General features: G+C 35.9%; 9 protein-coding genes across 9 annotated transcripts; 3 read left to right on the top strand and 6 right to left on the bottom strand.

The window, feature by feature from the left end:
• Nucleotides 1-5,863: 5,863 nt before the first annotated feature.
• Nucleotides 5,864-6,404, bottom strand: GCK72_011220 (uncharacterized protein; the record flags this gene model as incomplete). The annotated part of the gene is made up of 2 exons (XM_053728297.1): nucleotides 5,864-6,103; nucleotides 6,153-6,404. 2 exons carry the CDS (start codon nucleotides 6,402-6,404, stop codon nucleotides 5,864-5,866), a joined length of 492 nt encoding a protein of 163 aa, XP_053587874.1.
• Nucleotides 6,405-6,406: 2 nt separating this feature from the next.
• GCK72_011219 (uncharacterized protein) lies at nucleotides 6,407-7,565 on the bottom strand (the record flags this gene model as incomplete). The annotated part of the gene is made up of 2 exons (XM_053728296.1): nucleotides 6,407-7,001; nucleotides 7,423-7,565. The coding sequence occupies 2 exons, from the start codon at nucleotides 7,563-7,565 to the stop codon at nucleotides 6,407-6,409; spliced, it is 738 nt and encodes a 245-aa protein (XP_053587873.1).
• Nucleotides 7,566-8,149: 584 nt separating this feature from the next.
• Nucleotides 8,150-8,655, top strand: GCK72_011218 (uncharacterized protein; the record flags this gene model as incomplete). The annotated part of the gene is made up of 2 exons (XM_003094049.2): nucleotides 8,150-8,372; nucleotides 8,423-8,655. 2 exons carry the CDS (start codon nucleotides 8,150-8,152, stop codon nucleotides 8,653-8,655), a joined length of 456 nt encoding a protein of 151 aa, XP_003094097.2.
• A 6,390-nt stretch (nucleotides 8,656-15,045) lies between these two features.
• GCK72_011217 (uncharacterized protein) lies at nucleotides 15,046-18,727 on the top strand (the record flags this gene model as incomplete). Its single annotated transcript, XM_053728295.1, has 4 exons — nucleotides 15,046-15,591; nucleotides 15,640-15,824; nucleotides 18,180-18,444; nucleotides 18,488-18,727. The coding sequence occupies 4 exons, from the start codon at nucleotides 15,046-15,048 to the stop codon at nucleotides 18,725-18,727; spliced, it is 1,236 nt and encodes a 411-aa protein (XP_053587872.1).
• Nucleotides 18,728-19,506: 779 nt separating this feature from the next.
• Nucleotides 19,507-20,835, bottom strand: GCK72_011216 (uncharacterized protein; the record flags this gene model as incomplete). Its single annotated transcript, XM_053728294.1, has 3 exons — nucleotides 19,507-19,746; nucleotides 19,794-20,643; nucleotides 20,693-20,835. The coding sequence occupies 3 exons, from the start codon at nucleotides 20,833-20,835 to the stop codon at nucleotides 19,507-19,509; spliced, it is 1,233 nt and encodes a 410-aa protein (XP_053587871.1).
• A 3,382-nt stretch (nucleotides 20,836-24,217) lies between these two features.
• On the bottom strand, nucleotides 24,218-25,246 carry GCK72_011215 (uncharacterized protein; the record flags this gene model as incomplete). The annotated part of the gene is made up of 2 exons (XM_053728293.1): nucleotides 24,218-24,935; nucleotides 25,110-25,246. 2 exons carry the CDS (start codon nucleotides 25,244-25,246, stop codon nucleotides 24,218-24,220), a joined length of 855 nt encoding a protein of 284 aa, XP_053587870.1.
• A 568-nt stretch (nucleotides 25,247-25,814) lies between these two features.
• GCK72_011214 (uncharacterized protein) lies at nucleotides 25,815-26,322 on the top strand (the record flags this gene model as incomplete). The annotated part of the gene is made up of 2 exons (XM_003094051.2): nucleotides 25,815-26,037; nucleotides 26,090-26,322. 2 exons carry the CDS (start codon nucleotides 25,815-25,817, stop codon nucleotides 26,320-26,322), a joined length of 456 nt encoding a protein of 151 aa, XP_003094099.2.
• Nucleotides 26,323-35,662: 9,340 nt separating this feature from the next.
• GCK72_011213 (uncharacterized protein) lies at nucleotides 35,663-36,457 on the bottom strand (the record flags this gene model as incomplete). Its single annotated transcript, XM_003094045.2, has 4 exons — nucleotides 35,663-35,781; nucleotides 35,830-35,958; nucleotides 36,209-36,271; nucleotides 36,322-36,457. The coding sequence occupies 4 exons, from the start codon at nucleotides 36,455-36,457 to the stop codon at nucleotides 35,663-35,665; spliced, it is 447 nt and encodes a 148-aa protein (XP_003094093.2).
• Nucleotides 36,458-38,476: 2,019 nt separating this feature from the next.
• On the bottom strand, nucleotides 38,477-39,414 carry GCK72_011212 (uncharacterized protein; the record flags this gene model as incomplete). The annotated part of the gene is made up of 3 exons (XM_053728292.1): nucleotides 38,477-38,679; nucleotides 39,108-39,213; nucleotides 39,256-39,414. The coding sequence occupies 3 exons, from the start codon at nucleotides 39,412-39,414 to the stop codon at nucleotides 38,477-38,479; spliced, it is 468 nt and encodes a 155-aa protein (XP_053587869.1).
• Nucleotides 39,415-53,641: the final 14,227 nt, after the last annotated feature.

Below are 53,641 nucleotides of genomic sequence, written 5' to 3'. Positions count from 1 at the left end.
CAAATGTTTGGTGATGGCCTCCGCATTCCTTGCAGCTTGGTCGTTGCCGCTTTGTTGGGACACTCAACATCTCGTCCTTCCAGGTGTCCTTCAGGCTCTCCTCAATGTTCCTGATCTCCTTTGACAGTGTTCCTTGGTTTTGGATCACTTTCCGGATTCCCTTCTCCAATGATGTAAGAGAAATCTCCATTTCTCTTAACTGTTCCATCGTCGGGTCTGCTGCCTCAAGAGCGATTTCCTCGTCCGCATATGGGAATGGGTGAAGATTCGGTCTCCATTTCTGTAATGTTTTCGTTATATTGAGTTTCAGTGACTCGACGATGAAAGGAGAAAAGAGGTTGAAAAGAGGTGAATAGTGAACTGAAAATGGAAGTGACGGTCGACGAATTCCAAGAGATTATTGTCGTCTTCAGCCAGAATATTATACAATTAGACCAATTGCTTCTCTCATTCTCCGGTGTTTTAGGTTATAGCATTTAACAGAATAGGTGGAAGCATTTTATATAAACAATTTTCTCTACAGTTGACTAAAGAGCTATAACAATTCTAACTCGTGGCGGAGAGACATCAAATTGCACCAAAACATGAACGTCAGACGCTAGTGCCACAGAGATCATCTGCAGCACAAGTGTCGCTAGCTTCCAAATGCAGGATTGGGGACGCCTTTGAGATGGGGCTATGCTTAAACATCGTGAGAACCCTCTTGCTTGACTGCAGTGTAATAAACATCATCTGATGACGTACCCCGGGACGTGTTCGTCATAGACACCTCGTGCTAGAAATTTCCACTGCAAAAGACTCCTTGAACTGGGTTAGAGGTGTTCGCACTCAGATTTACCACCGCTACACTATATGTAAGCGCTTGAGAGAACTAAAGATGAGATAGACAATATACTGCTCAGAGAAGTACATATATATTGCTACTGCGGAATTCGATGCTGTATTTCCAGAATTTGAGAATATCATCACCCCACATTCTTGTATTATCACAACATTATAGTATTGCTTTCTCGGCACCTAGCTGACTGCTAAGAACTCTCTAACTATTCTAATTATAGTGTTCTCTCACTCCATGATTTTCAGGTTTTTTGTATTTTCTATCAATTTCTAAAAAAAACTAACCATATTTCCATCCTTTCCGAATTCAATACATCACTAGCCATGTGAACCTGAAACAGTTTATTATAGTCCGAAAACTCTTTCACAAAACAAAACTTTCTCACTACTATCAGCAAAGAATAAATCCAGAGTAAAATAAATAAATACTTAGTTCTCAATAAAATCAAAGGTTCCCATAAGGGAAATTCAAAAATAAGTAGAGCGTTGCAACCGGCTGCTCACATAGGGGGAGTAATATGAATAAAAGGAGAAAGTTAATGTGATGTCTTATCAATAAGTGTCTTATCAGTGAAGAAAGAGAAATGTTTAGATGCTCAAGAGAATCAGACATTGGGGTGGACATCTGGACAAACAGTCACTACAACGATTTCAGTCCGTAAAGGTGTCAGAAGGTTACAAATGGGATATAATGATATGGGTCAGAGAGACATCCGGACTAACAAACATCTGGATAGATATGTATATATATATATATATATATATATATATATATATATATATATATATATATATATATATATATATATATATATATATATATATATATATATATATATATATATATATATATATATAACGCGTTCTCTGTAAGACTCGAGCAACAGAGGTACTAGGCAAAGTTTGTTATATAAACATGTAGTATGGACCATCGGTAACACATATGCACAATATTGGGTCGCAGCTCCGGGTTACTGTAGTACGGTAGGTGCTCATAGGTCAAAAAATGAACTTTTTGAAAATTGATCGGGGGAAGCTGAACTTTTCAGCATATATTGAATAGGAATAGAGTATTCATTTCACAAAGTTTCAAAATTTTTTTAATTTTTTCAACCAAGTCATGGTCAAAAAACACACTTTTTTGACCGATTTTTTGAAAAAATCCTAAATTAGGATTCTTAATCGGAATTTCCGTATCACAAAACTATTTTTTTAACGTTTGTTATTATTTTTTCTACCGATCAAAAAAGAATTCATTGAAAAAAACCTCGGCTGAAGGGTTGAAATCCAATCGAGAAAAAACAAAAAAAAATTTTTTTGTGAAACTTTTGAAATTTTGTTTTAGAAATGCATAGTCCTTGTGATTTGCAACATTTTTTGTATCAACACTTATGTCTTAACTCTTTATCATTACATAGAAATCTTGAATTTAGTGGAAATCTTCAATTGAGCGGCATGTGATTTCCAGCTGTCGCGTAAGAGTGGCATACACAAAATAAATGTTTTTGTTCAAGTAATTTTATGATTGGGCTTTGTTTGACACTAAACTACTCACTGTAGAAGACAATTCGGTACGTTTTTCATTCACATAGTTGTGCATCAATTCAATTAATATCTCACATGAGAATCTCTTGCGTTGGGAACCGCAGATCTTGATATTTTTTTGTAAAAGACATTACTTGGTCTTACTAAAAAACTCCTAAAGTAGTAGCGGCGTTCTGCCAAGTTTTGCTAAAAAAATCGATTTTTTGTTTTTTTGGAAAATTTTTTAGTCGACTCACTTTGGCTCTTCATAACTTCTCACATTTTCAATATTTTTAGAAGATTTTTTTTGCAAATGATTGGTAAAGGCATGTTCTTTATTTTTGCTTGTTAAATTATAAAGCTACTACCTTGTCGGAATGAGATAATTTAGGAACTACTTTTATTTTGGAAAAACGCTCTCAAGAGACCGAGTCCATTCGATCATTTGACGGATGATGCAAGCTCACACACTCAAATGTAGATCAAACCAAAAAATGAAATTTACTTTGAATTTTAGACTCCTTTACAAGTTATTTATGTATTACTACCCTACATATACTCTACTCAACAGAAAAATCGTTCGACCCTCTGTTTTTTTCCAAAATTCAGATTTGGGTCATTTTTCAGAAAAAGATGTCAACATTAAAAAGTTTTTCAAATTGAATTGGAAATTAGGCCACTGTGTTCTTTTTCCCATCACGTGACCTAAAAATGAAAAATTCAGAAAAAATTGGTTGTAGGGTAGTAATACATAAATAACCTGTAAAGGATTCAAAGTAAATCTCATTTTTTGGTTTGATCTACATTTGAGTGTGTGAACTTGCATCATCCGTCAAATGATCGAATGCACGCCCACTCCGTCCACTAAAGCGCCAAACTTTCCTGCCTCCCACCTGTTTTTCGTGCGCCAGCAGTCTCTTGGCGCACTCTTCGTGTTTTTTTTGCCAATTTTTTTAATGAATTGAAGATTCGGTATTCCTCGAAAAAAAAGAGTGTTTTCGACATTTTTTCGAAAATTTTTCCTCTGTGTTTTTCGAGTTAGACATCTGGCTAAATAAAAAAAGCAAAATTATCGAAAAATATTATGTCTGTGACGAGTTGTTACATTTTGAAATTTTCTGAATTGCTGTATTTTTCCAAAATCGGAATTTCTGGAAGAATTGTCTGTCAGTCAAGCTTCTAACACTTATATAAGTCGTTTTAAATACACAAGGCACAAAGTAAATGCATTTTTCAGCCATCACAAGTGCGTTTATGTAATTTTTAACTATGTCGAAATTTTGACTAAAAATTGTTTAAATTTATAAATTGGGCTTTCTAATGATAAGACTGTTGTTCTGAAATCGAAAATCTCCAAAAAAGTCTGTAAAAACGTGAAAAAGTCAGCATTTAACTGAAACTGTAATTCTGACCCGACTCGGATCGGAATGGGTGTCTGAAAAGTTGTCAATGTAGGTTTTCAATAATTTCTTTTCTGTTGATGAGCATTTCTATTCATATTTTTTTAAGTGAAATCTTGAATTTTCGAAGGAGTGCCTCTCTAGCAGTGTGTGCTTACCGATAATTACTTTCCGGTAAATGCGCTTTCCGGTAATTTACCGGTAATTTACCGGTAAAAATTTACCGAAAATTTACCGGTAAATTTCCGGTATTTACCGAATTTACCGGTAATTTACCGGTAAATCTAGTTGAAATTTACCGGTAAATTACCGGTAAATTCGGTAAAACCGGTAAATTTACCGGTAAATTCCGGCGATAAATTAAACAGGGCGCGTGAAAGGTCAGATGACGTGTAAAAATATTTGGAATTTTTCACACGTAAAAATAAATCCAAAAATATTAATTTCATTTCATTTACCGGTAATTTACCGGTAAATGGGCGTTTCGGTAAATTTTTTTGGTAAAAATTTACCGGTAAATTACCGGTAAATATTTACCGATAATTTACCGGAAAATTTACCGATAAATTTACCGGAAAATTTACCGGTAATTTACCGGAAATTTACCGGAAAATTTTACCGGTAAATTTACCGGTAATTTTCCGGTAAATTTACCGGTAAATTTACCGGTAAATTTTACCGAAACGTTCCGGAAATTCACACTGCTCTCTAGTATTTGCGCGTTTCTTGCAGCAAAGCACGAGAAATGCGCCTGAAACGTTTGGTGCGCATTAGTGGATGGAGGGGGTGTGGAATGGACTCGGTCTCTTGAGAGCGTTTTTCCAAAATAAAAGTAGTTCCTAAATTATCTCATTCCGACAAGGTAGTAGCTTTATAATTTAACAAGCAAAAATAAAGAACATGCCTTTACCAATCATTTGCAAAAAAAATCTTCTAAAAATATTGAAAATGTGAGAAGTTATGAAGAGCCAAAGTGAGTCGACTAAAAAATTTTCCAAAAAAACAAAAAATCGATTTTTTTAGCAAAACTTGGCAGAACGCCGCTACTACTTTAGGAGTTTTTTAGTAAGACCAAGTAATGTCTTTTACAAAAAAAAAATCAAGATCTGCGGTTCCCAACGCAAGAGATTCTCATGTGAGATATTAATTGAATTGATGCACAACTATGTGAATGAAAAACGTACCGAATTGTCTTCTACAGTGAGTAGTTTAGTGTCAAACAAAGCCCAATCATAAAATTACTTGAACAAAAACATTTATTTTGTGTATGCCACTCTTACGCGACAGCTGGAAATCACATGCCGCTCAATTGAAGATTTCCACTAAATTCAAGATTTCTATGTAATGATAAAGAGTTAAGACATAAGTGTTGATACAAAAAATGTTGCAAATCACAAGGACTATGCATTTCTAAAACAAAATTTCAAAAATTTCACAAAAAAATTTTTTTTTGTTTTTTCTCGATTGGATTTCAACCCTTCAGCCGAGGTTTTTTTCAATGAATTCTTTTTTGATCGGTAGAAAAAATAATAACAAACGTTAAAAAAATAGTTTTGGAATACGGAAATTCCGATTAAGAATCCTAATTTAGGTTTCAAAAAATCGGTCAAAAAAGTGTGTTTTTTGACCATGACTTGGTTGAAAAAGTTAAAAAAATTTTGAAACTTTGTGAAATGAATACTCTATTCCTATTCAACATATGCTGAAAATTTCAGCTTCCCCCGATCAATTTTCAAAAAGTTCATTTTTTGACCTATGAGCACCTACCGTACTACAGTAACCCGGAGCTGCGACCCAATATTGTGCATATGTGTTGCACATGTCCTCATAAACGTTCTTTGAATGTTTCAAAGCTGTAGCTAACATAGCCGCCCTACGCCCCTACCTACAGTGACCATGATCGAGTCTTACAGAGAATGCGTTATATAAAAAGATAGATTTCAAGATCCTTCAGACGCACTGCTTTTCGAGTGAGCGAAAACTAAAACGAAATTATTATGAGCAATTCTAGTTCGGGCTAGCAGCGATTTTATTATAAAAATTTATAACTAAAGTGCGATAAATGCACCAAAAAAACAAATAAATTAAAACTTTTTATTCAATCAATAAACAACCGCATTATTATAAATGCATGAAGTTTTGTTCCATGTAAATGAAAAACAAGTGTCATGCCATTTCCAGCTGATTTGGAGGATTTGATCTAATCCCGGAAGTTTGAAGTACCAGGATTCTTCATTAAAGTCAGGATTCGCATGTCCAAGGGTGTTGTGTAATGTATCCGCGTCTTTTATAGAATCATAATAAACCCTACGAGATTTGGCAGTTGGAGAAGTCATCATGTTCTGAAAGAAATAGATAAAGATAAACTGTGCAACAAGTGCATTCACTAACCTCCTTTATCAACAGAACATCTTCAATAGTGATTGTTGAAATGGTCACTGTCAGATCTGGTATATGAAGAAATGTTTCAAGAGGCACTGTTACTTTGAAATCACGAATACTCAATACTTGAATATGATTGAACACATCCAACTCCACGATTTCGTCCAAAGTCAGGTGTTTTCCATCTTCATTATCACTATACTCAGTTGTCTTCCTTATCCAGATCCCTCTCAACTGTTTCATATCAATGAGGCGGGCCATATTCAAAAATAACTTGGTCGCAAAACTCTCATATCCAATTTTTGTATAGAAATGAGAGATTCTCTTGATTTCACAATGCAATCAAATCGATCATGAAATTTATCGGCAGTTGGTTGCAACTTATACTTCTTGTTTATTTTTTTAAGATGCTTTTCAGCTTCGAAGGTATATGTCAAAGGACGTGTACAAGTGCAGCATCCATAAATTGAATACGTAGCTCTGTGGCTGTTCATAACATCTCGGTCATAGTGATTTGGTATATACCAATCAGATGATGATGTCTCGATATTCATCTTTTCCAATTGTTTTGATTGGTTTCTAAAAATAAAACCAAAGTCGATGAAAAATACATCTACTAAATCTTGGTTTTTTATGAGTTTAGCTTTTTCAATTCTTCCTTCCTTGACTTTTAACAAACAGTGGTTCCCATATCTAATGTAATAAAAGTTTGCAGATTTCCAAGGTGCTGAAGCGAAATTGAAAAACGCATATATCGATGACGGTGTCACTTTGATATTGACTTTTTTCAACTCATTATCCAGTTTTGTATCATCAATGAAGTTTCGAAACGCGTGACACACTTTTCGAAGTTTCAGCCTGAAATGGAGATGCTTTATAGTTACAGTAACGTCCATAATTCTATCACCTCCATTTTTGTTGTTGACCATACTTGCAACGGGTCGGGCTGGGCCGGGCCGACGGGCCGAGCCGGGCCGGGCCGATATTTTGCAAGTGTGTAGTTGACAACTTTTTTGTACATGAATTTCCTAAAGATTTACGTATTGACAAAGTAAATTCTCTTAAATCGACAAATTTCAGTGCAATCTTTGAGTAGTTTGTCTTAAAATTACAATAACTCTCAAGGGAGTGTCTGTACAAAAAAATTGTCAACTACACAAATGGAGCACTACTTTTGATCTGTATTGTCCATAAAACATTTTCTTGGTGAGACAACGAAAACATCACAGTTATTAGAATTATGGTCATTACTGTATGCATCAACCTAAAACAAACTCACATCGTTATAAAATCCACATTTTCCATAATCTTTCTCATCACAAGGTCCGGCATATCCATTATTGGTCCTTCTGGTTCTTCACCAAACGGCAATTTCTCAGTTTTGCCGATCAAGAGAGTATTGACCCATTTCAAACAAAACATTTGGAAATAAATTATTGGCGGATGTTTGAAAATATGTAGAAATAATCAAAATTGGTTGTGTGATCTTATCGGTTTTGTTTTGGTTTACGGTGTCACGTTGAAGGTTACTTCAAAAAATGAATATTTTTCTCCGAAAAGGTCATACCAATTTTGATAATTTTCACGCTTAAGTTTAGAAGTTAAAAGTAGATTTCTCGAGACAAAAGTAATAAAACTTACAAAAGTGTGAAAAGTTGCTGTTATACTTAAAAACAGACCATAAACCAACGACGTTTTAAAGCGTTTTCCCCTCAAAATGTCAAGGTTGCCAAGTGTCTCGGGTTCCAAACGGCTGGTTTTGAAACGTCCCAAAGCCAAATTATTTTGAAAAAAAGTTCCTGCCTCCCTCTGGTTACTGAACTGTTCCTTGATCTAGAAAATACATTTTTTATATTTCTCATATTTTATCACCGCTCTCTGATCATCAATTCCCTCAATGGTCGTCGATCACATCGTCATAAAACTCCGCTCTGGGAAACCGTCCTAACTCAATTACAGACCCCCTATATATACCGTTCCTTTCCTAGCTGTCCCACTATCAAACGATGCGTCTTCCACTCCTTTTCCTCCTTCTAACTGGTTTAGCCATTGCCTGGCTTGGCCACCTGAACCATCCGGTTCGTGACGTTCCCCATAATTATGATTGCACTGGAAACAATTTGATGAACTGTGTGCTCGTGGAATCCCAATTGGATATGATCCGTCATGCGATTTATGTGAAGAACTGGAAATTGTTGGCACAACTTTCGGAGGTTCCAATGACTGGGGGTAAGCTAATTGCTTCAAAAAGTTCTTAGAATTATTTTTGTTCATTTCAGAGAACCAATTCCCTGGCAACACTCTAAAGTCTCACTTCGAGATCACCCAAGTTTTCACTAGTCCGTGGAAATCTGTTATTACTCCAATGACTGTGAAGGTTACTGTAGAACAAGCTGGATTACCACCGAGAAATGCTGTGATGAGAATGGAAAAGAGCGAAGAGAGCCTTACTGGATGGAAAATCTACGAGTTTGAATGGATTGGAAATTCTGATATACCCATAATGTTTTAATGATAATAAATGATTGAGCATTCAACTGGTGTTATGTGAATGAGTTTCAGAAGTTTACTGTAACCAAACTGCAAGAAAAGCAAACTCATATTCGACTCTTCCCCAACATTTATCATTTATAAATATATTTTCTTCCCCATTGAACAATGAATCGATCATATAAAGTTTATTTGGAATCAAAAATTTTAATAAAGTATTTCATTTAAAAAAAATAAATTTCCCCTATTATAAGTTATGAAAAATACCAGTTTTGACAAAACAATTGAGAAAAAAAAATCACGCATACAAAATATTCTACCAAACCGAATAGAACATAGAGAAAGGTTCACTTTGGTAAGACGTTGAACAAGACTACGCACTTAACCTGTAATCATCGAAATTCATCTTTTAAGATGAACACTGATAGATCTACATAAGACGTCTTGGAAACGTAACTTTATTAAAGAAAAAAAACAGAAAGGACAACTAAACGAGACAATAACAGAAGGTTAATACCATTCGCATATAATGCTCTCCTGCGGGTAGGTAGACCCGGAATTTCCTAGGATCATGCGGGTTCGGGGAAACTCCAAGAAGAATCCGTACCGGTCTTCAAAATATTGTTGAACGGTCACCCGCCGGCCTTGATACAGGAGAGTGCGGTCGATTGACCTAAACAAGAACAATAAAGGTAAATTGAATGACTTAGCAAGAACATACCAATCATCGGTGAATTGGAGAATTCCTGATTCTGCACCGTTTCGGTGGAGAAATTCTAGATAAACCGGACGTTTATTCCGCAATTGGAAGTTCAATTGCGCGGTGCTCATCCATCGCCAGCGGGGGATGTGGTCATCGAGGAAATGTAGAAGGGGTTGCATAATCTAAAAGAAAATTATTAAAGCTAAAATCCAACAAGGGAAGAAGACAAAGCATGCCTAAAAAGTCGGAGGGGTGAGACCACCTATCAGTTTCAATTTTATTCAATTTTAAAGTCGTAAAATCTAATTAAACATTGAAACCTTAAACATCATGAAAATGATGGATGAGGTGAAAAATTCCAAGAAACTTCAAGATAACGGAAAATTCCGGAAGACTGAGAAGCGAAGGGTCAAATTGCATAAAATTGCTATAGGATATCGAAATGGTTTTTCGGATCATCGTTGAGTCAAGGAAACTAACAAAAACCTAACGATGATATTTCAGAAATGGGAACCTCAATGAGATCGCTCTCAAAACTAATACCTTCGACAGCCTACCGTTTTGAAGCGAAGTTATTAAAGATCTTGAAGAAAGTCTTCGTAAAATCCTACAGAACCAAGCAGCGATATCCAAGGAAGTGACTTGTGCGCCTCGTGCTAGAAATTATCGTAATCTGATAAGGAGTACTATAAAAAACTCCATGCACTGGGTTAGAGGTGTTAACTTTCAGATTTACTGCTACACTATAAGAGCCCTACAGAAGATAAGCGCTCTGAGAACTAAAAATGAGATAGGCTCAACTGCGCTCCACCGAAATCCCCTTGAAAAATGTCTCTTTTTCTCTGAGTCTCTCAATTTCGCATACATTTTTCTTCGGTTTCGGTAGAGCGCAGTAGTAAGAAGCGAGTACAATTCCATATTCAGAATTGAGAATCCAAACCCCCACAGTCTTTTATCATGACAACATTATAGTATTTGCCTTAAGACTATTTCTTCGCGGCAGCTAGCTGACTGATAAGAACTCTCTACCAATTTTAATTATAGTGGTCTCTCACTCCATCATTTTCAGGTTCTACTTTCTATCAATTTTGAAAAAAAAACTAACCTTATTTCCATCCTTTCAGTATTACTTTCAGCAGAGAATAATTCCAGAATAAACTACTTTCAGCAGAGAATAATTCCAGAATAAACTACTTTCAGCAGAGAATAATTCCAGAATAAACTACTTTCAGCAGAGAATAATTCCAGAATAAAACAAATAAATACATAGTTCTCAATAAAAATCAAGAGTTTCCATAAGGGAAACCCAAAAATAGATAGAGCGTTGCAACCGGCTGCTCACAAAGGGGGAGTAATATGAATAGTGGAAAGGAGAAAGTTGATGTGATGTCTTATCAGTAAGTGTCTTATCAACGAAGTACTGAAACAACGAGAGAGAATCAGGCATCTGGATGGACATCTGAACAAACAGACACCACATACCGGGGTTGAGAGCGGGGGCGTGGCGAGGACTAGAAACCCAAAATATAGAATCTATAGGCCATCTTAAGCTCGGTTACAAACGATTTTTCTAATTTTTGAGATTTCTAGGCCACCCAAGTCGAGACTTTCCCTATTCATGATATTTACCACGTTCTGTCTCAAAATGTCAAGGTTACCAAACGTCCCGGAGCCGGAAATCTAGACAAACAGACATCGGAAATTTAGGAGCTCGGAAGTATTCCGAATCAATCATTTCGAAAATTTCAGAAACTTTAAAATTTTCGAAAATTTCCGAAAAACTTTAAATCAAAATCAATAAATATGCAGTAAAAACAAAACATTTTGTAATTTTTGACACAGGTGTGACGTTTTGGCATCTTTTCGAGAACTCAAATTTGTTTTATCATCACGAAAGTATTAGAAATTTCGGAAATTTGGGACGCAAAGTTTTTTGAAAACATTTCTCAGATATTGGAGATTTCCGAAAATTAGGAAAAATGAAAATTTTCCGATGGAAAAAATTCCGAAAAAAGTTGGAAATATCAAACAATTTCCTATTTCAGTTCCGCACATCCATGACTGAGAGACACTGGGAGCAAGGGAATGTCTGTCTAGAAGTCTGTTTGTCCGGATTTCAAAATATCCATATGTCTGACAAGGGAAGTCTTTGGAAACGCCTATTTCAAACGACCTATAAACTTGGTTATAGGTATATTCGACTACGGGGAGTCCATTTCTGCAATCAAAACTTGCTAAATATCTCTGTGAGCCGAGTTATGAGCTCTCAAACTTTTCATATGGTTTTTCCATGTAATTCCAATTTGGCCGTATATACGGCACCGCGCGGTTCAATTTATGTTCCCCAGCGGTTTACCTGTGCTCGTACGTTGCAAAAATAAGCATATCTTGCTTATACTACTTATCGATTTGGAATTCCATGTGAAAAAGCTTAACCACATTAAAAGTTTGAAAGCTCATAACTCGGCTCTCATAGACATTTAGCAAGTTTTGCCTGCAGAAATGGACTCCCCGTAGTCGAAAATACCTATGTAAATTGGGGCCAGATGAAATATCTAGTCCTTTTGATGCAGTGGTTCAATAGACTATGCTCTTTCAATAATAAGTTTATTAGAACGAGTGGCTCTATTACAGTTTAGATGTCCTTTGAAAACTTGAACGTCCCAAAAAACACTTAGACGTCCCTTAAAACACTTAGACGTCCCTTGAAACACTTAGACGTCCTTTGAAACATTTAAACGTCCTTTCGGATCCCAAATATGTTCAAAAAATGTTTAAACGTCCCAAAAAACATTTAGACGTCCCAAAAAATGTTTAGACGTCCCATTAAATATTAAGACGTCCCTTGAAGTCTGAAAAATTGGTTTTAAATAATTAGACGTCCCAAAAAACATTTAAACGTCCCAAAAAATGTTTAGACGTCCCTTCAACACTAAAAGCCACTGAAAGTGTTCAAGGGACGTCTAAACATTTTATGGGACGTTTAAACGTTTTTTGGGACGTCTAAATGTTTTTTGGGACGTCTAAATGTTTTTTGGGACGTTTAAGTCTTCAGAACTATATTTTGGGATTTCAAGGGACGTCTAAACATTTTATGGGACGTTTAAACGTTTTTTGGGACGTCTAAACTTTTGAAAGGACGTTTTAAAAAAATTAGAGTTTGAAAGGACGTTTAAGTGTTTCAAGGGACGTCTAAGTGTTTTAAGGGACGTTTAAGTGTTTTAAGGGACGTTTGAGTTTTTAAAGGACATCTAAACTGTAATAGAGCCGAACGAGTTAACAGTAAAATACAATTGAAGGGGAACGATTCGTGGGTCACATAAATCGTTGGGTGATAGGTGAAGAGTGAGGAAAAAGAGGGAGAGGAACAAACTAAGGAAATAGGGGCGTGTTTAGAGGGTTGAGGGATAGAAAACAGTAATGTTACAATGCAGAAACAGAAACAAAGGGCAACGGGAGAAAAAGGTTAACAAATATAGATGACAAATAGAAAGAGGAGGCCATAAGATATTTGAAATATAATGAAAGAAATATGAAAATGATAGAGTAAATTAATATAAATAATAATAATAATTAATCAACAGGTTGAGTACTCGAAATCGAGTACACTATGGCTCAATTTATAGGTCGTTTGAAACGGGCGTCTTCAAAAGACTTCTCTTGAGTGTTTGAATCAACGATACGGAACCGTTTTATTTTTTTTTAATGAATGTGTGTCCCTCTCGTCCGGATGTCCATTCACCACTCTCCCTTTCCCCAAAATTTCCCCTCTGACCCCATTTTTTCCCGTCGTAATAAAACAAAACTCTCCCTCTTCACTAAACTACGACATTTGTTTATTCATTTCGTTCCTATCCATGTCTCTCTTTCTCTTTTTTTCAGGGTGACACGGAACAATAACTGCTCGTTGAACCCCCCAAGCAGTTGTTGTTCCGTGTCCCATTTCCCTTTTTCTCTATTTCTCTTATCTCTCTCCCTCACCTCTGAAATATTTTCTTCCTTCCCTCAGCTTTACTATTATATTCAATATGCCCCACTGAAGAGTTCTTGTGTCGAATTCGCCCCCTTTTTTTGAATTTTGATTTTTTGTGAATTCATTTTATTTCTATTTAGTTATTTATTCTTGTATTCTCTAGTAGATTCTATGTATTTATTTCTATTATGGAAAGCAACTACATGTGTGGATTACTTCGGGTAAAATTGTGAGTTTAATTTGAGCGCTCTTACTAACTTTTTCTCGAAAAGTATGAGTATATATTGAACTGAAAACTAAAAATTCACATGAAATTCCAGAATGTCATCTTCAACACCATCTTGAAGGCAAAAATTTCAAGACAAGGACGTTGGCAGTAAGTGATCGATGCAGATGAAGAGTAATTTGTTTAATGGAGTAGGTTTATTTTGAAATATTGTAAAGTTTACTTAACTTATTAATTGACACTTTTAGAAATGGCGCCTATTTTTGAATGTTCACAAATTTACATTTAAAAATCCAAAATCTTGATGCATAACTAGCTTTCGATCGAATTCTTGTGAGGTATAGTCAAAAATTCGACCTTTCCAAAAAAACTTCAATTTTTTCCGTTTTGAAGCAGGAAAGTAATATGTAGTGATTTTAGACACCGTGGCACACTCTTACATATTTTTCCATTAAAATAGGAGTTGTATTTCTTTTTGATTTCCAGACAGGACACGCTTCATTCGGTGGATCCAAAGCTCATCCAAAAGACCTGAAAAACTTCCATACGACTTCTTGAACAAGGCTGATGACTGCCCCAGTTGCAAGTATGTTGAATTATATAAGATGTTTAGGAGGGAGCAAGAAGAATACCGATAACTAGGCTAGGTACTTTTACTAAAAAGAAAGAGAGAAGAAAGAAAAAGAAGAGGCACCAGTCAGCATTGCCTTCGGCAAGTCAGCTGGCTGGTCGCAGAGAGAACACCTCCTCTGCTCAACCTTTTCGACATTTTTTCTTTTAGTTTTCTTTTACATTTAATCCCCAACCGAACGATAACATAATTATGTAATATTTATCTCATAGTTAGACCAATTATATATGTCCCCCTTACTAACCTTTTATAAATAAACTCAATTATTCTAAATGTGTACTTTTGTGAATGTATGAAAAAGAAACTGTCCTCTAGACCGCACCAGAAGTCTAGGCCGCAGTAAAAGACAGACTGGAAGACATGACCCAACCAAGGGACATGTAACAAAGAGATCAAAACAAAATTTCTATAATTTCCATTTTTTAGACTGGCATCAAAAGGTGACTCCTGAACCATCATGGGCTGGTCGGTCCTAAAATTAGCTGTTCGCGTAAAGTCGTTCTTATTTTTAATTTAATTTTGTTAAGATTATGAAGATTACTGTAACTATAGAACATCTCCATTTTAGGCTGAAACTTCGAAAAGTGTGTCACTCGTTCCGAAACTTTATTGATGAAACGAAACTGGATAATGAGTTGACAAAAGTCAATATCAATGTGACACCGTCAACAATATATGCGACTATCTGTTTTGCTTCACTAGTCAGCATCTAGGAAATCTGTATACTTCTATTACATTAGATATAAGAACAACTGTTTGTTCAAAATCGAAGAAGAAAGAATGGAAGAAGCGAAACTCATCAAAAACCAAAATTTTGTAGATGTATTTTTCCACGATTTTGGTGTTATCTTAAAAAACCAAGCAAAAGCGTTGAAAAGCATGAAAACTGAGAAATTGTCATTTGATTTCTATCCAAAACGTTGCTTCGACCTAGATGTTTTCAACAGCCACCGAGCTACGAATTCAATTTATGGATGCTGCCCTTCGTCACGTCCGTTGAAAGATTTCGATGAAGCTGAAAAACATCTGCATGAATTAAACAAGAAGTATGCGTTGCAACCAACTGACGATAAATTTCATGATCGTTTTGATTGCATTTTGAAATCAAGAGAATCCCTCCTTCCTATACAAAGTCTAAGAACGGAAGTTTTGCATCCAAGTTGTTTCTTGAATACTGTCCGCCTCGTTGATATGAAACAGTTGAAAGAGATTGTGATAAGGAAGTCTTGTGAGCAGAGTGCTAAAAAAGATAAAAAAGATATGATTTTCAATGAAATCGTGGAGTTGGATGTGTTCAAATATATTCAAGTATTGAATATTAGCGATTTCAAAGTAACAGTGCCTCTTGAAACATTTCTACATATACCAGATTTGACAGTTTCCGTTTCAACACTAACTATTGAAGATGTTCTGTTGATAAAGAAGGTGAGTGGATGCACTTGTTGCACAGTTTTTCTTTTTCTTTTCTTCCAGAACATGTTCAATTCTCCAACTGCCAAATCTCGTTGCGTTCACTTTGATCACGTAGAAAACGAGGATGCATTACACAACACCCTTGGTCATGCGAATCCTGAAAATTATAAAATATCCTGGTACTACAAACTTCCGGAATCAGATCAAACTCTCCAAATCAGCAAGGCAAATTATTACAATCTCAGGTATTTTTGGGCAGGGGTTGGGCAACGAAAATTTCGATTGGGCCATGTGGCCCGTGAATAGAGCACAATGCCCACAAAAAGGGCCACATGGCCCAGTGGGCACAGGTTGGGCCACAGGTTGAGAGATAGGAAACACTTGGTGGATTTGGGCACAGGTTGGGCGCTTGGTGAGGATGGATGGGCACAGCATGGGCACGGAGTGGGCACAAGTTGAGAAATCGCGCTCTACTGCACACTCTGATTTTTCGCCACAATTTTTCTAATTTATTTCGTTTCTTTTACAATTTTATCGTCTTTCAATTTTATGCTACTTATTCAAACATAAGATTTAAAAAAAATCTACGCTCGACTCATCAGCAGGGTGCTCCACCGGCGGTAAAATCGAAGAAAAACCGGTTTTTTTCAACCGGTGAAAATCGTTTCTTCAATCTGTTAATTTCAACCGGTTTTTCAAAAACAAAAACCGATTTAAAACCGAACAAAAATCGGAAGAAATCGATTTTCTTCGATTGTGCTTTGAAAAAAAACCGTTCGGTTTCGGTTTTCATCGGTTTAGAAACCGGTTAAAAAACCGATTATTCTTCGATTTTTACCGATTTTTTACCGATTTTCATCGGTTTTTTCTTGAAGTTCAAGTTCTACAGTAGTTTGTCACGTTTCAATAACGTCACACGTTTTTTTCTATTTTTATAGAAAATTTGAACAAAAATGAGAAATTATTAATTTTAACATAAAATCTAAATTGAGAACAGTGCAAAATATGATAGAAACGTGACAAACTACTGTAGAACTTGAACTTTAAGAAAAAACCGATGAAAATCGGAAAAAATCGGTAAAAATCGAAGAATAATCGGTTTTTTAACCGGTTTCTAAACCGATGAAAACCGAAATCGAACGGTTTTTTTTTCAAAACAAAATCGAAGAAAATCGATTTCTTCCGATTTTTCCCCGGAGAGAAATCGATTTATTTTTCTAAAAACCGACGAATATTTTAACCGATTTTCTTACCAAAAACCGATTTAAATCGGTTTTGAAGTATCGGTGGAGCACACTGCTCATCAGGTAAGACAGTATTTTTTAATTTGTTTTTTTTCAATTTTCATGAAATTTCAGCTGTACAAAAAATTATTTCAACAACACAATAATCATCATCAACTACGCTATCCAGCTCCTCACCTTCTTCTATCTTTCACCGTTTTCTATCTTTAAATTTTTTGCATTTACTTTTAATTTTTTGTTGTAATTTGAATACTTGTAGTTTTCACGAAAAATTATTTCCTTCTTCTGTATTCCTATTCTCCATCTCATAGTTTGACAATTTTAGTTTATTTTACCCTATTACTTCCCATAATTACTGAAATTATTATTTTTTTGTGTTTAAATTTGACAAATAAATAGTAGAAAGTACAAAGATGTGTAATCTGGTTAATTATATTGCTGAATGGGAAGGAGCAAAGGGAGCGGAATGCCGCGCGTTGTAGCGAATCTGGGCATTTTGCCCACGAAATGGGCCATGTGGCCCTCAAAATGGGCATAGTGGCCCTCATGGAATGGGCCACCATGCCCATTTTCAGCGCCAAATGGCCCAATTTGAGGGCAACTTGGCCCAAAAATACCTGAGATGGTTTTTCATTCACATGGACCAAAACTTCATGGATTTCTAAAAATGCGGTTGTTTATTGATTGAATAAAAGTTCGATTTTATTTCTCTGTTGTCGTCAATTTGTTTATAACAACGTTTAACCATCATTTCATCGGGTCTGATTTAGGCAGTTCTAACTAGACACTAGAGGTAAGGGTATGCGAAAACGAACTGCAAAAGAAAATGAAAATTTAGAGGGAAAAATGATTTAAAACGTCGTTAATTTATGAGCTGTTTTTCAGTAAGATACCAACTTTTGACAGCTTTTGTGAGATTTTCGTCCTGAGAAATCTACTTCCGACTTCCGGGCATGAGCGTTTCAGAACTGCCCCAAATTTAAGCAGTTCTGAGCAAGTAATTATCCATTCGTCATGAAATATATTCAAAATCAAAAACTTGAATACAGTACTTTGAAAAAAATCAACATTTCCACTATTAAGGAACAAGGTTTTGTTCACTTCTGGCATTCTGAAAAGTAAAAAAAAACGGTTAGTTTATAAGAAATTGAATCCTAATCATTTGCATTTGTCTCTTTGGGTTCCAGACCACTGCGTTAAGATCCGTTTGTACCATTCTTATTTTTTTTGCAGTTTGATCTTTGGAACCTCTTGTCCTGAATCGGAATTTTTTTTTTTTTTGAAAAGATTACTCGTGGAATCAAGAAAATCTCCCATTTCTATTCAAATTCTAGATGTTAGAATTTTTGAATCAAGTTATTTGTTGAACGTGGCTGAACACATTGATGTGGAACAATTGAGAGGGATCGTGATAAGGAAGACACCTGGGTATAGTGATCGAGAAAAAGGAAACCAACCGACTTTGGATGAAATTGTGGAGTTGGATGTGTTCGATTGTATTCCAGTATTGAGTATCAGTGATTTCAAAGTAACATTGCCTCTGGAAACATTTCTTCATATACCGGTTCTAAGAGTTTCCATTTCAACAGTCACTATTGAAGATGTTATTTTGATAAAGGAGGTGAGTGAATAATCCCACAATTTCTCTTCGTCTTCTTTTCCAGAACATGCTCACTTCTCCAACTGCCAAATCTCGAAGGGTTTTCTATGATTCTATAAAAGACGCGGATGCATTACACAACACCCTTGGACATGCGAATCCTGACGATAATAAAGTATCCTGGTACTTCAAACTTCCGGAATCAGATCAAATGCTTCAAATCAGCAAGGCTAATTATCCCTACTGTTTTTCTTTTTCATGGATCAAAACTTTATGTATTTCTGAAGATGCGGTGGTTCAATGAATGAATAAAGTTTCGATTTTATGTATTTTTCTTGCATTTAGAGCACAAATCTTCAGTAATTGGGCGTGTCCAATTATCATTCTTATATATAAAAGACAATTGGGCGTTGTCTGTCTGTCTGAGGCACCATACTTGTCAAATGACGGGCCGGCCCGGCCCGTAAAAAGCCCGGCCCGGCCCGGCCCGTCTTTTCAGGGGTATGGGATTTTTGAGAAAATTTTTCAAATTTTTTTTCAATTTTTAATTTTTCATTCGGAAAAATTTTCGAAAAAGGGTTGCCACGTAATTGAGAAGAGGCCAGCCGGCTTAACCGCCGAAGGCGGGGAAGACAGGCTGGTTTTATATAATGTTTGTCGGAGTTTTATGCAACTCTGGTAGATTTAAGAAAATCAGAGATCGAAACACATTCATTCATAACTTCTTTCTTCTAGAAGAGGTATCAACAAACAGTAAAGTGCATTAGAACCAGCGTATTTAAAACTACCTTTGTGCCGAATTTCAGACCATTAGACAACAAAAGAGGGAAATGTCAATTTTACTGAAACAAATAGTGCTAAATGGCATACCCACCCCCCAAGTTCTTCAAATTCTTTTCTAAAGTTGTCTGTCTAGTCCATAACCCTCATTTGACTGTATAAACCTATATATTTCAACACTCTCTCACAATACTATGTTACCCTCACTGACTCTAGTGCCTACACAAAATTTAACTGCCTGAATCAGACCCGATATAAATGAACTAACGACAGAAAATAAATAAACTCAAAATTTTTATTCAATTAATAAACAACCGCATATTTAGGAATCCATACTGTTTTGGTCCATGTAAATGAAAAACAACTGTCATAATTTTCCTTGCTGATTTGGAGCGTTTGATCTGATTCCGGCAGTTTGAAGTACCAGTGTAGTTTAATATTGTCAGGATTCGCATGTCCAAGGGTGTTGGTTATTGTATCCTCGTCTTTAATATGATCATAGTAAACCCTTCGAGATCTGGCAGTTGGAGAAGTGATCATGTTCTGAAAAGAAGATAAAGAGAAACTGAACAACAAGTGCATTCACTCACCTTCTTTATCAACAGAATATCTTCAATAGTGATTGTTGAAACGGAAACTCTCAGATTCGGTATATGTAGAAATGTTTCCAGAGGCACTGATACTTTGAAATCGCTAATATTCAGTTTTTGAATATATTTGAACACATCCAACTCCACGATTTCATTCAAATCCAGCTGTTTGCCATCTTCTTCATTTTTCTTCTCATACGCCTTCGATATCACGATCCCTTCCAACTGTTTCACATCAATGAGGCGAACCATATTCAAAAAATAACTTGGGCGCGAAACTTCAATTTCCAAAGTTTGTATGGGAATGAGTGATTCTCTTGATTTCAATATACAATCAAAACAATCATGAAATTTATCGGCAATTGGTTGCATCGCATACTTGTCGTTTATTTTACTCAGATGGTCGTGAATTTCGTAGAAATCTTCCAACGGACGTGACGAAGTGCACCATCCATAAATTGAAGATGAAGCTTGGAGGCTGTTGATAACGTCTAGGTCGTAGTGTTCTCCTGTATACCAATCATATGACCATTTCTCGATTTTCATGTTTTCCAATGGTTTTGATTGGTTTCTTAAAATAACACCAAAGTCGTTGAAAAATGCATCTGCAGGATCTAGGTTTTTTATGAATTTAGCTTCTTCATTCCCTCCTTCCGTGACTTTTAGCAAGCAGTTGTTCCCATATCTAATGTAATAGAAGTTTACAGATTGTTCATATTGTGAATTAAAATAGATTGTCGCGTATATTGCCGACGGTCTCACATTGATATTGACTTGTACCAAATCATTATCCAGTTTTGTTTCATCAATAAAGTTCCGGAACGCGTGACACACTTTTCGAAGTTTCAGCCTAAAACGGAGGTGTTCTATAGTCATGCATAATCTTAAAACAAACTTACATCGTTATAAAATCAACATTTTCCATTATCTTTCTCATCACCAGATCCGGCATATTCATTATTGGTCCTTCTAGTTGTTCGTAACCCAGCAGTTTCTTAGTTTTGACGATCAATGAAGTGTTGAACCATTTCAAGCAGAGCATTTGGGAAGAAATTATTGATTGATGTTTCAAAATATGTAGAAATGATAGAAATTGGTCGTGTGACCTTATCGATTTGAGTTTTGGTTTACGGTGTCATGTTGAAGGTTATCTCAAAAATAAATAAATATCTTTATTCTTAAAAGGTTAAATCAATACCAATTTTGAAGTGAACTAATAGACCTTGTCGGATCAATGGTGGCTTCTGCCTGTGATTGAGGATATTGCCGTGTTTTTTTTTGTTGGTAAAATCATGTTGCTTGTAACTGAAAGACAGTGTTAAACGTCAGCCTCATAGTTTATATTTCAGTTGCTTTTTTATCGAATTTTGACGAATTCGATTGATTTCATAGTTGTTTATTAATTAATAAAGGAGAATATTTCAAAGAAGGAGCGGTGTGTCTGACGGTTTTTCCGTTGTCCAGTTTCCTCTCCATGTGGTGAATTTTTGGTAGCTTTTCCGATGGAACCATTTGGTGCACAACGGTAACAGTTATGGGTGGTTCTCCAGATGGATTCTGAAACTTGCAGAGTCTTCTTTGTTATCAGATTCAGTATTTTTTGCACAATGTCCCCGGAAACCTATGTTTGCCACATTTTTACTATTTACCGTTTATAAATCTTCCTTTTCTCAATTTTTGATATTTTCTGACTATAAAATGAACATACTTTCCAAAAACTTTATGCAAATTGTCTTTTCGCACATAATAAAACTTATGGCTGTATTTCTTGTTCTTTTTATACCCAAAAAATATCAAAAATTGAGAAAAAATGGGAATAAAATAATTTTTGAGTGAAAAAAATTTGAAAAATTATTTTTTCTAAAATTGTTACTTTTTGATGTTGATTTGTAGAAAAACTTAAGATACATCTTTTGGTACATGTTTTGACTAATTTGAAGCATTTTTTGATGAGTTATGATGATTTTCCTGAGAACATTAGATTTGACTTCTGGAGCTCTGGCACAATGCTCAGAGTTTCAAAAATCAATTCAACATAATTTTTTGTATATTTGAGCATTTTCCATCATTTTGACATCAAAAACTGAATAACTCCAAGAGAAAAATAAAAAGTTTTTTTTCGAATTTTTAAATCACAATCAGGAAAAATCAATTATCGAAAAAAATCAGAACTAAAACTTTTTCAAAAAACTTATGTTCTTATTACTGGATATTTCAGCTATCTTTCAAAAAAAATAATGCAAAACGGACACGATTCAGCTGAGTTACACATGAAAGTACGTAGGGGTACTCACTTATGCTCGCTACTGTAAGTCGCACGGCGCCGAAAACGACCCAAGTCACAGATCTATTTGAGCATAGATCAAAATTTTGAAGGAAATCGTTAAGTTCGATGAATGCTAATTTTGACAAAACAATTGAAAAAAAAAGGAAATCACGCATACAAAATATTCTACCAAACCGAATAGAGCACAGAGAAAGGTTCACTTTTGTAAGACGTTGAACAAGACCACGCGCTTAACCTGTAATCATCGAAATTCATCTTTTAAGATGAACACTGATAATTCTACATAAGACGTCTTGGAAACGTAACTTTATTAAAGAAAAAAAAAACTAAAGAGGACAACTAAAAGATACTATAAGAGAAGATTAATAATATTCGCATATAATGCTCTCCTGGGGATAAGTACATCCGGAACTACCAATGAAGTATACCATGCGAGTTCTGGGGTACTCCAGGAAGAAGCCATACCGCTCCTCAAAATATTGCTGGACACTCATCTTCCGACCTCGGTACAAAAGAGTGCGGTCGATGGTCCTAAACACGAACAATAAAGGTAAATTGAAGGATCTAGCAAGATGGATTCTACTACTCACTGAAGTACAGTACCGCTCAAAAGGATATCAACTTTGGCTGTTTTCAGTGGTAAATGACCAACTTTGACAGTGTATTTCTGTGTCACATGATAGTTTGACAAATAATACATTGTATGGGTTGGACAGAGCAAAAACCGCACATAATTTTTGTTGTTGACCATTTTTTAGTATGGACACTATCTTGAAAGTTACCGGTAATTAGAGCTAATCGACTAATTTCGGTGCATATCAGCGAATGTTTGGAACTTTTGCTTTGACAATCTGTAACTTTCATTCTTACCAAAAAATATTCAACAACAAAAATGATGTGCTATTTGTGCTCTGTACAACACATACAAAATATACTTTGTCTGACAATCAGGTGAAACCGAAATACCCTTGATCATTTTCCACTGAAAACTGCCAAAGTTGATTACCTTTTGAGGGATATATATTGTTTCTGCACAATTCAATTTTCATTATTGTATTACCACAACATTATACATAGTATTTACCCTTCGAATTAGACTATCCCTAACTGGAGACAACAAACTATTTCTGGCAGCTAGCTGACTGATAACAATGCAGCGATTTTGATAATAGTGGTCTCACTCCATGATTTTTGGGTTTTCTATCAGTTTTGAAAAAAAAACTAACCTCATTTCCATCTTTGTTAAGTTCAACCTCTGGCCACATTACATTTATTTCAGCCTAAAAACACTTTTAAGTCCGAAAACTTCTTCCACAAAACCAACCTCACTACAATTATCAAAAAATAAATCGAGAATAAAATAAATACATAGTTCTCAACAAAAATCAAAGGTTTCCAAAAGGGAAACCCAAAAATAGGTAGAGCGTTGCAACCGGCTGCTCACATAAGGGGGAAGAGAGTAATATGAATAGTAGAAAGGAGAAAGTTGATGTGATGTCTTATCAGTAAGTATGTTATCAGTGAAGTACTAAAACAACGAGAGAGAATCAGGCATCTGGATGGACATCTGGACAAACAGTCACTACAACGTCCGAGAAGGTTCCAAAGGGTTACAGAAAACAAAATTACTAAAAGCAATTATAGTATTGAGTAGCAGCGATTCTATTATAAAAATTATCACTACTGTGCGCTAAATGTACCAAAAAAACAAATAAATTAAAATGTTTATTCAATAAACCACATCATTTTTAGGAATCCATAAAGCGTTGGTCCATGTGAACCAAAAGCGTTTGCCATAATTTCTGATTTCGAGCGCTTGATCTGATTCCGGAAGTTTGAAGTACCAACATAATATATAACCTCGGACATGCGAATCGTGAAGATTCGCATGTCCAAGGGTGTTGTGTACTGTATCCTTGTCTTCTATGCGATCGTAGTAAACGCAACGAGATTTTGACAGTTGGAAGAAGTCATCATGTTCTGAAATAAAGATAAAGAGAAACTGAACAACAATGTCATTCACTCACCTTCTTTATCAACAGAACATCTTCAATAGTTAGTGTTGAAACGGAAACTCTCAGATTCGGTATATGTAGAAATGTTTCCAGAGGCACTGATACTTTGAAATCGCTAATATTCAGTTTTGAATATATTTGAACACATCCAACTCCACGATTTCATTCAAATCCAGCTGTTTTCCATCTTCATCATCGTTCTCCTCATACGCTTTCGATATCTCAATCCCCCTCAACTGATTCATATCAATAAGGCGAATCATATTCAAAAAATAACTTGGTCGCAAAACTCTCATTTCCAGATTTTTTATAGGAATGGGAGATACTCTTGATTTCAGAATGCAATCAAATCGATCATGAAATTTATCGTCAGTTGGTTGCAACGCATACTTCTTGTTTATCTCACGCAGATGCTTGCCAGCGTCGAAAGTATCTTTTAACTGACGTGTACTAGTGCACCATTCATTAATTGAATACGTAGTTTTAAGATCTTGGTCGTAGTGATTTGGTGTATATGACAATTTATCGATATTCATGTTTTTCAACGGTTTTGATTGGTTTCTTAAAATAAAACCAAAGTCGTTGAAAAATGCATCAACGAAATCTTGGTTTTTTATGAGTTTAGCTTCTTCAATTCCTCCTTCTCTGATTTTGAACAAACAGTTCTTCCCATATCTGATGTAATACAAGTATACAAATTCCCTAGATGATGAAGCAAAATTGAGAATCGCATATATTGCTGACGGTGTCACATTGATATTGACTCTTGCCAAATCATTATCCAGTTTCGTTTCATCAATGAAGTTTCGGAACGAGTGACACACTTTTCGAAGTTTCAGCCTGAAATGGAGATGTTCTATACTTACAGTAATGCCCACAATTTAAGCAACTTTGATCGTCTTCTTCTTCAGTTGAAAATGTCCAACTTTGTGAATAGACATTTTCAACTGAAAACGACAACAGTTGTTAAAATTATGTTCATTACTGTATGTATCCTTTTAAAACAAAACTTACATCGTGGTAAAATCAACATTTTCCATAATCTTTTTCATCACCAAATCCGGCATATTCATTATTGGTCCTTCTAGTTTTCTCGGCGATTTCTCAGTTGTGCCGATCGATGGAGTATTGAACCATTTCAAGGAGAACATTTGGAAATAATCGATTGAAGTTTGAAAATATGTAGAAATAATCAAAATGACCTTATCGATTCGAGTTTTGGTTTACGATGTCACGTTGAAGGTTATTTCAAAAAAAAAGAATATCTTCCTCCCAAAAGGTCATTCCAATTTTTGATTATTTTCACGCTTAAATTCAGAAGTCAAAAGTAGATTTCTCGAGACAAAAGTAATAAAACTCACAAAAGCTGTGAAAAGTTGCTGTTATACTTAAAAACATAAACCAACGAAAAAACGTTTTCTCCATCAATGTGAAGGTTACCAAGTGTCTCGGGTTCCAACCAGCTGGTTTTGAAACGTCCCAAAGCCAATTTATTTTGAAAAACAATCCTTGCCTCCCTCTGGTTACTGTACTGATCCTTGATCTCCTAAATACATATTTTATATTTCTCATATTTTATCACCGCTCTCTGATCATCTATTCTCACCATAGTAGTCGTCGATCACATCGTCATAAAACTCCGCTCTGGGAAACCATCCTAACTCAATTATGATACCCCTATATAAATCGTCCCTCTCCTAGCTGTTCCTCCATCAAATTATGCGTCTTCCACTCCTTCTCCTCCTTCTAACTGGCTTGGCCACTGCTTGGCTAGGCCACCTAAACCATCCGGTTCGTGACGTTCCCCATAATTATGATTGCACTGGAAACAATTTGATGAACTGTGTGCTCGTAGAATCCCAATTGGACATGATCCGTCATGCGATTTATGTGAAGAACTGGAAATTGTTGGCACAACTTTCGGAGGTTCCAATGACTGGCGGTAAGTTAATTGCATTAAAAAAGAATAATTTTTCTAAATTTCCAAATCACAGAGAACAAATTCCCTGGCAACACTCTAAAGTCTCACTTCGAGATCACCCAAGTTTTCACTAGTCCGTGGAAATCTGTTATTACTCCAATGACTGTGAAGGTTACTGTAGAACAAGCTGGATTACCACCGAGAAATGCTGAGATGAGAATGGAAAAAAGCGAAGAGAGCCTTACTGGATGGAAAATCTACGAGTTTGAATGGATTGGAAATTCTGATATACCCATAATGTTTTAATTATAATAAATGATTGAGCATTCAACTGGTGTTATGTGAATGAGTTTCAGAAGTTTACTGTAACCAAACTGCAAGAAAAGCAAAACTCATATTCGACTCTTCCCCAACATTTATCATTCATAAATATATTTTCTTCCCCATTGAGCAATGAATCGATCATATAAAGTTTATTTGGAATCAAAAATTTTAATAAAGTATTTCATTTAAAAAAAAATAAATTTCCCCTATTATAAGTTATGAAAAATACCAGTTTTGACAAAACAATTGAGAAAAAGGAAATCACGCATACAAATATTCTACCAAACCGAATTGAGCACAGAGAAAGGTTCACTTTGGTAAGACGTTGAACAAGACTACGCACTTAACCTGTAATCATCGAAATTCATCTTTTAAGATGAACACTGATAGTTCTACATAAGACGTCTTGGAAAATAGGTAACTTTATCAAACAAAGAAAAAAAACAATAGAAAAGAAAAGACAGCCTAATACTAAACGACGAGAAGAGACAATAACGAGAAATCAGTCCCATTCGCATATAATGCTCTCCTGTGGGTAGGTAGATCCGGAATTTCCCATAAGGAAGACTATCCTACTTCTTGGATATTGCAGGAAGAATCCATACCGCTTTTCAAAATATTGCTGAACAGTCACTTTCCGGCCTCGGTACAGGAGAGTGCGGTCGATCGACCTAAACAAAAACAATAAAGATAAATTGAAGGATCTAGCAAGAACATACCAATCATCGGTAAATTGGATGATTCCTGATTCGTTTCGGTGGAGAAATTCTAGATAAACCGGACGTTTATTTCGCAGTTGGAAATTAAACTGAGCGGTGGTCATCCACCGCCAACGGGGGATGTGGTCATCAAGGAAATGTAGAAGGGGTTGCATAATCTAGAAGAAAATGATTAAAGCTAAAATCCAACAAGGAAAGAAGACAAAGCATGCTTAAAAAGTCGGAGGAGTGAGACCACCTATCAGTTTCAATTTTATTCAATTTTAAAGTCGTAAAATCTGATTAAACACTGAAACCTTAAACATCATGAAAATAATGGATGAGGAAAAGAAATGCCAAGAAACTTCAAGATTACGGAAAATTCCGGAAGACTGAAAATCGAATGGTCAAATTGCATGAAGCTGCTATAGGAGATCGAAATGGTTTTTCTGATCATCGTTGAGTCAAGGAAACTAACAAAAATCTAACGAAAATATTACAGAAATGGAAACCTTAATCGATGATGAGATCGCTCTCAAAACCAATACCCAGCGATATCCAAGGAAGTGACTTGTGCACCTCGTGCTAGAAATTTTTGTAATCTAGAGGACTACTACAAAGAACTCCATGCACTGGCCGAGGTGTTAACTTTCAGATTCACCACTACACTATAAGAGCCCTACAGAAGATAAAAATGTAAGTGCTCTGAGAAATTAATATGAGATAGGCTCAACTGCGCTTCACCGGGATTCTCTTGAAAAATGCCTCTTTTTCTCTGGGTCTCTCATTTTCGCACACAATTTTCTTCGGTTTCGGTAGAGCGCAGTCGTAAGAAGCGAGTACAATTCAATGTTCAGAATTGAGAATCCATCCCCACAGTTTTCTATCATGACAACATTATAGTATTTGCCTTTAGACTATGTCTTCGCGGCAGCTAGCTGACTGATAAGAACTCTCTAACAATTCTAATTATAGTAGTCTCACTCCATCATTTTCAGATTCTACTTTTTTGATTGTCTATCAATTAATAATAACAACTGACCTTATTTCCATCTTTTTCTGTATTTTTTGCAGTATTGTTTGCCAATTTATTTTTTTCAGCCTAAAAACTGTTTATTATAGTCAGAAAACTTGTAAAAAACAAACCTTTTCAAAAGAATCCAGAATAAAATAAATAAATACTTAGTTCTCAATAAAAATCAAAGGTTCCCATAAGGGAAACCCAAAAATAGGTAGAGCGTTGCAACCGGCTGCTCACAAAGGGGGAGTAATATGAATAGTGGAAAGGAGAAAGTTGATGTGATGTCTTATCAATAAGTGTCTTATCAGTAAAGTACTGAAACAAGGAGAGAGATGGTTAGACGCTCTAGAGAATCAGGCATCGGGATGGACATCTGGACAAACAGACACCATATTGGAGATTTCCGAAAATTAGGAAAAAAGGAAATTTTCCGATGGAAAAAGTTCCGAAAAAAGGTGGAACCATCGAAATTTCCTATTTCAGTTCCGCACATTCATGACTGAGAAGCACTGGGAGCAAGGGAATGTCTGTCTAGAAGTCTGTTTGTCCGGATTTCAAAATATCCAGATGTCTGAGTGTTTAGATTAACGATATGGAACCGTTTTAATTTTTTAATGACTGTGTGTCCCTCTCGTCCGGATGTCTATCCACCACTCTCCCTTTCCCCAAAATTTCCACTCTGATCCCCTTTTTCCCGTCGTAATAAAACAAAACTCTCCCTCTTCACTAAACTACGACATTTGTTTATTTATTTCGTTCCTATCCATTTCTCTCTCGCTCTTTTTTTTCTGGGAGACACGGAACAACAACTGCTCGTTGAACCCCCGAGCAGTTGTTGTTCCGTGTCCCATTTTCCTTTTTCTCTATGTCTCTTATCTCTCTTCCTCTGAAATATCTTCTTCCTTCCCTCAGCTTTACTATTATATCCAATATGCCCCACTGAAGAGTTCTTGTGTCGAATTCGCCCCCTTTTTTTATGTAGTTATCTGATTTTTTGTGAATTCATTTTATTTCTATTTAGTTATTTATTCTTGTATTCTCTAGTAGATTCTATGTATTTATTTCTATTATGGAAAGAAACTACGTGTGTGGATTACTTCGGGTAAAATTGTGAGTTTAATTTGAGCGCTCTTACTAACTTTTTCTCGAAAAATTTGAGTAAAAATTCACACGAAATTTCAGAATGTTATCTTCAACACCATCTTGACGGCAAAAATTTCAAGACAAGGACGTTGGCAGTAAGTGATCGATGCAGATGGAGAGTAATTTGTTTAATGGAGTAGGTTTATTTTGAAATATTGTAAAGTTTACTCAACTTAATAGTTGACACTATTAGAAATGACCAGACTTGTCAAAAAAAAAATTCAAAAATGGGTACCCATTTTTTACGAATTTTTTCTGAAATTTTTCGAAAAAATAGTGTGAAAATGCTAAAATTATCATAAATATTCACATTTTGATCCAATTTTAAAATTTTGGTCAAAAATTATACTTTTTCCAAAAAATGTTCAAAAAATGTCAAAAAAAATGTTTCAAAACGGGCCGAGATTTTGTTTGATTTTGGCCCGGCCCGTGCAAAGTCTGATGTTCACAAATTTACGTTAAAAAATTCATATTCTTGATGCATAACTAGCTTTCGATCGAATTCTTGTGAGGTATAGTCAATAATTCGACCTTTTCCAAAAAATTCAATTTTTTCGTTTTGAAGCAGGAAAGTAATATGTAGCGATTTTAGACACCGTGGCACACTCTTTAATATTTTCCATTAAAATATGAGTCGTATTTCTTCTTGATTTCCAGACAGGACACGCTTCATTCGGTGGATTCAAAGCCCATCCAAAAGACTTGAAAAACTTCCAATACGACTTCTTGAACAAGGCTGACGACTGCCCCAGTTGCAAGTATGTTGAATTATATAAGATGTCAAGGAGGGAGCAAGAAGAATACCGATAACTAGGCTAGGTACTTTTACTGAAAAGAAAGAGAGAAGAGAGAAAAAGAAGAGGCACAAGTCAGCATTGCCTTCGGCAAGTCAGCTGGCTGGTCGCAGAGAGAACACCTCCTCTGCTCAACCTTTTCGATATTCTTTCTTTTAGTTTTCTTTGAGTTTTCTTTTACATTTAATCCCCAAGCGAACGATAACATAATTATGTAATATTTATCTCATAGTTAGACCAATTATATATGTCCCCCTTACTAACCTTTTATAAAAAAACTCAATTATTCTAAATGTGTACTTCTGTGAATGTATGAAAAAGAAACTGTCTTCTAGACCCCACCAGAGGTCTAGGCCGCAGTAATAGACAGACTGGAAGACATGACCCAACCAAGGGACATGTAACAAAGAGATCAAAACAAAATCTTTATAATTTCCATTTTTTAGACTGGCATCAAAATAATGGACGGATCGGGTGACTCCTGAACCATCATGGGATGGTCGGATCAAAATTAGCTGTTCGCGTGAAGACGTTATTCTATTTAATTTAAATTTTATGTTTTACTATAATTTGTTCAATAAATATATTTATTAAAATAAGCCTCAATCAAGAAATGAATTTTAATCAATAACAATAATGAAAAATAAACTCACAGAACTCCAATTAACCAAAAATCATTTGATAATGGTTTCCGAGTTGAGCACGTCTTCAGCACACATCTGAAAATAACTTTTTTTTTCGTTATAAATTTCATATACTCATTCTTTTATGGAACAACCATGAAAACCAATAAAATCGGATACTTTAATGGGCCAAAACAATTTAGTATAATAAATTGGAAAAAAAGTTTAGAATTCAAATAAAATCACAGTTTGAGGCTAATACATACTCAGCCAGTCATCAGAGCCCATGGATTCTAAAATGGCTCACGGAGCCCTCGGAGGGGTAGGAAGAGAGGCACTAGACATTTCGTAAAGACCATCAATTTTATATGGCAGGGGAGACAGTGAGAAGCCGTGTTGCTTGGTTACTCCGTATACAGATGAATGTCGCTGACGCTGAGCCACTTGATCTGCATTTATGTATCATAGGAAAAAGGAAAAATGGAAGGTGCCGACAACAAATTTATGGAAATTGTCAATACAGCTCCGGGTTGTTTTAAAATGAATATCGAGAATTATGACATTCAGAATTTTTTTGCGGTTTTCGATTTTCCTTAGGTCCAGAGGCTGTCTGTTCTAATATCTGCATATATTGATTTCTGTATTGTCCACTAAATTCCGGCTTGATACTATTGTTGTTATCCACATAAGTTATCCACACCTTCCGACCGATTTCTTGAATTGGAAGATTGTCTGTCGTGATGTCTGTTTGTCTAGATTTCCGGCTCCGGGACGTTTGAAAACTTGTCGTTTGGTAAGTCCAAGAGCCGCCGGAATTAGGAGATTACACACAAACAGACAAACGAAATTTTCATACTTGTCAAAAATCGGGCTGTACTGAACTTTCACTCGGGTTTTGACAACATTTACCATACATATTCAGCGTTTTATTGAATTCTAAACTTTCAGTTAAAAATATACTTTTTCCAAAACATTGATTTCTTAATTTCAAAAAAAAACATGATTATTCATAAGAAGGCAATTAATAAAGCAATAATTAGCACCAGTTCTGTTCCAGTTGTTGGCCTTGCATCCATTCTTATCAGGTGGTCAGAAATAGTGGAACTTCAATCGCCGTTTGCATATATCCAGTCAATGTCTGAAAACTAATATTTTAGACTTTTTTTCATTTAGGATATGGGAACTAGTGTTAAAATGGAATTAAAGTCAAGTAAAATTACTGACTAGGGAAAGTCGCAAATCCAATTTGGAGTTATGAGACGTGACCTATTATTACCTCTTTTTTGGAGTTTTGGAAAAAATTTTTTATTATTACCTCTTTTTTGGATTTTTGGCAAGATTGATAACCAAAAATCTTCATAATGGATATAGTGGTGACTTCATGAGTTGGTTGTGTATCTTCCAGCATTGTGCAAATTTCTTTTTATTTTTAAAAATCTGAAAAAAAGTTTCTTCACTAATAAAAGTGACACCATAACCAGACTTACCACCGACTCTTCTCCCTTATTTTCGGCTCGGTGCAGATTTAAGAAAAAAAACTGGAAACACTGGTTCACCAGACGAAAAATATCGTAGTTCATTTTAAAAGAAGTAATAATTTGTTTTAGAATTCAAATAAAATCATAGTGATGAAATATAGTTGAGGCTAATACACACTCAGCCAGAACATATTAGTTGGGCTCGACACAAGAGCCCTAGGATACCAGAATGGCTCCCGGGGCCCAGGAACTCACAGGGGGTGGAGAGACACTAGACATTCGTAAACCCATAAAGTTTATTCAGCTGTCAAGAAAGACGTGAGGTAGAGAGGCTGGTTACTAATGGAGAAACACTAAATGTCAAGTTGCCTGGATACAAGAATGGCTTACAAAGCAATTGGATAGATCTCAAGATGAGAGAAACTTCGACAGATGCTCTAAAATTAGTCGGTTTCCGGGAGAAATGTGTTTGACAACCTGTAACTTTCATGGTCGTGTTTCTACAAAAAAATGGTCAACTACAAAAAGGATGTGCTACTTTTGCTCTGTCCAACGCATACAGAGTTGAGTTTATTGGACAATCAGGTGACACCGAAATACACTGTCAAAGTCGGTCATCATCCACTAAAAACCGCCAAAGTTGATGACCTTTCGAGCGGTACTGTACTACATAGAGTTATTACACCTACTAAAATTTGACGTTCTCAGTCATCCTGGAACGTTATCAAAAATTGGTGAGTGCAGTTCGATTCAGCGACCCTAAAAACCCTTGGAGACAACAGATCGTTTGGGATGAACAACTTTGAGCAGCTCTGCGCTCAAAAGTCACTTTTGAGGATCCGTCATAGGGATATGACACCCCAAAAATCAATAATTCGTAAACAGAAAAAAATGAGGAATTTTTCGATCAAATATATTCTTGAGTGCATTAGTTAGTCCGTTTTTGAATTTTTCGCAATTTTTTTTTGATTTTCCAACTTTTTAGTGAACTCTCATTTTTTTGAGTTTCACCCTAGAAAAAACGCCTCCAGGGTCAAATATGAGGAGAATAAAAGAACAACTCAAAAACCACCATGAAATTGCCCAAATTCACTGTTTTCCGAGAAACGCGCACAAGGCGCGCCAATTGCCATTTAAAAAACTAGATAGAAACCGTCATACAATTGATCAGATGTTTTTCCCAACATTTTCCAAAAAACGCGCCACAGGTGCGCCAGCGCAAAAGCATTTTCGGATGTCAAATATGAAAAAAATAACGTTTTTCCAGATAGAAATTCGAATTAAAACTCACAAAATCGTCCTGAATCTGAAACGCGCCCAAGGCGCGCCAGACACTCAAAAAATCCGCTTCAGGCGGAAAATCACCGATAAAAAGTGTGGTAAGTCAGTTTTCAAAAATTTTATTCGTGTCTCCGCCTGTACATATGTGTGTCCAGATGTCCTTCAAAACCTCGATCTCTTTCTCTCACCAGTGTCTCTCCAGAGTCCAACGGCCCCATCCTCGGGAGTTTTTACACATTTTATCCAGTTTGTGGTGTCCATCCCCTAGACTGAACAACTGTCACATTCCGATTCGTCTTCTTTTCTCTCTAACCCTCTGCGTCTCTCATCTCTATCTTGCTCCGTGAGCTCCTCCACGATCATCACTCTATACTACTCCCCCTCAGAGCTCTTGTGTCGAGTTCGAACCCCCCTTTTTAGAATGTTGATTATTTTGGAATTCTAACTAAAACTATATTTATTTATTGTGTTGTATATTGGAGACTTTTTAAAAGTAAGTTTTTGATTCAATAGTTTCAAAATTTACCTAATTTTTTCAGAAATGCAGCAACAATTGCACAGATCCCATATGTGACGGTGAAGAAGATTTTTTGTGAAAGTAAGTATTTTTAACAAATTCCCAAATTGCCGAAATCCATACTTGTCAAGCCTCGCCCGAAAGCCCGGGTATTTGGTCCCAAAGCTCAAATTTCAATGTTTTTCAAATTTTTTTTTGCGAAAAAGTAAAATTTTCATTCCGAATTAGAAGAAATTCTGTGAAATCATCAGAACTGTTCACATTTTCGATGAGAAATTGAAAAAATACAAAAAAATAGGTCCATGTTTTGTAGCCTGGCCTTCGGGTGGGTATGCCGGTATAAGAATGCCAAAATCATCCTTCAATAACATATTTTTGACCGAATTTTAGAGATCCCACTGAAAATTGGATACTAGAAGACTGTGACAGTGTAATATGCACTAGATTAATCAAATTGTTTTGCTAGAAGATATCACCGGACATTTTCAGATCTCTAACTGTGCCGAATTTGCCGGGCAAATGTGATGGAATGCCGGTGTTCTAATCTCCAACCCTACCAGTACCAGAATTCGATGGAGAGCCAGAAAACTGGGCAGAATTCTATGACATATTTAAACTTTTAGTAGAAGAGAATATGGAGTTATTAGACGTAGTCAAGTTCGCACTATTAAAGAAAGCATTGTGAACGGGGAGAACCAGACTCTAGTCTGACTTCCAATCTTTCGCAATCCTCTCCTCTTAGCGGCCCACCACCAAGAGGAGAGACGGAGGAGACAGGCGCCGCCCCTCCTCTAAGGAGCAGGGACGGCGCCCTCTCTTTTCTTTAGTCTTGAGATAGCTCTAGCTCTGGAAGGTCACCTGTTCAGAGAAGAGATCCCGAACTACAGTACCACCGTAGTTCTGGATCTCACTAGAGTTATTCTACCCGTTATTTAACCATTCATAATAAACCCATATATATACTCATCACTTAAACATCTTATATTTATATACTTATTGTCATGGTATGAAAGAGAAAGAGAAGACCGAGAGAGCGAGAGAGACAGAAGAAGAGAAAGAAGATAAACCGAGACGCCAGTCGGGCACGGGGCGCCGATCATGAGTGGTGACCGAGAGAAGATCTCCTCGGTCCCTCTCCTCGTATCTTCTTATCTTTATACTTTTTATTAACTCCTTCATTATATATCTTAAACTTTAGTAATTGTCTTTTGTATTATTCATTGTATCTCTTACTAACAAGTCCTTCAATAAATGTAATTCCTTTTAAACTGTGTTCTGTTATGAATATGTATATGAAGCCGGCGCCTAGACCCCACCAGAGGTTAGGCCCTGGCCCCCACAGACTGGAAGACATATACCACCAAGGTAGATGTAACATTATCCTACCGTAACCCCAAGTCCGAGGGATCGGATAAAGGTTGAGCTAAAACGAAGGGTATCTGGAGCATCCCCTTGCATGTAAAGGAAAGGCGGGGGCATGATTAGAATATTTACAAGAGCAGATTGTTTTAAGGAAGCTATAGAAATACTTTGATACTAACCTCTTATACTTTAGTAGTCTTATATGCATTCTGTATTTGTAATCTTTACTAACCCATTCTTCAATAAACCCATTTATCCTTAAACCGTGTTCTGTTATCCCAAGTTTATGAAAAGACTGTCGCCTAGACCCTACCAGAGGTCTCGGTCATAGTAGACAAAGACTGGAAGGCAAGACATGTTACAGAGTTGCATTAATGAATTTATTCGTATCAAAACAGCACTCTCTCAGTGAACTAAACCATACACCAGGATATTGTAGGTTGTGTTTCCGCATTTTTGAAGCCAATTCGCGAGTGTTGCATTCCGATCCACGAAATATCCGACAGGAGAGTCCATTATCGCTTCTGAAATAACTTAATTAGTCTCCTTAATTAGTCGATTGAGTTAATTACCCGCAAGGTTGATTAGCTTCAAAGGACAAAAGTCTTCGACTGATGTCGGTTTTTGATTGACTTCCAAATCACAAAACCATTCTCCAATGAAGTTTGTCCATGGTGCAATAGTCAAAGAGAGAGTGTCTTCTGGAATAAAATACAGAATATACGCCGTACTATTAGAGAAACATGATGAAACAAGGTCTACCAATGCAGTCGCGCTCTATTGACAAGAATGGTACATTTGGCGCGTCACGGTGAATATTCGAACTTATCTACATACTATACCGGCTACTTAAGTTCGGATGTTCACCGTGACGCAAAAAATGTACCATTCTTGTCAATAGAGCGCGACTGCATTGGTAGCCCTGGCCTCATCATGCAGAATCTTATTTACCGATCGGTTGTGCCGGTGGGAAGAAGTCGGTGAAAACTCGGATGGGCGAGAGAAGATTATCACCTGAAAAAAAACTGAAAATGAGCAACCGGGGAGAAAAATTGAGAACTTACTCAAGAGATGGTCTGCATTCATGCTGCAATTGGGATTGAATGTACTTAGCTTGGTTCCAGGCTCCTCAGTCACTTGAGCACGGACCATAACAATGAAAATTGAGAGAATGAAGAGTTTCTTCAGCATTTCCAGCATGATTCCTGGACTTTTCTCTATTCTGCTATCACTATTTATGTATTTCGAATTCTATTGTTGTATTGTTATCCCGATATCAGGTCATAAGATGTCTATTATCATGCTAATTGTGTAGACAGACCAAGGGTTGACTCTTTTTGATTATTTTGCACATTTTTAAGCATGACAATCAGCATAACAATGGAAACGATACAGCGATCTAACATCAGCTAGAAAAAATTGCGATTCGATGGAAAGAATATGAAGAACTGGGAGAAGAACATTTGGAAAATAATGGTCCTGAAATTAAACCAAGGAAAACTCGCTCCGTCGCACAACGATTGGCGCGGTATCAAAAAAGAGTTGGCTGAGTGCCAAATTCACATTTATTTGTCTTATCTTTCAATATCAACCGCGACGCGCACGCAACGCGACTGGGAAAAGTTCAAATCCTTTCATTCCGGGCCTGAATTTTTTGCATGTTTAAGATTGAAAATGCGTTTAATAGATTTTTCTTTGAAATATCACATAAAACTGTTTTATTCGTGTTCAAAATGACAAATCATCTCCAAAAAAGTAAGATTCGGGGTATGCGTCAAAGGTGCGCCAGATACAACAAAAATTCAAGTTTTTCAGCTTGAAAAATTGAATTTTGTGGCATTTTTAGGCGAAAAATACAACTTTAACGTAGAAATTTTACGTAGAATTTGATTTTTTCAACAGATTTTTCTGAAATTATCACATACGGGTGTTTTATTCGTGTTCAAAATGACAAATTAATGACAAAAAAGAGTACATTTTCATACTTGTCAAGAGACGGCCCCTTGGAAAATTTTTGAAATCTCGGCTTCAAAAAATGACCCTTTTTTCCAATTAATGTAGCCATTTTTGATGATTTTTCATAATTTCTTCAGTTTCCGAACGATAGTCGAAAGTGCTACTTCGCTTAAGAATTGACCGAATAAGAACTGTACTGTTTAAGAGCTGGCTTTGCAGAAGAACTGCGCGTATAAGAATTGTACCGTTTAAGAACTCGTTTAGCAATGGTGATGTAATGAAAATTTGTAATGAAAACACTAAAACTTGCTTGAAAAATGCCATAGATTTCAATTTTTAAAGTTAAAAAGGCTCAAAGTCTGATGTTTGTGATTTCCTGTCAAAAAAGCACTGGGATGCGAGACGCGAGGTCGCGTAAATGGTGCCAAAAACAGGCTTGGCTGAGTGTCAAGATCAAGTTTAGCGTGTGTTTGTCGTATCTTTCAGCGAAAAACGCGACGCGCACGCAACGCGACCGAAGCGGTAAAAAACTTTTTGTTACGTCTCGCACCCCTGTGAAAAAGACAATAGTAGTGAGTATTCTCCGCAAAATTTTTGCCGCTGGCGCGCCCGTGGCGTCGTTTTTTAAAACAAATTTTTCACTTTTTGATGATTTTTCAGAATTTCTTCTTCTTATTCTGAATCGTTGTCGAAATTTTGACTTTTTCACGAAAAATTTCAAAAAAATCGAATTTTGGCGCCGAGCCCGGTCAGATTTTGCATGATTGCAGTAACACAAGTTTATGATTTTTGATCCTTCTCAATTTGTTTTTTTTTGAGAAATTCGAATTGAAAATTTTTCAATCTGAAAAGTCAGGAAATTATATATTGCAAACAATTTTCGAGTTTCTGTAAACTTTTGAATTTAGATAATTATAGATACAGATGATCGACTAAACATGTTTTTCAGTTAAAAAACTTGTTTACTAGTACAATTTTACCGGACTTGCAAAATCCCAGATTTGAATTTTTGAACTTTTTTCACTACAATTTTTCTCTCAGGAAGATTCTTCGAAAAATATTTGAAGCCTACGAAAAATCAGTGTTAAGCAAGTTTTTTTACAAAAAAGATTTTAGTACCTAACTTCCGGGATGACCACTGCACCCCTATTTCATCTCATTTTCGGTAGAGCGCGGTTGTATCCCCGTAGTGTGAAAATAGAAAACGCCAAAATAGTTAATTTATTTCTTCAAATATTTACAATGAATCAACTGAAAAATTTGTTAGAAAATAGCTGGCACAGTGGCAATTCGTCGTTCATCTTCACTCTTATATTTCATACCCTCTTCTTTCTGGAATATTGATTGAAAGTAGTCCGAATATGACAAATTAGCGGATAGAATCCATAGGAATGGGATATAAAAAGCACAGAATATGTATTCGTTCTCTCCGAATAATTTTTGTGGTTGGGGTGCTAGAGTTGGACCTTCAATAGTCAAAATTTGGATGCCCTGGGAATAGAATTTGTAGTTTTCAGAGATTTAGAGGATCTTACCACTAAAAACACGATTGACACAACAGAGTTGATAAGAGTACATAATATCTGTTGGCTGATTGATAGGTTACCCTTCACCAACTTTTTGAAAAGGATTCCAGTAAAAATCAGGGCAATTAACAGGAAAATCGGATCAAGGATGTAGTATTTTAGAGTGTAATTGGGGGTTTCGATGATGAGTAGCACTTTATGTGTAGCCCACTGCAACAATGCCAACACAACCGCCACAATACAAGCTAGCTTTTTCAAATTACCATCTTGTAGACCAAATACAAAAATAGATAATTGGAATATGAGAACCGATAGAAAAATGAAGTATTGAAACGCAATGAAAATGGAGGGCGGGACAAAATGCATACTCCAAGAATGAGGTTTATAGAGACTGTAGCAAATCAATGAGCTGATAGAGACAATCGATAGGTACATGAGACCATGGAACGGTCGGTAGAACTCGAATTTATGAGTCTGGAATTCACATAGGGATTTAAGCTCCGCCCCCTTTCTTACCTCTTTCTGAAGTATAATCTTAGCATAATAGACAACGAATAGCAATGAGGCTAACAAGTGGTAGCAAGTACTAGAGATAGCGTTGCTATATATTTCGAGTGTATCTTGACCACTGGTAAGATTACTGTCCTTGGAATTGATTTCGAAATAAATCAGCATATTTGGAAGCTGAGAGAGCCGTGGAAATGAGGCTGAGCTCTGTGAAAGGGGTGTTTATATAGTGGATGTGAATGTAAACCATGAATTAAAATTGAACTTTCAGTTGAAATTTTGTTTTTCTGTTTAGATTTCACTCTGAAGGTAGCAATTACTAAAGATTTTTGCAGGAAAACACGTTTGATGTTTGTAGTTGGGTACAAAAGTTGAACATTACAGAACGCCGCATGATCTATGACCCTGAGAAGCGGAATTTTTTTTCGATCATTCGGATTTTTCGGGGGTATTTAGGCGAAATTTTCATTTGAATCCTAAACTTCTTTCTTTTATGAATATTTTTCGGTAAGAAAAACCATAATTATAGTCAGAATAACTAAGGTTTTGCAGTTTTCCATCAATTTCCTTTTTCTAAACATCGCGGAGATGACCATTGAAAGTAGAGGATTTTAAAATAGAAATAAAATTTTAATTCCACGTGGCCCACTGCAGGGACAACATAATATTCCTTTGGTAAGCAGCAATCATTTCAAGTTCAAATTACATACTCTTGTTTTCAGATTTCACCTCCGTTTCATAGGTGAAATATTTAAAATCACGTTATATTTAATTAATTTTGTTATATTTTTGGGTATCTCAATAAAAATTATGATGGAGCTTTCGTAGCATGAAAATTCGTAAATCTGAAGTTTCAAGTGGACTTTTTTCAGCACTGATTCTGAAACTTTGCAAAAAAATAGTGACAAGCTCCTATTTTAGACCTTTTTGTTCTCAACGTTTGCGACTTTCACTGTTGACGCAATTCTAGAAAACCAGAAATCGGAAATAAGATTCCACATGGAAATCTGAAGTTGGATGTCAAAATTCCCAACAACAGGCTGTTCCACTAGAACTTTATACCTATGAACTGTTCACAAAACTATACCGTAACTAATTAGTAAGCAATCTTGTCTCTAGAGCCATTCCTGGTGACCTAGATTCGTATTCTCTACCAATAATACCTATAATCGGATTATTATTCGTCCTTGAATATCATATCGAATAATTCCACACCGCGACAACTTGAAAACCGGATTAACCCTTTGCCAGGGTCGTTTCTTCCCTCTTTTTCCTATCACTCTTATTCCCCCAAGATGTCCTACCGAATGGACTGTCGAAACTATATTTTATAATGATTTTTATTGAGTTCTGAACTGTATTTTTAAAATAACTATATTATATTGGAATATTTTTTAAAAATTTTAGGTAACACTTTATTTTTTCTATGATTTGAAATAATTATACGAATTCTCAGTGAACATTCATCGCAAATGAGGTTGGAGGGAGACATTTCAATTATACGAAGGTGGCCAAAATTTAAATTTTTTTGAAAATAATATTATTGTATTATTTTGCAGCTAAAAGTGGGACCAACTAGAATTGCATTAAAAAATGCGGATAATTTTCCTTGAAAGACTTTTTGACATTTTTATCCGTGCAATGATAAAAGAATGTGGAGGAAACTTGCAAACTACACAATTTTGGATAAACCTTCAACATCCAGGTTATCATGATGATGATGAATTTTATATCATGCATAAGACGTATCAAATGGCAAACGGCCACACTCTAATAAACACAATGGCCCGCCACAGTCAATCAAAAAAGGGATTGGCAATGGATGAGGCGATGATCTTCACAATGCGCATCTTTACGCGTCCTCCAAAAGCAAGGTCGGGAAAAGGAGGTCGAATTCCGGATCAAATCTTGGCATGTTTCAATTTTTTTCAAGTCCTCTACTATTATTCTTCGTTCAGCGTAAATTTGGAGTAAAAACTCGAAATGTTGTCGGAACTGGACACTGTCTCCCCAAGGCGCTAATCATTGGAGTGACATGGAGTGATTTGCAAAACAATAAATGCAATAGCACAGTCAATAATTACAAAAGACTGACAGGTGAGTTGATTTTTTCAAAAAGAGATTATTCGACTGAAAAATTGCAACAAAAAAATTGAGAAACTACCTTTTTGATTGAAAGTCTTTACAAATATTCATTTCAGAAATCTTGGAACGGAAAAGCTTGTGTGCGTTTATTTCTGCAAAGAATGCAACATGATGGCAAAGCTCCTACAATAATGTTGTGTGATCAATGCTGCCAACATGTCATTAAGTTTTAAAAAATTGATTAATACTACCATTGTTCTTTTGAATAAATTGCGATTTTATTTTGAAAAAAGTTAGATTTTTTAGACAACCCGTTGTGTAAAAAAAATCAACACGTCGCGGACCTTACGCCTGTGTTCTGCTTTGGTACATCCCCGACCTAAATTTACAAAATTTTCTAAAGGTCTGGCGTTTTTTCATCTGAAGTTCCAAATATCATTTATGTACAGTACCGGACAAAAAGATATCAACTTTGGCTGTTTTCAGTGGAAAATTACCAACTTTGAGAGTGTACCATAGTAATTCTGATTGTCACAACAAGAAAACTTTAAATGGATCGTACAGATCAAGGGTAGAACTTCATTTTTGTGGTTGACAACTTTTTCGTACGGACACTCCCTAGCAAGTTACATATCGACAAAGTAATTTCTCCCTCAAATCGACCAATTTCAGTGCAATTTAGTGCGATTATTTATTTGTCCCCTTAAAATGACCATAACTCTCTGGGGAGCGTCCGTACAAAAAAGTTGTCAACTGCAAAACGTTCAATCTATATGATTCATTAAAGATTTTCATGGTGTTACATTCAGAATTACTATGGCACACTGTCAAAGTTGGTCCAAAGTTGATACCTTTTTGTCCGGTACTGTATTCAAGGGCAAGCTCATTTTCTACATTTTAGGCTCAATTAATTTTAAAATTATCTATTGTATTGTTATACATTTGTTTTAATTGACTGAAAAAAAACATGTTGGTCCTAAATGTTCAGATTCATAAATATTGAAGGTTCTCTCTCAAAAATCTGAAATCTTCATATCCATGAATAGATTGATCAATCTTTATTGATATGTGGCGTTATGATGAAGGTCGGTGAGAGCCGACCAACCAAGACCGCTTTTAAATAAATTAGAAAACAAACTGAGAAAGAGAAGGGAGATGAGAATGAGGGATGTTTTGTGTGTAAAATAACAACAGTTGGTAAGTGTGGGATGGAGAACATGTGCTTTGAATCTTTGAAAATTGTATCTAATAGGAAATTATTATTTTTATCTATAAAAATTTTCAACGGTACATGTTGTGCGTGGAGTTAAACAGTGTTGGCTGTAGTTGAACACCATTCTGTATCTGAAAAGCAATTATATATTTTTGATCTTATGGTCCTATTCTGGGGTAGCGAAAAACAGTTTTTTGCTTATTTTTTGCTACTCAAAAAGTAGCAAAAAAAGCAAAAAAAACTCCGGGTATTTTTTGTTTGACCTTTTCTAGGCCATGTGTAAATTTACGGGAGAACTTTTTGTGATTTTTTCAGCAAAGTTCGGAAAAAATGATTAAACGATTAGTAGCGATAAAGTACATGAATCCTGAAAAAATCACAAAAAATTCTCCCGTAAATCTACACATGGCCTAGAAATCCGCCGGCTGGCCTAGAAAAGATCAATCAAAAAATACCAGGAGTTTTTTTTTGCTTTTTTTGCTACTTTCTGAATAGCAAAAAATAGGCAAAAAACTATTTTTGCTACCCCAGAATATGTCCATAACTTTCCCTATGGCGGTTTTCTAGGTCACAATTCTCATTTTAAAAAAAACTTACACATTATCCATTTATATATCAATGTAGAACTTGGTCTGTTTCATGCAGTCCTCTTGTGTGATAGGAAACTTCTGAAATTGTCTTATTCTCTATTATTTGACAAAAAATTTAAGAACACCTCACCAACTTTTTATCCAAACAGTTTTAGCATCAATTCTGGGTATGTGAGATTTATCTATTTCTGAAATTAAGCAACTGATTGAGAGGACAAACAGCAAAAAAAACTTACAACATTAAAAATCCTTCCTGATGCCCCCGACATCTGTAATTTTTTACTTGTTTTTAAAAATTTCAGACATTTTGAGTTGGACTCACTTGCTGCTCAAACTTCAGTAATCCATCCATAAAACTTCCAGATGGAAAACAAATTTATAGGAATTGAATTGACAGGGAATAATATCAGAATAAATAGATAAATATAGAAAAAATTAGAATTAAAAAAAAATCAAAATACTAAAAAATGGAAGCGAATTCGACACAAGAACTCTTAGTGGGGCATTGGATATAATAGTGAAGTTGGGGGAAGAAGGAGAAGATATTTTAGAGGAGAGAGAGAGAAGAGACACAGACATGATGGGAGGATAACAGTTGGTGATCCGTCTACTGAAGAAATAAGAAGAAATAAGACACATGTGTTCGGAGAGAGTCTTATTACACAATAAAAAAATGAGGGACTCGGATAGACGAATAGCCTTTTGTCGGGATGTTTATTTTACTGTTAGTCTCACTTATCAGATGTTAGGGTGTAAAATAAATCAGACTTGAAAAATTCCGGATCTGAAAATTTTGCACTTTCACATTTCAATACAATTTTTTGCAAAGGTTTTTTTCTGAAATTTTCTATATTTTCTCAAGTCTATTCCTCAAAAACTTTGGAAACCTACAAAAAATAGTTTTTTTTCAGTACTGAACTTCCAGGAGAATATTTCAGCGGGGCCCAGTACGGCCCGTTGCAAGTCTGAAATAAATAATCGTGAATATTTCTTTCCAAAAATTACGTCGAAAGGTATCTGAACTGAACATTTTGGTCATGATGTGTTTAGTTTGTCTGTCTGTCTTAAAATTTCCAGATTTCCAAAAGTTTATCTTGTTTTCTGATCTATTACAACCTCTCTCTTCAATGTTCGGTTCATATTATTTTATCAGGAAAAAATCAGATCTGGAATTTTTACTGTTTCCCTATTCCATAATATTTCAGCTTTCCGTCAAAAAACATTTTTTTGCAAAATGTATAAGAGGCGGTACTGATTTATAATCGTCACTGTACATATATACAGTATACAATATGAATATGCATGTTGTGTTTATGAAAAACTGAACAAAAAACATTTTCAGTTTTTCCGCGCCTATTCTTCTCACTCACAACTATTCATTCTCCTTTATGAGCTGCCGATTGCAATGCTCTACCTTTTTTTTGGGTTTCCCTTATGGAAGCTTTGATTTTTATTGAAAACTAAGTATTTATTCGATGCCTGGAGTTAAATTGTTGTTATAAATGGATACAAATATTCCAAAAAAAAACAATGGTAAGTAAGTTAAATTTTTCTCCGTTAATTGGATGGTCCGTTGCACAGATCGAAGACATTTTTAACATGGAGAAGATTCCGTCTCCAGACGAACTGCTCTCAGGCAATGAAGAACGGCTAGAAAAAGAAATCGAGTCGCTGGATCCGTCAAAATCTGATCAGAAGGTAACTTTTAATTTTCTTGTCGTCTAGCTACTCAAACGAATAGGCTGAACGACGATCTCTATGTTTTAAAATCCCGTTTTTTTTCTAATCTCTATGTTTTAAAATCCCGTTTTCTTGTATTGAACTGTCAGACCTCATCTTTACACCTTTAACTTTTCAGAAACAATGCGAATCGAAACTTCAAATGTCTCATCTATACGGCGGAATCAATCAAAAGGAGACGTCTCGATTTAGAATAAATTGACTCATGTTGTACGAATGATATATAATCAAAACATACTGAACGAAGTGATCTCAATGCTATAAAATGCACATTATATTATTCATTTTTATATATTCTTAGATTCTTTTTCTTTGTTTAATAAATTGTTATTTTCAAGCTCTATTTATTATTCTAATCTAAGGAAATTCCTTCTGGGAGAAAGAATTTTCTTTACACTAAAAAAATATAAAAAATGCATCCAATAAATGTTGACACCTTGGTTTATTTTTTCATCTCTAAATTTGCGAAATTTTATATATATCTCTTTATAAATTTGTAATTTTTTGTTTGGAGATTTCAATTCTATTGTATTATAATAATGATTTTATTTAATTGGGGTTAATTATTTATCTCCTCAGAAGTGTCTCAATATTCAAGAATTTTTCTCAAACTAAATAGTTTTCTCACAGGATCTCACTATCTATTTTTGAAATTAAATCTGAATTTCTAACAACTGCTCTTTTCTGTGGCAGAACACAAACCGTCCAATCACTGAGACAAAAATGTTATTAGTCACATTTTCCATCATAAAACAAAACAGAGACACCGACAAAAAAGTGAGTCATGTTCTCCGTTGTGTATTCACATGGCCCCTCTCTCTAGTCATTCTTTTCCTCTCTTGAGCGAGTGTGTTACCGCTCTACCCTATATATATATATTTTGAAGTTTTCTCTTTTGGAGCTTCATGATTTTTCTGGAATTATAATTTATTGGATTGGATATTTATGAGGTGAGTGGCTTTTTTCGCAAATTTTTTACTGAAAGAATCTCAGATTCTTTGTAAGTTTCCCTACTAAATCAACGTTTTCAGGGCCAGACTCCATTCTCACCTCCTAACATAGAAACAGCTGACCAACTGGTCAAGCAATTTCAAAGCATCGATAAGAACTCTCCAGCAATGTTCCAGGTACTTGCACTAGCCAGCGGATCTAAAATTCAGTCCGGGAACTACTCTTACCAAAAGATTAAACTGGGAAACCTTGTTCTTTCCGACGAACAATCTAATTACGCGTGTCTCTTAGTTAACCCTGAAGTCCCAGCAGTTCTCGCCAACTCACCTTTTGGTGTGGGAAAACACTCATGACCGTAGCAGCAGCTAGATTCGCGGTGGAAAAAACCCGACAGCCAATGTCTCTCCCTCACCGGAACTACCAACGCATCAGTCGTCGCCAAGGTTCAAACCTATTTGAGCCAGGACAAAGAGAATTCGGCCCGAGCTGTCTGCCTCATCACAGAACCCAATCGTGCTTGACAAATGAACCCACTTCACACGCAAATCGATTTTTCCGTTCTCTGGCCCATCGAGCTTCTGAATATCCTAATCAAAACGGATAAGGAACTCACATCCGCCGAACAAGTTCCCAATACCCAGCTTGTCGTGGTCGCAGCAACAAGTTCGAAGATACACGGACTACATCACGGAGTCTTCTTCAAGAACCCTCAGCTCAGACGAAAAAATCCAGGATCTCTTCTCCACCTTTATAAGAATATACCGCCCTGGCCACTTCAGCAACATTGGTCGAACAGTCAAAAACGTGTCCTGCTCCCTTCTGGTGAAAAACGTTGATACTGTCCTAGTTTATAAAGTTTTCAAATAATATAAAAGTTATCCCGTTTTTGGGAGATTTAATTCAAAATTGTTCCAAATTATCCCGTTTTTGGGAGATTTAATTTTAGTTGTTTCATTTCTAACCCGGGAGGATTCAAACCCGCGTCTACTGAAGTAAACCTCAGCCCGGATAAGTATAGACTATTACAGCGCCATGCTCGATCAGTCTAACCGGAACCGACACAGATAAGAATGGTGGGGGAAGTCAATAATACAAAAGTTATCCCGTTTTTGGGAGATTTAATTCAAAACTGTTCAAAATTATCCCGTTTTTGGGAGATTTAATTCAAAATTGTTCAAAATTATCCCATTTTTGGGAGGTTTAACTCAAAATTGTTCAAAAATATCCCGTTTTTGGGAGATTTAATTCAAAATTGTTCAAAATTATCCCGTTTTTGGGAGATTTAATTTTAGTTGTTTCATTTCTAACCCGGGAGGATTCAAACCCGCGTCTACTGAAGTAAACCTCAGCCCGGATAAGTATAGACTATTACAGCGCCATGCTCGATCAGTCTAACCGGAACCGACACAGATAAGAATGGTGGGGGAAGTCAATAATACAAAAGTTATCCCGATTTTAAGAAATTTAATTCAAAATTGTTCAAAATTATCCCGTTTTTGGGAGATTTAATTCAAAACTGTTCAAAATTATCCCGTTTTTAAGAGATTTAATTCAAAATTGTTCAAAATTATCCCGTTTTTGGGAGATTTAATTCAAAATTGTTCCAAATTATCCCGTTTTTGGGAGATTTAATTTTAGTTGTTTCATTTCTAACCCGGGAGGATTCAAACCCGCGTCTACTGAAGTAAACCTCAGCCCGGATAAGTATAGACTATTACAGCGCCATGCTCGATCAGTCTAACCGGAACCGACACAGATAAGAATGGTGGGGGAAGTCAATAATACAAAAGTTATCCCGATTTTAAGAAGTTTAATTCAAAATTGTTCAAAATTATCTAGTTTTTAAGAGATTTAATTCAAAATTGTTCAAAATTATCCCGTTTTTAAGAGATTTAATTCAAAACTGTTCAAAATTATCCCGTTTTTGGGAGATTTAATTTTAGTTGTTTCATTTCTAACCCGGGAGGATTCAAATCCGCGTCTACTGAAGTAAACCTCAGCCCGGATAAGTATAGACTATTACAGCGCCATGCTCGATCAGTCTAACAGGAACCGACACAGATAAGAATGGTGGGGAAGTCAATAATACAAAAGTTATCCCGTTTTTGGGAGATTTAATTCAAAATTGTTCAAAATTATCCCGTTTTTAAGAGATTTAATTCAAAACTGTTCAAAATTATCCCGTTTTTGGGAGATTTAATTTTAGTTGTTTCATTTCTAACCCGGGAGGATTAAAACCCGCGTCTACTGAAGTAAACCTCAGCCCGGATAAGTATAGACTATTACAGCGCCATGCTCGATCAGTCTAACCGGAACCGACACAGATAAGAATGGTGGGGGAAGTCAATAATACAAAAGTTATCCCGATTTTAAGAAATTTAATTCAAAATTGTTCAAAATTATCCCGTTTTTAAGAGATTTAATTCAAAACTGTTCAAAATTATCCCGTTTTTGGGAGATTTAATTCAAAACTGTTCAAAATTATCCCGTTTTTGGGAGATTTAATTCAAAACTGTTCAAAATTATCCCGTTTTTGGGAGATTTAATTCAAAACTGTTCAAAATTATCCCGTTTTTAAGAGATTTAATTCAAAACTGTTCAAAATTATCCCGTTTTTGGGAGATTTAATTTTAGTTGTTTCATTTCTAACCCGGGAGGATTCAAATCCGCGTCTACTGAAGTAAACCTCAGCCCGGATAAGTATAGACTATTACAGCGCCATGCTCGATCAGTCTAACAGGAACCGACACAGATAAGAATGGTGGGGAAGTCAATAATACAAAAGTTATCCCGTTTTTGGGAGATTTAATTCAAAATTGTTCAAAATTATCCCGTTTTTAAGAGATTTAATTCAAAACTGTTCAAAATTATCCCGTTTTTGGGAGATTTAATTTTAGTTGTTTCATTTCTAACCCGGGAGGATTCAAACCCGCGTCTACTGAAGTAAACCTCAGCCCGGATAAGTATAGACTATTACAGCGCCATGCTCGATCAGTCTAACCGGAACCGACACAGATAAGAATGGTGGGGGAAGTCAATAATACAAAAGTTATCCCGTTTTTGGGAGATTTAATTCAAAACTGTTCAAAATTATCCCGTTTTTGGGAGATTTAATTTTAGTTGTTTCATTTCTAACCCGGGAGGATTCAAACCCGCGTCTACTGAAGTAAACCTCAGCCCGGATAAGTATAGACTATTACAGCGCCATGCTCGATCAGTCTAACCGGAACCGACACAGATAAGAATGGTGGGGGAAGTCAATAATACAAAAGTTATCCCGTTTTTGGGAGATTTAATTCAAAATTGTTCAATATTATCCCGTTTTTGGGAGATTTAATTCAAAACTGTTCAAAATTATCCCGTTTTTGGGAGATTTAATTTTAGTTGTTTCATTTCTAACCCGGGAGGATTCAAACCCGCGTCTACTGAAGTAAACCTCAGCCCGGATAAGTATAGACTATTACAGCGCCATGCTCGATCAGTCTAACCGGAACCGACACAGATAAGAATGGTGGGGGAAGTCAATAATACAAAAGTTATCCCGTTTTTGGGAGATTTAATTCAAAATTGTTCAATATTATCCCGTTTTTGGGAGATTTAATTCAAAATTGTTCAAAATTATCCCGTTTTTGGGAGATTTAATTTTAGTTGTTTCATTTCTAACCCGGGAGGATTCAAACCCGCGTCTACTGAAGTAAACCTCAGCCCGGATAAGTATAGACTATTACAGCGCCATGCTCGATCAGTCTAACCGGAACCGACACAGATAAGAATGGTGGGGGAAGTCAATAATACAAAAGTTATCCCGTTTTTGGGAGATTTAATTCAAAACTGTTCAAAATTATCCCGTTTTTGGGAGATTTAATTTTAGTTGTTTCATTTCTAACCCGGGAGGATTCAAACCCGCGTCTACTGAAGTAAACCTCAGCCCGGATAAGTATAGACTATTACAGCGCCATGCTCGATCAGTCTAACCGGAACCGACACAGATAAGAATGGTGGGGGAAGTCAATAATACAAAAGTTATCCCGTTTTTGGGAGATTTAATTCAAAACTGTTCAAAATTATCCCGTTTTTGGGAGATTTAATTTTAGTTGTTTCATTTCTAACCCGGGAGGATTCAAACCCGCGTCTACTGAAGTAAACCTCAGCCCGGATAAGTATAGACTATTACAGCGCCATGCTCGATCAGTCTAACAGGAACCGACACAGATAAGAATGGTGGGGGAAGTCAATAATACAAAAGTTATCCCGTTTTTGGGAGATTTAATTCAAAATTGTTCAATATTATCCCGTTTTTGGGAGATTTAATTCAAAATTGTTCAAAATTATCCCGTTTTTGGGAGATTTAATTCAAAACTGTTCAAAATTATCCCGTTTTTGGGAGATTTAATTTTAGTTGTTTCATTTCTAACCCGGGAGGATTCAAACCCGCGTCTACTGAAGAAAACTTCAGCCCGGATAAGTATAGACTATTACAGCGCCATGCTCGATCAGTCTAACCGGAACCGACACAGATAAGAATGGTGGGGGAAGTCAATAACCCAAGTCTCCCAATTTTATTAGCATTTACCAGTTTTCGAGTCTCTTTTTGCGTGATCGGTGTCTCTCCTCGTTGGGGTATTTATCGATTCGTCTTGGTCACTGATTTCTCCCATCTGTCGACATGCAGGCCGTGTTCAACTCAGCTTGGCTTGCGGTGCTGAAATTAATAGTTGAATTTAACGTAATTGATATAACTTGTTGTGGGAAACTATAAGCAATAGAACAAAAGAGAAAGAAATCAGAAAGACCTCGTTGTAGGTCGGAATGAGGGGAGAATGACTGAGTGACCAGTACTACTAGCAGTTGTGTGCAGAGGGCGGGGCCTCTTTCCCGCGTTCGGTAAGATTTCCCAAGGAGATAAGGAGGCAGATGGTAATATGTGAAGAAAATGTCGCTGACACAATACCCAGTTGACATGTTTACATTGGATAATGACATCTGCTGTTTACTCAAACAACCAATCAATATTAGAGGGCAGGGTAAAAGTAACATTTCCAAAGACTATGACTTTAACTAAATAATGAGCTGAGTATCTTGATATCTGTCGAAAGTGAGATTATGGATAGAACTTACAGATCAAAAAGAAGAATGTGGGCTTTCTAAAACTGATAAGTTATGGTAAAAGAATGCTCTCTTTGGAGCAAATCTCAAAAATGATGAAATGTTCATTATAGGGCTTTCTAATAACAGAATCTTTTCACGGATCTTTTACTCCTAGCTTGAAAAAATTTCCGGCCTTCTAGCATCTAGCATGTGGTTACTGTAAGTTTATCAGTTTTAACCTAGAAATTACGAGTTGAGAAAGGGCATGGAAGGGGCAGATAACGTCAATCAGATTGGTGGAATGTAATTAGAAATAAAGAGAGCTCAAAATGAGAGGACTGCTCGGTGAGGGAGTGAAAGGGACAACTGAATGTATTCCATCCATCCATTCTCATATACTCCGGGGGCGGGGCATGCACTGTATTCGATTTCTCAAGAAGATAACATGACAGGTGGTATTTGTGACGACAATTGACCCAAACAATACACTAAGAGAGTGAGGCTGACATGTTCCCATTCAATTATTTATTTATTCTTATTATTATTTACGATCCGTTTGTAAAAACATGACTAATCAAACGAAAGAGAAGTAGGACAGGTGCTTCCTCTAATCAGACTGTTCCAGGTTCCAAGTTTTCCTAAATTTGAGAATGTCGGAAGTTTTGAAGAGTGTTGTATCTGGTTTTTTGAAATATCTAATTCCCATTATACAGGTTTGAGCTTCAGTTTCATATTCAGAGACTAGAAAAATGTGTTCAAGAGATAGCAACGTTTGAAATAAAGATTCTAGTGGTGAATACCGGAAGACCTGTAATCGAAGCGCTCTTTTAATTGTCAACCCCACTCTCTTAGTGTATTGGTTGGATCAATTGTCGTCACAAATACCACCTGTCATGTTATCTTCTTGAGAAATCCGATGGAATAGAGTGCATGCCCCGCCCCTGGAGCATATGAGAATGGATGGATGGAATACATTCAGTTGTTACTTTCACTCCTTCACCGAGCAGTCCTCTCTTTTTGAGTTCTCTTTGTTTCTAATTATATTTCAACTATCTGATTGATATTGACTTCCCCCACCATTCTTATCTGTGTCGGTTCCAGTTAGACTGATCGAGCATGGCGCTGTAATAGTCTATACTTATCCGGGCTGAGGTTCGCTACAGTAGACGCGGGTTTGAATCCTCCCGGGTTAGAAATGAAACAACTATAATTAAATCTCCCAAAAACGGGATAATTTTGAACAATTTTGAATTAAATCTCTTAAAAACGGGATAATTTTTTTTCTGATCGAGCAAGGTGGGTGAGCCTTATTTGGGTGAGGGATGGATTTCAATCTCTTTCTTCTCAGGAAAGAAGTATTTCAATCGATGATTTTAAGCATTTTTCAGCTTTTCCGTTTCAAAAATAGTAAAAATCAGCGGAAAAAATAGAATTGTTACTAATGATTTTCTAAAAACAGATTTTCGACTCAATAAACTGCAAAAATGTGGTTTTTGAGATTTTTAGCAGTTAAGTTAGTTTAGTTTTAGTAGTGTTAAAAATCAAATAAAATGCTTTTTGGGGCTTCAGAGTTCCAAAATTTGCGGTACCAATTTTACAAGGAATGTCTCGCTGAGTGAATAAACTATACTTCAGGGGTTGCCTTACACTTGTGTTACGCACTGTAAATATATGAAGATGGATGTAGTAATTATTAGTTTATTCAAACATTTACATATTCACACAAAAAATGATAACTTGTTCTTCTTCAGTTAAGGATCGATAACGGTTTCTCGTCACAGTTTTGGGTGCCCGGCACGTTGACTGAAAGAAAATACTTTTCAATAATCTTGGAACGGATTCATTTTTTATTATTTACCTGCATCCTTCCGCAGTACTTGTAACCACTCGAGTCGCTAGGGCAGTGGAATTTCTGGAATTTGGTTTTTTTGAACAACTTATGTTTTTTTAAGACTTACCTCTATTTAAACCCTGTATCAAATTTTCGTCATCACAATTATAGTGATAGAGATTCCTGGAAACTGAAAATTAAATATTTGTCAGTTATCTCGATTCTAAAACTCACTTTTATTTGCTCAGTGCGCTTTGACAGTGGAACTCAGTGTCTGAAATTTACAATTAAATTGTTAATTACCTCGTTAAAATTACCATTTTACCGATTGAAAATTTATAGAAAATAATACTTTTAGAACTCGTAAAAAATCAAGAAACTAGGGGTAGAACAACAATACCGGGCGCCGCTCACATAAATGCATATATACAGAAATGATGACAGTTGTTTCCTTCATCCCGATACTCCCTGATGCCACATGGAACCACAATAGATCGCATTTGCATTTTATGTGCAGGACACATCACTCTTCTTTCTAATGTTCTTTTTTTCTATAACTGAACAAACAATAGTTTTTTCTCACGCTGAAGTACATGCACGTGGAAGGCTACCTAAACCAAAAGCTCTGTGAAATAAAGAAAATAGAGTCTTCTAGAAAAGCATAAAAGAACTACAATAACCCGAGACACGGTAGCTTTTGTGGCGCGTTGTTTTAGGACACAACATTTTTTTCTGAAAGTTCTTGACATCCTTATTTTAATTTTAATATTTATTTTCAATTTTGATTTGATCCTTGAATCATTTTGAGCTCCTGCACAAAACTCGAAAAGCGAATGTTTCAACAAGTCGGAATGAATTATGCAATATTTATTAACAATTATTTTTATAATTAAAAAA

Source organism: Caenorhabditis remanei, chromosome III (genome assembly GCF_010183535.1).
Source record: "Caenorhabditis remanei strain PX506 chromosome III, whole genome shotgun sequence".
Taxonomy (NCBI): Eukaryota; Metazoa; Nematoda; class Chromadorea; order Rhabditida; family Rhabditidae; genus Caenorhabditis; species Caenorhabditis remanei.
The sequence above is the reverse complement of the archived record's forward strand: the minus strand, read 5'-3'. Positions and strand labels throughout refer to the sequence as shown.